A 72,089-nucleotide genomic window follows, 5' to 3' on the forward strand; every position below is an offset into this window, starting at 1 on the left:
TGCATTCAGTGTCCCATGCTTCAAAATGGCACGGGGGTGCTTCAAGTAAAGCTCATTTGACAAGCTGTAAAGTGCCCCCATCACCATTTTGAAGTGCAGGGATGCTGAATGTACATGATGCCAGGGCTGTTGGAGCGTGCTAATTAGCACCTGCACACATGCCTGCTCTGAGGCACACTAATTAGCACACATAAGAGCAGACTCAATTAATTGAATCTGCTCTGATATGTGCTAATTAGCAGACCTCAAAGCAAGCATCAGGCACATGTGTAGGTGCCCTTAATATCCATGAATCAAAGTCATAGACTAGAAGAAGGAAGCCATGATTAGGAAATAGAAGGCCTGGTTGATTTTTCCATTGGCAAAAACAGAATCTGGCTTTGGCGCTTTCCCTGTTATATGCCTAGACTTACCATAATAAACTGAGAGATGGGAATAGACCCTGCATAGCCCAGTGTCTCCTATCACCAACCACCACAATCCTGTGTTGGTCAAAGATACCTCATTGCAGAAAATATCCATGACGCTCACCTCACTGGAACTAAATAACTTCAGTGCACCTCTTGATTCCCACATGTACTTGTCACACTGAACCTATTCTTGTCCTTTAAAACCAAGTACTCCATCTTCCTCTATCCTTCCCTGGTTCTGAACTGGTTTTACTCCTGTGATTACCCAGAAACCAATAGCACATGTGCTGCTTCACTAAAAAACAGAGCATGCCCTTGTCCCTGTCCTAGGAAACCTTTAATGTTATTAAGGAAACCTTTAATGTTATTAGAAAGACAGCATAGTTGAAAAATGGAAAGTGACAAGAAGATGGACTTTACCACAAGGCTATTCAATCGTGTGTAGTGTATAATAATAAATAATGTGATAGTGCTCCTTTGTGTGGCAGGTGAAACCATAAGCGTTACAGACGAATGTGCTGAAGAGAAGACAGGCCACAGAAAGAAAGAGAGTGCCTGGCAAAAGGGACAATATATGGAAACAAAAGTGGGCCAAAAATTAAAAGGGTGAACTTGGGTATGAAACATCTTTATCTGAACTCCTCTCCAGTGGCTAAACACTGTCCTATATCCAATAGGTATTGCTTTAGTTAGGGTGTAGAGCTCTTCTCTCCCATTTCCATCCACTGCTTCTAAAAGAAACTCCTCAGACAGACAAAAGACATTGAAGATCCAGACTTTTTCAAAGCAGTGCAACTACCTCTCTTTCTCAGTATTTAACTGCTGACATCTTGGTTGTTGAATCTCTCTTTTCTGAACTTCTCTCATTCCACTGGAACTAGTTTCAGTTCTACCATTCTTTCCCTCTAAGCAAGAAACTAATGTTGCCTTCAGTCTCTCTTCCTAGGTCAAAACTGACCCCTCTTTTTTCATTTCTGCTGAAGGCTTTGAGGGCTCCGTTTCCTTTTGTTTTGCACTTTCTGTCTCATTTGCCCCTGTGTAAAATGATACTCTTCTAATCTGGAAGCAGACGACACACTCCCTGCATTTGGCTGGCACACATTTAAGTGAAGACACAAAGCCAGTCAGAGAAGAAAAGGACCCTCAATCTTTCATTCACCCCTTTTTTTATGGAGGACTGATGGCTCCGATCTTGGACCTTATTCCTGTCTGTAATTTTATTTGCAGATAAAATGCCCTGTGTTTGTTCATGAACATGATTGTTCCTTCAGCCCAAGAATTGTGAGGTCAGAGGGCAGTGGTTATTCTGTCAATATACCTCCAGTGCTATTGCAATCAACAACACAACCACAACAAACCACCAGAATTCATTGATCCTACATTGGTCTTTCTGACCTCAGTCATCCTACTCCAGGGAAATCTATAAAATACCTTCAAAAGCAGGCTTGGGAATAAAAATCCATAACCTTACAGGATGCTAAAAACAATGCTGTAACCACCGACAGTGGCTTTATGCATCATTGCAGTCTACCTGTGGCTTCTACTAACCTTCATGGGTAATAACGTCCCCTTTGAATGGACTTGTTCTATATAATCAGGTTATATATTCAACTTCAGATGCTACTTCTGATCACCTGTCTCTGCTCCTATTTCACAGCCATTCTTCATTTCTTATATGACAGCTTTCATTAACATGGAGTTAAACACAAACGTCTGTTGGGAAGGGGATGGGCACTTCTTAGTTTAGCCTGTGTCTGCTTCTTTCTCAGACCTGAAGAAGGGTTCTTTGTGCCCAAAAGTTTGTCAAACATCTCTCCCAACTATATAGTCAGTCCAATAAGAAAACTTTGCCCCTTGTTCTTTACTTTAAATAGGATGTGACTGCCTGAATGGGATGCTGAGTGTTGTAGACCAAACAGAAGTGAATCCATGGTTGTCTGGTTCTCAGACACTTTCTTTTCCCTCCTAGATTTCAGAACTGGGCCACAGACAGCTCCAGCTGAGACTTTTTCACCCCTAGCAGGGGTGAAGGAAGAAATGACTTGTTTGGAAATGTGTGTTTTAAAGTACTTTTTTGGATAATCTTAATATAGCTACACAGCCTTGTATTCTTTCATTAGTGCTGCCAGCTCCCATTGTTTTGCTGGCTCATGTATTAGCTGTGTGTTTCTAATAGCTCTAGCTACTGAAGCCTGAGAGTAGTGTGGTGACAACGTTTAAGGTGTTCCATGATGGCTCGCAAGCCATGAATTAAAGTCTCATGCCAGACTCATGCCAAAGTTCACAGCTTAAGCATCCAAGCACTAACTGGGTACACAGTTATTTGGGCTGGAGAATCAAAGGTAGCCAAAAATGATGCTGGCTATGTCATTGCCTTGTACGCTGTTGGCTACTGAAGCTGGTGTGCCTTAACAGCATTGGCTCAATAGAGTCTTGGCTTCAGGTGAACTTTTGACTTGAGTCTTATGATCAAGAGACCTTCAGCTTTCACTTAAAAACACTTACAGTCCTCCAAGGTGCAGAGAAAAGACTGGAAAAATATAAACCCTTGAACCTGGAAAACAAAAGGCAAGTAAAAACACTCCAATTAATTGTTGTTAAAAATCTTTTAATTGGTAGAGGGCCTGATGTAAGATTTTTAAATATTTGATATGGTGAAACTGCAATACATATGTTTGAGACAAGTAAATAGATCCACTATAGCTCTGGTCTAATTAAGAACTAAAATAATGCAAATATTTGATCATCAGTACAATGTCCTTCATAACATTTTTTCAACCAGCCCAACCAGTCCAGCACATTAAAACTACAGAAGATGAACTTCCATACTTTCAACTTCATTTTTTCCAGTGATGTCTCAGAAATCTATCGTCTGCAACCCCACGAATAAAAGATAAACCAATAAACCAAACTTACTGATGGGGTTTCCCTAATTAATCAGGAAACCACAGTGTTCTCGACAGTGACTTATTTACTCATATAAAATAGAGAGGAATTTGGGGGTAAGACTGGCAGTTTACTGGCATTGTTACCTCAAAAGCCGCAAGTGCTTCCTCCTTAGTTTTAATTAACCTGCAGGTAAATTGCGAATACTATACTTTGATGTACTTCCATTATGTACCACTAGCAGTGACTGCTTATAGCTCATAGTTTATTGGTACCTATTTATTTAGGCAGAGGACGGCTGGACATGATGATAAACACATGATGATAAATTCTCTGTGTGTAGTTAAGTTTCAAAGATAAACCCATCTTTTTAATAGGCTTTTTATTAAATGAAGTTCAAATAATTATGCCACAAAGTAGAAAAGTCCTAAGGTCCTAATTCTGGGCCACAGCATCCTTTCCCATGGGAAAATAAATGGGAAATGGGAAGGAAATCCTAAGTATATCTTTATGGATTCCTTCCTTCTTTATTTGTAGAATACGGTTCCCTTCCTGAAACATAATGGGCCACAGATCACACACACTGTTCAAGCCTTTGAAGAGCTGCAGGGGGGCCCACATAAAGGCTCTCTATTTCGGACATCTCTGCTGCTCCAGTCTTACTACAGACTAACTTGCCATATGTGTTCTGGGATTCCCTGTTTGTAAACCAAGGAGTTTTGGTGGTATCTTTTATTGACTGTATAGTTGGGAGAGATGTTAGACAAGCTTTCAGGCATGAGGTCCTTTCTTCAAGTCTAGCAGAGAAGGAAACATAACTTGAGCTAAATAGTACATATCACAATGGCATATGTATAAGTCAATTTATATAAATGTTAAATGGAAACCCCAGAATAAATAATACCAGCTCCTCAGCCTCTCATAAATTACATTCCCCAGCCATCTAACCATTTTGTTGCCCTCTGCTGGACACTCTCCTATTTGTCTATGGGCTTTCTGTAGTGGAGGGCCCAAAACTGGACACAGTATACCAGATGTGGCTGCAGTAGTGCAGAATAGAGGGGAAGAATCATTTCCCTCAATCTGCTGGCAACACTGCTCCTAATGCTGCCCAGTATGCTGTTAGACTTCTTTACTGTTGGCTCATATTAAACTTATTGTCCACTGTAACCCCCAGGTCCTCTTCTGCAGAGCTGCTGCTTAGCCAGTCAGTCCCTAGTCTGTACCGGTGCATGGGATCATTCCATCCTAAGTGCAGGACCTTGCACTTGTCCTTATTGAATTTCATGACATTGCTTTTGGTTCAATCCTCTAATTAGTCTAGGTCTCTCTGAATCATAACACTACTCTCCAGTGTATCTACTACTCCACCCAGCTTGGCGTCAGCCTAAAATTTGCTGATGGTGCACTTCATCCCATCTTCCAGATCATTGATGAACATATTGTACAAAACTAGCCCCAGGACTGACCCTTGGGGCACTCCACTTGATACCAGCTGCCAATTAGACATTGTGCCTTTGATTATCTCCTGAGCCTGACAATCCAGGCTGTTATCTAGCCACCTTACAGGCCATTCATCCAACCCACGCTTTCTTAGCTTATTTGCAAGAATGTTGTAGGAGACAGTATCGTGAAGATACTGTACCAGTACCAGTATCAGAACCTGTACTCTCCCCACATCCACCAAGTCAGTAAACTTATCATAGAAGGCAATCTGGTTAGCCACGTATGACTCACCTTTGGTGAATCCATGCTGATTGTTTCTAATCACTTTCTTTTTCTCCAAGTGCTTAGAAATGATAAATTCCTTCAGGACCTTGTCCATGATTTTTCCAGGCACTGAAATGAGGCTGACTGATCTATAGTTCCCTGGATCCTCTTCCTTCCCTTTCTTAAAAATGGGTTCTATATTTGCCCATTCCCAGTCATGCAAGACCTCTCCCAAATACCATGAGTTTTCAGAGATAGTGGCCAGTGGCTCTGCAATCACACAGCCAACTCCTTCAGCACCCTTGGGTGCATCCCATCCTGCCCCCGTGGACCTGTACACATTGAGCACTTCTAAAAAGTACTTAAGCTGTTCTTTCATCACTGTCAGCTGCTCACCTCCTCCCCAAACTGTGCTGCCAGGTGCAGTAGTCTGGGAACTGACCTGGGCTGTGAAGACTGGGGTAAAAAGGGGGTTGAGTGCTTCAATATTTTCTGCATCATCTGTCACTAGGTTGCCTCCCCCATTCAGTGAGGGACCAACACTTTTCCCTGATCTTCCCCTTGTTGCTGACATACTTGTAGAAATGCTTCTTATTACCCCTCACATCCCTTGCTAGCTGCAACTCCAATTGCACTTTGGCCATCCTGCCTCCATCCCTGCATGCCTGAGCAATACTTTTATACTCACTCCTCCCTTGTTGTTTGTCCAAGATTCCACTTTTTGTAAGCCTCCGTTTTGTGTTTTAGCTCATTAACAAGTTCCCTGCTAAACCAAGCTGGTCTTCTGCCATACTTGCTAGTCTTTCCATGCATCAGGATGATTAATTCCTGCACCCTCAGTAAGGTTTCATTAAAGTACGACCAGCTCTCCTTTCCCCCTCAAACTGGCCTCCCAGGGGATTCTGCTCATCAGTTCCCTGAATGAGTCAAAGCCTGTTTTTCTGAAGTCCAGGATCCTTCTCTGCTGCTCTCCATCCTTCCTTTCCTCAGGAATCTGAACTCAAGTCATCTCAAGGTCACCACTGCTCAGGTTGCTATTCACTACTACATTCCCAACCAATTCTTCCCTGCTTGTGAGCACTGCCCCTAGTTGGCCTGTCCAATACTTGCACCAGGGAATTGTCCCAAACAATATCCAAAAACTTCCTGTCAATGTCAAAAGCAGCTTTAAAAATGAGAGAAATGCAAATGAATGGATAACCTAATGAGTGAAAGAGCAAGACCACTGAAGAGGAAAAAGGGTCGTTATTACTCATGAAGTGTAGAAAGCTTAGCAGAGATAGCAGGTAGATTATAATGACAGCTAATATCTCTGTTTAGTCCCTGCTTTTTAGTGTCCAGTATGAATTTTTGTTCCCAAATCCATTTACAGGTATTTTGTAGATTGCCCTTGAGTAGGAGGATTGTGAGGTCAGACAAGAAGTAGTGGTTCCATGGAAAGTGTTCTCCTGCTGATATTTGTCTCTTTCTGTCCTTTATCTTCTGCCTGTTAGGTTTCACCCACATAGATTCCACGAGGATATTTGGTGCACTAAATAAGACTGTATCAGCTTCTGGGATAGGCAAGTGTAGGATCCATGGATTCTGATGGGTGTTTGGTTGGGGGATATTGACTGAAGTGGCAGTGGACATGTGTTGACAGGTTTTGCATATATTGTTACGTCTAGGTTGTATCCCATTTGATGTCCATTGGTCAGCAAAGTTTGCTTCTGATGCTGAGTTGGTTGAGTGTGTGAGGTTGTTTGAAAGACAGGGGGTAGAGGCTTGGGATTATTTCACTCAAGGTTGCATTGTTTGGAAGCACAGGCTATAATTGTTTGATGATTTGTTTTATCTGTTCCAGGTTAGGGTGGCATGCAACAACCAGGGGTGTGCAGTCAGTGGGAGTTTTCTATTTCATTGTAGAACAGGGGTGGGCAAAATGTGGACCATGGGCCAGATGCGGCGCTCCAGGCCATTCTATCCAGTGCACAGGGCCCCAAAATTTTTGAAAATTAATATGTATCTGCCTCTAGCTGCCTATCATGTGGCCCTCGATGGCTTGCCAAAACTCAGTAAGCAGCCCTCTGCCCAAAATAATTGCCCACCCCTGTTGTAGAAGGTTACCGCGAGCTATTTGACTGAGTTGTTCAAAGACACGATCTATTTCTCTGCTGGAGAATCCTTGCTGAGTTAAGGTATGTTTAAGGCTGGTGCAATGTGTATCATGAGTATTCTCCTCAGAGCAGCTCAGTGGTATCTGAGGGCCTGACTATAGAGCATAGATTTCTTGTTGTGTTTCAGATTATTGATGGTTTTTGGCCACAGGTATGACGGTCCATGGTTTTTTTGTATATTTTGGCTTGTAGATTGCCATCCCAGATGTGGACTGTCATACCTAGAAAGCTGATATTAATGTATGAGTTTTTCAGGGAGAATTTGATAGAAGGGTGGTAATTATTTAACCTGTGTTTAACATTCCATCACTGACTTGAGGATGGCTGTGCTTAGACAGCAAATATTTAAACTAACTTCAGACTAACATAGTTACTGCTGTCTCTCTGTTGGAAGTCAATTTTAAGTCCACGTGTTCAATCTAGGTGATGAACAAATATCACCTATATAATGTAGATATAGTGCAGGTTTGATGGTGCAGTTTTCTACAAAGTCCTTTCCCACATGGCTTATGAAGAGGCTGGCATTTTAGGCTGCCATCCTTGTGCCCGTAGTTTGAAGAAAGTGTTGTTTGTTGAGCATAAAGTTGTGGATGTATATTTGTTGGACCATCATGGCTACAACCCTACTGTTGGTGAAGGTTTTCCAAGGCTTTCAAAGCTCAACAGATTCAAGTATCATAAAAATTATTCAAGCATTAACAATCATAAAAGCTACACTTGATGAGAAAGGGAAGTGCAGTGTATGATAGGACCAGAAACAAGCTCAGACAGAGGAAGAGGAATGTATTTTTGCTATCCAATAAACATAGCCAGTGTGTTAAATGGAAAGATCTTGTTCACTCTACTTCTTAGAATGAATCCACATAAAGACACTGTCAGAAACTGACATGATCTATACCATCTTTGTGGATCATGGAAATAAAAGTTGTTCCTTAACAGTTGCTTTTTATAAAAGTACATTAATAAGCAGGTAAATAATGTCTATGGGTGGACATTTGCAGAAGGGAGGCAGCAGGGACCAATTTTCCAGTGGAATTAATATCAGTATAGCAACTGAGTGATGGGAGCACTAATGTTACCACTTCGGGTTTTATATTGTATTCATTTTTATAAGTTTAACTTCTTGTCAAGCAACCAGAGGGCAACCAGAGGGTAAAAGGAGGAATTATTAAAGTTTGTTGGCCCAGAACACTACCCTTGCCCTTGGAGAAGATCCAGTCCTCCCCAATCCCTGGACTGCTCCTCAATACAAAGCCTCTATACTCAGGCTTTGCATGCAGGATGAGAGTTTCACATATTTCTTTTGACCTCTATTTTCCCTTATGATTCTGAAGTGCACTGGCACACGTCACATACCTTCTAGTTACAAAGACACAGATTAAACGTTATCACCCAAAAGTTTTCTTCTTGAAAGGGGCAAGGATTTTTTAGGGTATCTTTTATGGACCAACTGCATAGTTGGGGTAGAGTTAGACAAGCTTTTGAATGCAGGGTATTCTTCATCAGGTTCTTGAAAGGGTCATCAAAATTATACTATTTTAATAATAAAAAGAGGCTAAATAGAAAAGGAGCTCTTAGATAACTGTGGGCTAAACTTTGAATAATCTCATCTGATCAGGGAAGCTTAAAAAAAATTCTACCAGAAGCATAAAGGTGAATGTAATTTTAAATGAAGGCCTTATAAAGATAGGCTTGTATATCACTATGTGGATGGTACATGCATTATTTCAGCTAACTGTAAAATTCAGCTGTGACCATAACTTCCACTTCAATAGTGTGAAGAGCCAACTCTTCATTTGCAAGCAGACAAAATTGAACTCAGTTATTTCAGTGATAAAATATATACCAGTAATTACTGTTGCACTTCAGCCGTTCATAAAGTTGTAACCAGCTGTTAACCAGACTTGCCACAAAAGAGCAGACGTACAGTTGTAAAAAGGGAAATCAAACTGCGTCGTTCCGCCTGTTTACAGTATCGACATTCTATACCATTATGAACTGCTTCATTGTTCACCTTTGAATTTAGAAATTGAAGGCTGGCATTTTTCATGGTAATTCTGAGACACGACTGGTCTATTTAATGACCTACATATAGCCAACTATATGTTGAGGTAGGTCAAGTGAACTGAAATTTCTGTATTTCCTGTTAATATGGTGTGGTTGTAATGCAGTGACTCAGTGACTTGGCAAAGTGGAATTACTGACACATATGCAAAAATAAACCCACTGTTAATGGGGGGGAAAGACTTTTGCAAATCTGGCTTTCAGTCTGAAGTTCAATGATACAGAATTACACAAATAAAGGAACAAGTTGATCATTGCCCACTTTGAGCTAATCTAAGACAATCAGTCTGATTACATGGTAACCCCAAGACGTTTTCAGTAATTAAAAAAATAACCGTGCAGGTACAGGTGAGATTATAAAACCAGATACATTTAAAGATACTTTAAAAACATGGTTATTGAGACACATTGGTAAGACGGAGTGAAGAGTTATCTTATGAGAAATAAGAAGAAACGCAAAATTAAAGGATATAAACATAGTTTAAAGAGTGCAATTATGAGGCTCTCTTGAATCTAACACAGGCTGTGTAGGCTGAAAAGGTGACGTGAGGCAAAATGAAAAACAAAATGCAGCTCTTGACCATTTCCTCATATAATTAAGTTAGCCTAAAATGGATGTGTTTATAATTCATGCACCTAGGTTAATTGCAGGTAACATTGTTTTTCCATCACAAGAGGCCTTCTTTGTACTAGGAAGGTCCACACTGGCACCAGCTCTACACTGTAGATGTCAGCTCATATCGCTGTGTTAGGGTGTGAAGAGGCATGATCTAGAACCAGCACAGGTTTCAGAAGCCTGCAGAAGACATAGTTATACTACCAAAAGGATGCTTTTATCAGCAAAGTTTTTTTGTTTTGTGGAGGGTTTATTAATACATGGGAACAATATGAAGCTTTTGCTAGTACAGTTACATCCCTATGACCTTTTTGGCTCCCTGGGTGAGCATAGCGCCAAGTTAATGGATTGGCTTTCCTACAGCAGTAATGTAATGGAGACATTGCTTGACATATTCAGAAGGCAACCTAAAGTAGCATAGAATAAATGTAAACTTGGAAAAATGGAGACTTCCTTATGATCAATTGGCATCACATACAACTAAGGAAAAAGCAATTAACATCAAACTAATTAGGGAACTTTTGTACCATGTTTTTTACTATTTAATAATGAAAGTTCAAATGCACCTTTATAACATATTTAACTGGTGTATCATCTCAGAGCCACATAGCTTATATTAAGTTATACAGATATCATACTGTGGGTAGTTATTCTTTCAAAGCAGGAAAAAAAAAACAACAGTTCCAGATTTTTACATTAGTTGTTGTATACTGCACTCCTTACAGCTTTACATTTCTATTTCTATTTAATAAATACATTTAAATCATGTTTTCCTAATCAGTTATGGTGGAGAACAAAGTAACATATGTCTGCATCTACTAAACTTTCCTGTATTATAAAACATTAAAAATACTGCCGCATCGTCCTCATCCCGTGTTACCAAGATACTCATTTCTGGAAAGGGTAAAATAATTGTATGGCAGTAGGATTCTAATTTAGGTCATGTCTGTTGAGACATTTCTTGTAAGCACGAAGATAACAAGCTGGTTAAAACAGTGTTAAAAGAATTTAAATACAAATTAGTGTTTTCCTTTTTTCAGTGTCATATGCATGCAACTGGTGGAAGTCGTCTGTTGCAGCCTAAGTGCTAAAATTTTTCTAAGAATGTATTTACATTTTTATTTATGTCAGTGGATGATGGAATGGGAGCTTGCCTACAAACTGATCACTCTACAAGATGCTGTTAATTTATCTGATGTTAATATATGAAGTGTCAAGTCATGTGTGAAGAACGACCTTAGGGATGTAACTCGCTATTATGCCATGAAGCACAATGCCTGGCTTGGAAGAGGTTCAGTTACCTAAACTGTTTACAACAAGCTTATCTTTCTGTCAGCCAGGTAGCACTAATACAGGGGTGGGCAAAATGCAGCCCAGGGGCTGGATGCAGCCCGCCAGGCCATTCTATCCAGCTCACAGGGCCCCTAAAAAGTTTAGAAAATTAATTAATCTACCCTGGGCTGCCTGTCATGAGGCCCTCAATGCCTTGCCAAAACTCAGTAAGTGGCCCTCTGCCCAAAATAATTGGCTGCCCCTGCACTAATAGCATTTCACAATTACAATGCTAGTGGATGGAATCTGGCTTCTCCTACCCAGTGTGTCTCACTGGTTTTTTCTGCCAGGAAGCAGTCCAAAGCCACTTTCAGAAGGTGAAATACAAGTACATGGACTGCTGCTCTGGGTGGGAGTAAGTCCTGGGTTCTAGCCTGGCACTCATTCCTGAGGGGGCAGAAACTTTCCCACTCCTCTCCATTCAATGAGTATTAAAGGCAAGAGGCAATCACTCATGTGCTCAATATGCTATGGACTGGCCAGACAGGGATGGGGCTATTTACCCAGTGTATGTGCATAAGTGAGAAAATTGTAACCAGACAGAAACCCCATTACCAGCAGAGAAAGCTCCTCCCATGGTTTAGCTGGGACATTCATACAAGAAGCATCAGGTTTGAGTTCTACACCTCTGTGGATGGGGATTGAATCTCTCTTGGGCTTCCCAGCACCGTGCCACACATCAAGCTTCCTTTTGAAGGTGGTTATTTGGGCAGCCAAAAGAGGGAGCTCCATGGAGCAAGGAGGACAAGAACAAGCTAGAATGTGTGTGTGTGGTCCAGTGAGGTGACTGCTGCTCTGGAGGCGGGCTCTAGCCTGGAACTCATTCTTGATGGGGCAGAAACTTTTCTACTGCTCTCCATCCAATGAATATTAAAGGCAAGAGGCAATCACTCAGGTTTAAAAGGAGTGCATTGGAGGGGAGAGACTGAAAAATGCCTAACCTAAGGCAGAGTGATTACAGTACTTTGCTGAGAAGTCAGAGAAATAGGTATAAGCCCCCTTCTAGGTAAAATGTACTTTGAACCCAGGTCTTCTGGTTTCTGACCAAATGCGCTAAGCTACTGGAACTAAACACAGAATAGCTTTCCTTCTCCTCTTCCTGGCCAACACGTAGCCTGCTGAGCACACTCAGTAGCTCTGTGGATGATCTGCACAGGTAACATTACAAACAGGGCAGAAGTGCCAAAAAGCTGTGCGTGTTGGTAGGTGAATGCCATCTCAGAGTATAATGGGGTAAAGGAACATTGCCATTACTTCCTAACCTCCTCAACCACAGAGGTTTGACCCTGCATCTCCAGCTTCTTAGGAAAGTGCTGCCACTGGACCATGGGTTGGCAAATACACTTGCATTTCTTTATCATTGTTAAACAGTATCAAGACTATTTCTGCCCCACTGAGAGGAGGAGTCAAAATTAGAACTCACACCTTCTCTTCTAGGCCAACAACTATCTCATGGAGCCACACATATAGCTGCTTCCTAGATACACATATCTCTATCTCCCTCTCTTGGCTACCCAAGGGTTGTCTTCAACAGTGAGGGGTATGGGCACTACCTAGTCTGTGGCCTAGTTTTGAGCTTGCTGATCAAGTTCTCTGAGACACGTTGGGACAGGGTGGGGGTACTAAAACCAGGATCTCCTACTTCCTGGGCAAGTGTGCTAAAATAGGGTTACTGGACTGAAATACAGGAGGACTATTGACCTCATCTTTGGACTCTTTCCTTATCATACGGTAGTTTTTGCCCATGTTAAACCTCAGGGCTTGCCTGGCCTTAACATATCTGTGGATGGGTCATGCTTGCCTACTGAGCAAGGTACTGATAGGAAACTAATGGGTTTTTTTAAACAGTCTTGCTGTTCCACTGATCAAAGTAACCTTTCTTAGGGCAAGTTTGCTGTCTGGTATCTGCCCCTTGTCTCCATCTTCCCTTTTTACAGCACTGGAGACTCTTTAGCCATTTTCAAAGTCATAGATCCACCTGTGGAGACCATTCGTCAGCAGCAAAGGTTTTGGCTTTAGTTAAGCAGGAAAGGGAAGATGAGTCAGCAAAAGCTTTAGGCTCCATCTCTGCTCTGTGCAGCCATAACTTTGGAAAAATATTTTCTTCTTCATTCAAAAACAATTATGTAAGTATATAGCAAGAATTATATTCTGGGCATGTTGTATGTCAGAAAATATGGTACTTAGAAGCATCAAACATCTTTGTGGCACTAACTCAATATTCTCAGAGTAAAATCTTTAGAGAAGGGAAACATGCCTTCCCTTAGAGACCCTACTAAGCAAAGGCTATTCCCATTTTTGCTTCAGTTGAAAATAATTGTTTAATTTCCAAGTTTGTTTCTATGCAGCCAGCTGCAAAATACATGAGGAACAATATTTCAAAGTTTAGTTTGGGAGTTTGGGTATTTCCTTCCCTTATGTGCATCTGACCACTATTACTCAAATATAGAAAATGCATTCAGTTTTTTGTGGCTGCCTTGAAGATCACAGAAAAGTACTTTTCAAAAACTTTAATCTAGAACAAGTAAAAATAAACACTTTTTGAAGAGAAAATTCTGACAAAAAATATTCATTTTTCTCTACATTTTTCCAAGACTTTTTTTTTCCACTGGAGCTGTTTAGTCAACAGCTGAGAAATATCCCATTGGAAAGCCTACCACAGTACCTCCGTTGGAGAGTTATTTGCACACTTCAACCTCCCATTCTCCCTTATAAACTGTAGGGGAATTTCTGTGTACCTTTCATGAAGCACAATGCTGTCCTCTCTTAAAGAGAGGTAGCACTTTATAAGAGTCTGTGGCTATGGTGCATCACAAACACTGTCCAGGCAGAGCCCAACACATGAAGAACGAGGATACGAGGCAATCAAACTACAGCTCCTATAAAATCCTCATGCTGCATCTGTAAATCAAAATATTTCAGTTTTCAGCCAGACATTTTTAGTGGCAATTAAACTGTAAAGTTTTAATTCTCTGAAAATCCAGCTTTCCTCTGAAAAACAGTTTGATGGCAAACATTTTTACCAGCCCTTTAAATGTCATGTGTCCTGATGATCTTGATATAGTAATGGAACTTTTCCATTTGTCTCTTCCACAGGAACTCAGTCAGCAGGAAAAAAAACTTATGCAGAACCTTCACCCACGGAGACAGCTGTACAAAAGCTACCTAATAAGATCCTGCTATTGATTTGTGAAAACCCAGTTCTGAGAAGGTCTCACTATTTCAATTTGAACTGTACTCCTTTGATGCGAGTCTGGTTAATCTTGATTCCAAGTGTTAACCTATCCAACGCTAGTAACTTAGGTTTTACAGAGCATATTTCTAGGCAGGGGAGAAATTTGTTTTCCAAAAGGCCACTGGGAGTTAATTCTGAATAGCTACCTTCATCTTAAGCAATCAGTAGGACCCAATATAATGCAGTCTGCTCGATGCTTTGTTTGACATAACTTGTACAGAAGCAAGAAAAAAATTATTTTTATTTTCAGAAGTATACAAAATACAAACTCTTCATTGTACAAAATGTTAAGACCGCAAACATTATTAAAACTTGAAAGAGTTTAAAAAACAAACTGGTTATTAAGCAAACATATTTTTACCTGCTTCACATCAGCTTGCTTATATCAACAAAGAACAAAAACACAGTCTGTCAGCAAAAACCTCACTATCAATTTCACCTATGACAATCGTTGCATTATTCCATTCACTCACAGTCACTTAGAAAAAGGAGGTAATTAAAAAGTCAACGCCACGATAACACTCTGCTAAATTTACTTTAAGAACTCAGCTGTTCTTAAATACCTGAGTTTGAAATGAAGATGACCAGCATTTTAGGATTTTTCCCCTAGTCAAAGCCCATTTTTGATACCCCAGGAGAGACATCCATATGAATACTTTAGATAATGTTAACAATGACCACATTCACTGAACTCTCAAAATGATCTTGGTCAACAAATAAGAATGTGATTTTTTTTCATTACAAAGTCCTATAATCTGATACACTGAATATTTACTACATCTCTCCTATCAGATTTCTTATGAAATATAGTGTTTTTGGGTAACAGGCTAAAAACAGCAAGTACTGTTAAGAGGCTTCATTACAATACAGCCCTACAGATATTCTTAATCCAGAAATGATTATGTACACACTCATAGTATGACTGTATCTACTTCAGGCACCTCACCTGAAGCACAGCTAAATTAAAACATAAGGTGATTATGGTGTTACTCTGAATACTGTACTAATTTACATTACATTCTGGTACTAAAAAATCTTTAAAAGTATTATAAGCGTGTACAAATAATTAGTTTCAATTTCAAGAGATGCACAAAGATTAACATGAAGGCCATAAAATAGTGGAGTAGGACCCAGCTCTACAGGATACCAAATACCCATAATTTTCACGTCTCAGAGTACCAAATGCTCAGCATCTCAGTCAGCATTCATTCCATCATGTGAATGGATACAATATGTTATTCACCAACATTTAAAACAAACAAACAAACAAACCAACAAACAAGATACAGAAAAACTAATCATTGTATAAAACGGTTTCCACTGAAAGCCCTCAGTGGAATACTTCATGTCTTTCCCCAGAAATTCTCTTTCCTCTTCTGAGCTCGTTCCAGAACCTGAGATGCTAGTGAGCTAGAAGCTGCAGAGCGAGCAGAAATCTGGGACAATCTGTCATCTGTAATGGAAAAGACAAAGAAAAATAAGTATATGCTAAATCCAGAATTAAGACATAAATATTTAAAAAAATAACAAAACTGTGGGTAACTTCTCAAATACAAAGGTTTAGGATACAATGTTTTACAGTAATGCTAAAATTAAATACACATTTAAACTATTATTTGTTAACTTTATTGTTGCAAGGGAATCTAATGAGAAAACTGTAAGGTTACTGGTGGCAGTTTTCAGGGAGTGTCAAGGCTGCAGTTTTCACTGAAATCCAGGAGTTGGACACCTAATTCCCTTAGGCTTCTTTGAAAATTCTGGCCATTGTGCATGCTTTCCTGTTGAGAAATATTTTCAATATTTCAAAAGGATTACTGCAGAAATCATCACGCCTTTATGAAGTGTTTTTCCTAGAACTCATGAAGTTGTCCCACCAATTTAAATGAGATAACCTAGTGAGGAGGCTATGGCTAAAACTACCAGAATTTTGCCCCAGTACAGAAAATGATGTGCACACACACATGCAGCTATTACTTCCCATTTTCTGAACAAAGTGACACGTTTAAATAAGAGCAAAATAAGCACATTAGAAGGTGCCAGCAGTTTTAATTCTGAATACAGGATCCACTTAAAATAGATTTCAAAATTTAGGGTCACATTAGCAGGCTGCCTCGAGCATGATACACCACCGTTTTTCCCTACTGCCGTTATTGCAAATGTTGACATTGCTCTGTTAAAGGTGACCATGATTAGCAACAGCTTTAGATGCATCAGTTTTCCTCCCTATTATGAAGAACCAAACCATATTGTAGCTTTTCAGAAATCAAAACAGATATTGGGACCATAGCCCTGAACAAACTACATTTTCCATGTATTTAACTTAACTTATTTAATTTTTACTAGGCTCTCTAAAACTAGCTTTAAATTCTTAAAAGACTTTACCTGAAATAGTCTAAAGCATGTTCCCAAGTTGCACATATGCACCAAAAAAGCTATATGAGCAAACTGCTAATTGCCACTGTGCACACTAGTATCTGATTGGACTGAATCCGTTTTGCAGGCCCAACAACAAATTTGCACATTCAAGATTTCTGCCAGTGGGCACAGTTGAGTCTATTTCTCAAAGTAAGTTCATACTTAAGTCCCTGTTTTTAGTAACAAATTTTGAGTTGCATACCAAGCTATCATCTAAAGCATGTGGTGAGTTTGTGGGAAGCTGAAAGCAATTATAGGATCTAGCATGCTTTATGTAGATACACAGATGCATTGCTGAACATTCTGAACAGCACAGCCCACACACTTTCCAGACAACTGCAGTGACTAAAATAGAGAATTGGCTTAGTCCTCAGCTGCTGCTCACAAGTGCAACTCAATGCAGCTGGCATAAAGGAACTTTATGCTAAAACTTATAGAAACCTGGCTGGGGCAATGGCAACATCCCAGCTGAGAACCACTGATGTAAACTAAGGCAGTACAACAGTGGCTCTCAAACAGAGCACTACCATTTATGGACATGCTACTTGGCTGGGGTGATCTAGTTGGGGATGGTCCTGCTTTGAACACAGGGTTGGACTCGATGACCTCCTGAGGTCCCCTGAAGTAGCTTTGTACTAGGTGTCAAGAACCCCAATGGGCCAATGCAGCTGCCAGTGATCACCAGAATCATAGAAAAGTAGGGCTGAAAAAGACCTTACTCAAGGCAGAATCACCCCTAACTAAGCAATCCTAAACAAACAGGCATCTGAAGTATTCTTAAAGAATCTTCACAAACCTTCTGGCACAATTACGAGACATAATGCCCAAAACCTAAAAAAACGCCAGGGCAGGGGGCAAGAATAATGCTGAACAAAAGGAAGGGAACACAACAAAGGAAGTGTTAGTCCAGCTCTGTCTTACTGGACGATTGTTTAATGCTATTCAGGCCTAAGGTGGGATATCATGAGATTTGATCTCAAGAGAGTCTGGTACTTTTTATTACTAGTTGAATCAAAGACACCTGAACACAATAGTAACTAGCTGTGCACCCTAATCTGTTTCAGACTGAAACTAAGAAATAAAAGAACTTGTAAAAATGCGTGGGAAGGAATTACCTTTGAGTTTGAAACCAACTGGGCGCATCTACAGGAGACATTTACTGTGCAGTTGACTAATTAGCTGTGCAGTAAATGTCTCGGCATCTACACATGCGCCACTATTAGGCTAGAGTAAACTAATGCACTCCATAGCAGGATAGAATTTGTATGCCACCCCCCACCACCCTGAGCAAGTAAGTCTGTCATGGGGAAGATGTATGGGGGAGGCAGAACAAGGCTCCCACAGTGAGGAAGGAAGTGTGGCAGAGGCAGGGGCAGGAGATGGGGTAAATAGAGCCCTGGGGCTGGGGCTGGGGCTGGTCCTGAGAGGCTTGGAGCCCAGGCAGATCATTCAATGGCATGGGTGGGGGGGGCAGAGTTCTGCCACTGTGCACACCCCGGGGGCAGGTATAGGGGGCATGTGCCCCCCCGATCCGTGTACAGGGCAGAGGTTGCTGCTGCTGCGGACTGTGTTGCCTGCCCAGTTGTGGGAGGCACGTGGCATCCTGCAGCTGTCGGGGCACCGGCAGTGTGGTGGAGCAAGGCTCACAGCAGCAGCTGCCTCTGCCCCACACACAGCAGACTGGGGGGGCATGTGCCTGCCCCAGGGATGCACATAGTGGCAGGAGCCTCTCCCCATGCTCCTGAATGAGCTGCCCACGACCTGCCCCACTCCCCACCCCCCGCAGGGGCTTCGATCTGCCCCCTTCACCCCTTCCCTCCCCTGTGCCCCTTCCCATCCACGCATTTACCTGCTCAGCTGGGCACTGCTCCACACACAGCCGGACTGGGCTGAGTTCCCGGCCTCTCATCTCTCTCTGCATGCGCCCCTCCCCCTCCCCCTCCCCCTCCCCAGTGCTGCTGCCTGGAGCTCATGCCCAGTCTGCCTATGTTTGAGGGGGCTAAGCCTCCTTAGCCCTGGCCTTCTACTGCCTATGCCTGAATCAAACCAGCCAGTTATCATCAATTTAATTTTTAACCACATTTCCTTTTATTCATGGTACAACACATTAACCAATCACCTTCCAGATAACTAGACTGAGGAAAATACTTAGATTCTTTTATTGCTATTTATGGTGCAGTTATGAACAAAGGTTTGGAAGTTTGACCCAAATTTGGAATGGCTGCATTTTTTCTTGGAAACAAAGACCTTCTCATTAGGTTTCAGATGAACGGGGATATTCATATAAATGATGCACTTTAACTTCCATAAAGAAAAATACCTTCATCTTCATAGTTTCTTTCCTGCAGAGGTAACTGGAAACGCTTCATCTCTGGACTCGCAACATTCCCTAAGAGAAAAAGGTCATAGGTTTATTTTTATACATCTCAAAGAGAGCTCTTCCTGTACAAGTCTGGAATGGATGACATTTTATATCAAAAACTAGATTGTGGGGGGATCTACATGAGGCACTGACTGTGCAGTAGCTGAAAAATACTGTGCAATAGCACGTCAGAGCACAGACACTGCTAATACACTATTGCACAGTATTATTAGACTACTGCACAGTAGCGTTGCCTAAAAGATGTTTGCTAATACAAGTACTAAATGAATGCATGGTAACAACTGCACAGTTCCACTAGCAAATGACTGCATTTTGGATCCTTTGCCTTTGAGGAAAGACTCCTGGCCGGTTATCAAACCTTCTGATGGGAGAGCTACTCCTGCTCCAGCACATAGCACTGCTGCGCTGGCAAAAATCTAATACAAGTACTAAATGAATTCGAGGAAACAACTACACAATAGCTTCTCGTGTAGATTCACCCACTTACTTCCAAAACCTCAGTCCTATGGGTGGCAAACAAGCCAGATCCTAACTGCAATTCTCTACTGAAATCCTCATTATAACAACTTCGGTTGTAATGTGTTATAGTGTGGTACCCTCAGGGCAGTGTTAAAATAAGGATGAAATGAACCATATTCAAGGCAGTTGTTTTTGGAAGCAGTTAGTGTCATCATAAAATGAACAACAAGCTAGTGTTCTCCACTCAACACCTCAAGTTAGGATAAGGTGACATTTACTGCTCCAATAGTGATGATGGTCCCTGGATTTAGATGGGTCAATCAATCAGTTTTCTCTGTGGTAAAATGGAGATGAAACACTCTGCCTACAAGAACTTCACTGTTTTTCCAAGAGCAGACCTTTAAGCATACAAATGAAGTCTTTCTACCATTGAGACATTAGCATTTACACTTACCTTAGACTATTATTATTTAAAACAGCTTTTGGGACAATTTTGTCCACACTGCTCTCGTAATGAAGGAGAACTTACACAGTGGACAGAAAAGTCTAGAAAGCTCTTAATTTTCCAAAACACCTTTTAAAGATAAAGAGAAACATTCAAGGAATGTGGTTCTTGTAGAGCCTCTGTCAAAATCCACATGAAAGCCTGGTGATTTTGCAAAGACCAGGACCAGCCTCACAAGAAGCCTTGGCTTTCTGTAATACCTCCATCTTTCACTTTGAATATGGCAGTAGAACTTCCTCTGCTAGCATCAGTCTCACGACTTCCCCAGTCGCACAAAGTTGGGGAAATTCCACAGTACTTTAAATGTATACACAAAGTTTATCACTGCCTCAGGCTGTATTAGTTGTTCAGCAGATTCATTGTAGCTGTCTATGGGAAATGGAAAAATAATGGGTGTAGTGCACACATCCTGCTAACCTTGCACTCTTCCCACAAGTCAACTGTGCAGTGATATAACATTGTAGAGGCAGCCAATTACCCATCTTTGTGCAACACCCTAGCTAGAAAGGTGCCATTTTCCCCACCACTATCCAAATAACAAATAATTAACATGACTGCTCCCACAGAACAAATTATTTACTGAGAGTAATAATAATTACCTCCTTGCTAAAAATCAACCAAAAAAGATGCCTGGAACTCAAGCATACAAGAAAGGACAACTCTTGCTATAGCAACGATAGCAACATAACTGTAAAGAAGCTCATTTATATTATAGACCAGAGATTCCAAAACTTTTTCTTATTGCATTCCCCCTTCCAGATTTACTAGCTGCCCACATACCCAGAATACATTTTGTACTTTAACCCCTTAAATGCCAATTATTATAATGACAATTTAATTCATCATTACACAATTTCTCCCGTGTACTCCCCAGAGATGTTTTGCGTACCTGGGGTACTCCATGTACCAGTTTGGGAACCCGTTTGATTTTCCCAAGATTAAATACGCTGATTGAAGACATTTGCTCTATAACGAAACACTGTTATTCTCTGTAGAACTCAAACTGGTTGAGCCACGCACATTTGCCAAATAGCTAAAACCACTCACAGCAACATTTTTAAATTCAGGCAATTAAAAAAAAGTTCTGTAAGGAAACCAACCATTATGCTGAAACTCTGGATCCCTGAGAGTCCCCTGAATACGACGGGATGGACCCCAATAAGATGAAGTATGTTCTTTGACTGACTTCAGTACAGGAGATGTAATGGAACATTCTGCATGTGCTGGAGCAGGAGAAGCTCTCTCATCAGAAGCTTTGGTAGCAGGCCAGAAGTCTTTCCTCAAAGGCAAAGGATCCAAAGTTTTTAATCCAGCAGCAGGGGATGTAAGTTGTGAAACAGCTTCCACTTCTCCTTCATGCTGAAATGCCGCAGGAAAAAACAAAGAGTCAACGCTCAGTTTATTCATACCTGCAAGTTTTGTTTTTTTTGCATCATACCAAACTCCAGATACAGAGTCATATATTGGGTGCATCTTGCCAGTGCTTCCATGCTGAACGAAGCAAAAAAAAAAAAAAAAATCAAACCATTTAAAACTCTGAACATTTGTAAGTAAACTTATGTTAGCAGCGACAATCTAAACATTGTAAAAAAGTCTAGTCAAGTTAGACATGTTTATTATTAGGGTAAAGCATGTAAACAAGGATTTAAAAAAGAAAACAAGTTAATGAAACTATACAGATGCTCACAAAAAGTGATCAAATTAAAAAACAGACTCATACAACTACTCACAGTCTTAATGTTGGTGAGGCCCCATGCTAGGAGTTTTAAAGAGAAGAAAATTTATAGGACAATGAAATAGAAAATTCTCAAAAGCAGTGGAAGTGGAAAATGGAAAAAAACTGGCATGTTCCCCTATTCAGCCCAAGGAGTGTGAGGTTCTGCTTGACTTCAGCAGCCATTTGGGATGATAGCAGTGGGGAGATCAGCTACTCCTGGCATCATTTTAACCTTCAATTCCATATACTTTAGAGTAGAAAAATCAATCCATAGGGAAGCTAATGCAGCACTCACTCCCACAGAGTCCCTCTTAGTTTCTGTTGTTTATTTAAAGCATGCAATCACTACCATCTTCCTTCATCTCAGAAAACAGTGAAAATGTTAGACTGTATAGTATCAGTCCTAAAAAAATAACTGAGTTAAAATATTTTTTCAAAGTGACAGAAAAAGTACATCATCTGTGTCTTTCTAAAACTCCAATAGATAAATGCTTGTTTTATCTCACCCTGCTGGATTTTCTTTTTGAAGCTTCTCTTATGACTTGCTTGTAAGCAGAAGCATCTGTTTCTAATACCTCTTTCTTTCTCTGCTGTGGGGATGGAGACGTCACTTTGGGTGGAGATACTAAAACTGCCCCTCCTCATGTAACACAGAAAATAAAATAATACTTTGTTAAACAAAAACATATTAAATGAATTTATGATTTTCCCATGAATTGTTGCTTTTACTCTTAAAATACTTTACCAACAGCTGGTGTGGTAAGGTCATGGTGAGTTCTTTGACCACCACCAAGTTCTTTCAGCTTTGGCGTAGGGAGCCTGCCACCTTTTTTTGAGGATACAGAAGACAATTCTGATGCATCTGCTGAAGAATTCAGTAATGAGGCATTTTCTCTGCAAAAGAGAGGAAAAACAGTATACTGGTTAGGACACCAGCCTGGGACACAAGAGATTTGAGGTCAAGTCTGCTCTATTACAGGTGCCTCTGCATAGATAATTTATGGTCACAAAGCCACCATATCCTAGAGGTTAGGGCATTTACCCAGGAGGAGGTAGCCCCTTGTTCCAGTCCCAACTCCCAGGACTGTTTATTTATATTATGTAATCATAAAATACATACAATGGTAAGCTACAGAATCACAGTCCCTCATACAGTCGTTTTCTGATCCAGTGAACTTTGGATTCTTTTCCACACAATGGTATGGCTTCAAAAGCAGGAGGAATGGAGAGTGGCTTTACTGCAAAGGCTGGTTATAAGTGTAGTACTACTCTCTTGGGAAGCAGGAGAGGTAGGTTTAAGAAATTAAGAGATGGCATACTAGGTCAGACCATAGATCCATTGAGCCCAGTATTCTGCATCTCACAGTGGCACAGAGTGAATGCTAAGGGGAAAAAGTATTTACATTAGGCCTATCCAGGCTACTCCTACCCCTCTTCCCTACCAGCTTCCAGTCTTTTCAGACTTTACATGTAGGGGAAAAGTCTGCATGCATAACTATAATGCTTAATACCCACTGGCAGGCATAATCTGCATGAATTTTGTCTAATCCTCTTTTGAACCTGCTTAAATTTTCATCATCATCCTTGCCAACATCTTGTGGTAATGAGTTCCCTAAGTTAATTAGTTAGATTTAACCTGATTTCTAATAATATCTTCATGTGTCCCCTAGTTCTGCTATTGAGAGATCCCTTCCGGTAGAGAAGACAACTGAGCCCACCTCTTCCAGTTCTGAGGTGAATGCTCTAACCATTAGCTCTTATACAATGCTGGGGCACACCACTGCATTCTTCTCCAGCTGAATTTTAAAAGGTGGAGACTGCCACAGCATTATGCGGGAAAGCTAATCCTGTCAATGAGCTCCGAGAGGACCCTCAAGGGACTTACGCAAATGAATGTCAAGTTTCTAGAGTCCACGGATGCTTTAGCATGAGTTAAGCTCTGAACTGCTCAGCTCTACCACGACAGAGGAAATTCTGGGCGTGTGCAGAGGTGCAGCTCTAAGGCTAGAAATAGATACTGTGCTCCAATTCACTCCTACAGCTGGGAGTACATCAGAGCTGAGGGCTACCATACATCCTCCCAGCTGGGAGCCTCAATCAGTTGGCAAGCACTCCCAGCCACAGATGGACTGGGCACCTGGCTTGCTATTTGCTGGTGTAAGGGAAGCCCAGAATCATGATCCCAGTTGCCCTTGCACTGGCAATATGGCATGATTGGGATCTGAATAGCGATCTCAACAATCATGCCTCCTGCCATGCATGTGTAGCATGATTGTTGGGATTGTGGTTCAGATCCTGTGGTGCCTTTTAACTGATCATTTGCCAGGGGCCTTAAACTTCTATATGCTTGTATGTTCTGCTGGCATGATTCAATTGCAAGCAGCCTACAGTACAACTCTAAAAGTTTTGAATATTAATGTAAAAAAATTATACATTTTAATAAGTTGTGTGATAAAAAATGTTTTTAAAGTTTAGAGTTTCAAGTTTTACTTGATAAAAATAGTTTTCTTTATAACAGAATGCCACCAAGGATGCAAGCCTGTGAAACAGCTATGTGTCTAAAATCTCTTCTTCCATTTTGCCATTTGTACAAAGGAAATGTTGGTTAGATTGTATAAATACTTTTTACTTGTATGGTTAGTTAAGCACTGAAACAGATTTCCAATTGAAGCTGTGGAATTCCATTATTGGAGGCAAATGAAACAAATAATGTCAGGTCTGGCTTGGATATAGCTGATTTTACCTTGGAGCAAAAGAATGACTAGATAAATTCTTTAGGCACCTCAACTTTATTGTCTATTACTTAAACTGTACCTCAGTGGAGGGCTGATCTGAGACTCCAGGTTTGGGGGTTGGGACTAAGTCCTGACATGGAGAAGCCATTAGCTTCTATCTGAAGGTAAACTGTGTTTCAACAGCTATTAATTAATATTAACTAACAACAGTACATTCTAGTCTCACAACACACAAACACACACATAGTAGAGAGAGGGACAACCAAAATGACTAGGGGTATGGCGCTGTTGCCATATCAGGAAAGACTAGAGGCTAGGACTCTTTGGAAAGGAGAAGGCTGAGAGGGGGTCATGAGAGGTCTACAAAAGCATTAAGGATGTGGACCAAGTGAACAGGGAACTGTTGTTCACCAAGTCCCAGAATACCAGAACTAGAGGCATCCATTTTATGCAGCACATTGTTAACTTTTAGAATTTATTGCCACAGAAGATGGTAGAAGCAGACACATCCAGGTTCAAAAAGGGATTAGATAACTTCATGGAAGTTATATCTATGAATAGCTGTTGAATGGAATGGTTGCAGATGTTTCCTTTGGCGTCTCTAAACCACAGAGAGTACTGAGTAGGAGACAGATCACACTAGAAATATCCTGTTTAGTGCTCTCCCTCTACAGGGTCTAGTTATGCCACTGTCAGAGAGAGGTCTGACCAAGTATGGTACTTCTTATATAAGAAATAAGTCCTCTTTCATCCTGCAGTTTAAGAACAGACTTTACTATACCACATTAAAATGCATTAGCATATGAAGGCAGAAACAGCAAATCACCCTGTAAACTGTTGAGAAGGGGGAAAGGGAGTGGAGAGAAAATAACATACTCCTCTATTTTGTTTTCCACATTAACTTCCTGATCATTTTCTTCCAATTTCTGAGCCCCTGCTGTCTCCTGCTTTTTTTCTTTTCCTTCCTCCTCCTTTACTGCTGGTAACTGATTCTCCATTTGTTCCTTTTTTTCTTGTTCACCCCAAACTAGACGTCTCCTAACTGGTACAGTAGAGGCATCCGACATGCCTAACTTCTCCGTGTTTTTCTGTTGGGTGTATTTGGCTGATTCAGGCTGCTGAAGTATAGCAGGATTTGGAGATCTCTGCTTTTCAAGAACTCTGTATAAATAGAGAGTAAGCAAGGTTTTATATCACATAATCAATTTTTTCAGTTTATAATATAGGTATGCATCTCCAAAAACTGTATGCATCCAAGTGGATCTAATTTGCAAGTCACAAAGTCACGCCTCCACAATCGTGCATGACAGGAGGCACAATTGTGAAATCGTGCATTAGATTCCATTGTACTTTACTGCCAGTGCAGCTCCAAGCCACAAAGATGCCCCATGCACCCCCTGCATGGGAAGACTGCAGTAGAAAACTCCTGGAGCTGGAGAATCATCGGACGGGTGATTCCTCCTACCTCATGGCTGCAGGAAACCCGTAGGGCTAGAGCAGGGGTGAGCAAAATGTGGCCCGTGGGCCAGATACGGCCTGCCAGGCCATTCTATCTGACCCGCAGGGCCCCCTAAAGAAGTTAGAAAATTAATATTTATCTGCCCCTGGCTGCCCCTGTCATGTGGCCCTCGATGGTTTGCCAAAACTCAGTAGGCGGCCCTCCGCCCAAAATAATTGCCCACCCCTGGGCTAGAGGATCGCCACAGGAGTGATTTCCCTAACCCTGGGGGCGCAGGAAACCCCCGAGCCACAGGATCACTGCAGAGGCAATCCCTTCCCCCACCCCACAGCTCTGGGAAGCCACCAGGGTAGGGGAGAATTGCCTCTGCAGCAATCCTCCGGCCTGGGGTTTTCCACACCACTGAGCCCTATGGATCATGGTACCGGCAATCCCCAGGGCTGCAGGGTTTTACACTAGGCACGGTACACCCTGTGGTTGGGAGCTGACAGGGCTCCCAGCCACAGAGGAAACCCTGCTACATTTGCAAATTATAGCTCAATAGCAACCAGCTATAAAGGTAGTACACATTTTCAAGGTGTAATTTTATAGCTGGTTGGAGTTTTTTATTGTGTGATAGCTAATTTGCATGTGTAACTGGTCTCCTGGTAGCCAGATAGTTGTATAATACCGATAATGTTTAGAAGCCCTTATTTGATTTCTGTATGTGAACCAGAAAAGATTTCAGTAGAGAAGATTTGGTCCAAAATATTTCATATATCACCTCATAAATATTAGGGGTCTTGAAGTTGGGTTGCAACTCAATTTCATTTAATATGTTTTTCCAGTTTTTACATCTACCACATAACATGTTTCTCACACCTAGAATGATCAGCTTACCCAGCAAGATCTAGAGCTTTGATGTTGTTGCTGATGGTTTCTTCTGAACTGGAATTTGAGGACACGTCCCACAGACTGTTGTTATCTGACAAAATCTGATTTAGATGATACCGGGAGAAATGGGTTCCATGTACTTGTTGCCTGTAAGATTTTGCTTTCTCTCGAAGTTCCTTCACCTGCACATGGAGTTTTCATAGGATGTATGTTTGTTTGATTTAAATTTAACTCTAAAGTAGCGTGAAGTTAATTGTCAATTACTGTGGAAAGGCATGTAACAGACAGCACCAGCCCACAGCACAACTACTGCAAGCTACAATAAATGCAACAAAAAGGAAGCAAAAATGGCAGTGTTTGTATTTAGACACTATGTATTGGGGTTGTCTAGCCAAAGCACAGCTGCTGATTACTTATTCAATAAGCACAAAACAGTTATGAAGCATCTATGAACCAGTTTAGCTCTGGATTATAATTCTCTGGCAGTATTAAAAAACAGCATAATTTTTTCCAGGAATTAAAACAAGAACTTAGATGCAACCAACCTCCATATACCACACGGAGTTTAGGGTGTTTTGAAAACCCTAAAGGAAGAAATACAGAATTATCTTAATAATGCTTCTCTCCAACATTACATGTTAATGTTATATCTGCAAATTCATTGCAATCGAAGCATAAAAGGAACCATTTGAAAACCATCAACGTAACTCTATGCTGCCTCCTAGAGATTAGAAAAAAAACTAGAAGCCAAAATTCCACTATTCTTGTATTTAGCTCTGCTTTGTATTTGTTGCGGAGATGCATTTACATTTTTTAGTCTCTAGCTGTTTAATCTGCATTCATCCGCAGGCTATCACTTTTAAAAGCTCAACTTTGGAGTAGTTAAGATGGCATTTTAAATCAAAGGACCTATCTGTGCAACTAAAATGCAAACATGCATGTGCAGTTGCAGGTTCAGGACCCTATACTACAAACTCTGACACAGCATTATTCTCCTGTTACACATATATAAGATCTGATTTTGCAGGTGGCATCTAAGAGCTACTGACATACAAGTGATAATATATAAAGCATTCTTTGTAAGGCACTAAGCACTGGAATATCGAGACATGAATGTATATCACATGTTTTAAGAATAAGATATCTTTTTTAACAATGGAAGTGGCGCCTTTTATTTTCAGACACTATGGCTATGGACAGAAGTTACATATAAACTACTTTAGTTGATCAGAAACTGGTTTAAACCTGTAACAGAACATAAGTTCAGTGCACATAAACCAGTTTCAAAATGGCCAAAACTGGTTTAAGATAAAACTGGCTGAACAGAGTATCAGACTTAACTGATTTGGTTCAAACGGTTTATGGAACTTCTGCCCAAGACCCCTTTCTGGTTCAAATTAAATCAGAGTCCCCCAGCATCCCAGCATGCTTTTCAGGCCTGGGCTGGGCTGTCTGCTCCAGAGAGCAGGGCTGGCCCTACTCTTCTTCTCCCTAGCTGGAGCTCCAGCTGGCTGAGAAGGGGGTGGGGGATTGCAGCCAGGAGACAGCAGTGTCTGCCCTGCCTTCTCCCTGCCCCACTCTCTCTTCACTTGCTACTCAAGCAGGTATCCCTCCTCTCCCACAGCAGGGACACCAACCTTTATCTCGTCATGCCACCCACATGCTAGCTAATGCTGAAAAGTGTCTGTATATGTATCTCCAAGTTCAATGGGACAAAGGCAGACAGAACAGTGACTAATAATCAGGTCAACCAGTAATGTTCCTCCATTCCTTCCTTGGAAAAAGCTGTTTAAGCAGCACTTGAACTAATGAGAAAGGCTTTATTTTCTTGATGGGCTGATGAGCTTTGTGTTATCAGCTCCCTGCTGGCTTGCTTGCTTCAAATGTCTCAATCTATCAGTGTTCAAAAGGGGACAGAGAGGTGTGAGAAATGACCTGGTTTGTAATGCATGCAGTGCCTGTCAGTTTGCTGGAGACAGTATGAAGAAGCAAGGAGAGGGAGATTTCAGAGCTTAGTATCACACAAGCAGTCCTTTCTTCCCCCCTGCCTCACCCCGCCTTTTGCCTCAGAGTGCTAGCTGGGGACTGGGGTCTGGCATTACTCCCCAACCCTTGAGCAGCAAGTGTTGGGAGGTGGAGAGGGCTACCTCCCTCAAGGCACATCCTGGCTGGGAACTGTGCATGCCAGGGTTGGGGGGGTGTTAAACCCCACCCTAATCATGGCATCCCACTTGGGTCTAGCCACAACCCTCTCCCCTCAGCTCAGCACTCTGGAAGGGAGGGAGGACTCACTCTAGCACCCCCCAGCTTCTAGTTTGAGACATGTGCCTGCATTTCCTGAATCAAAAGTGAACGTCTATCCACTTGCAAATAGATTCAGACTCTGCAGGTTAAACTAACCTGCAAAGATTGAATCAGTTCAGGCTCAGGCTTTTTGAATATTTGTTCCCAGGCTATACCACCATTTTTTAATCCCTATATTTTCACAAATTGATAAAATGTGATTTCAAGCACTTTCAAACACTCACTCATCTCTCATCCTTCGCCCAATTATGGATTCTTATTCCATTTCACATTAAATCTTTCCCAAATGTGTAATCCTTTAACAATTAAGCAAGTGATAACTGCTGTATTACTACATGGATTGTGTTTTTCTGAAAATTCTTAAATAAAGTTAAATCTTTTTATTTGCTAAGAAGAATGAGAAAGCAAGTTTGCCACTTCTTCTGGCATATTTTAAAGCATATTTGTTTTATTCCTCCTTCTTTCCTATACTAGACTTCTATTACTTGTTAGGCTAAATTCTGCTTTCTGTTATACCCATTAACCCCACTGAAGACAACTGCTTAAAACTGCTAGATAGTCACTGGGGATATAATAATGTAACAGAGGAGAATCTGACCTATTTTTGAAGCTTAAAATCCCAGTGTAGAGCTTTTTTGGTCTGTTTTTTATTTTTTAATTTTGTCATTTTAAGATTACATAATGCCTTGGTAATACAGTGCGATTTATGGGAGTATTCATTTTACTCAGAAGGATGAAAAGTTAATAATGTCAGCTGGTAGGGTACCACAGAAGAGTAATATGAATTCAGAGCAACAGGACACTGCAGAGGAAGGAAGAGGATACTGAGAATGCTCTTCTCCTAGTGAATTATGAAGACAAAGGACAGCCAACCTCCTTCAGTGACACAGAAAGGAGCATTCTCCCAGTGGGACACAAGCCCTGCAGAGTCCTATAAGGATTATGAACTGCCTACATTAATTTTTAAATGAATAACTGGAAGTGATTTTATTTTTTTTACTGCTGAAAAATAACCCTTAACAGTACATATTGGAGCAACTGTCTGAAGCAACTGCTGTAGCTCAGGCTAGAACTATGACTTCTATTATAACCCTTGTTTTCATATGTTTGAAACTTCAGAAAAGACTGTCCTTTGGAACTGTAGTTTTCCATGCCTGGTCTCTGATCGTAGAGGAAAGACATTTTGTGTAAATCCTTCAATTATTGAAATATTATAGAATGAAGATGTCAATGCTGAAAAACTGAACTTAGTCCTGAAGCCCCTTAATCATCAGAAAAACCTATATAAATGAGAAACAGTCTGCCAGCTAAGGTCCTAAGTTTTTACTACTGCTGCCCTCTCTCGTTTTCTCAGGGTATAAACAGACATAACAACTGTACTGACATCAAATGATATAGATATAAGCTGTTATAAATGCAACTGTGATATCTGTATGATTTTCTTGTTATACATGTAGCAAAACTGTTTGAACTTTAACTCTATATCATCCAGGCTTACAATTCCAGCAATTTAGCTAACTTGCACCACTACAGGAGTATGCAGACATAACAGTTACATTGTAACCTGATGTCCACTCCCAAGGGGCAGCTCTCCTACCCATTAAAGTGGTTAAAAGTTACATTCGTCCCTACCCTTAGCTACGTTCCTTCCCAGCAAACCAAGCACTGAAGAAAACTTCTCTCCATGAAAATGCTGATAGGAAAGAAGATGTTATGATTTGCCTACGACACACCTTTACAAGGTATGAATTTCAATATCCATTTGCAAATATATACAAAAAAAAGAAAACACCCACACCTAATTTCTTCTCATTTTTTTAAACAAGCCCTCTAAAGTCACAATAACATTAAATAGTTTCATACTAACAATGACTTACATTATTATGTTTTAGATTATATTAAACACATATACTTCAATATAACTTATATTGTTCCAGCCTGCAAGGGGCTGCCAGGAGTGGGACACAGGGGACACCATGTACATGTGCATGCCCACACACATGCATGCGGCCAGGAACACAGCCAGACAGATAGCATAGAGAGCAGTTCCCTGCAGGTAAGTCTAGGGGGAGGGGGGAAGATTGAGGCCCCCATGGTGAGGGAGGGAGTGGGGCTGGGACTGGGGATGCTGCCCAGCAGGGCAATGCATGGGGCTGGGGTGTGGAGCTCATACAGGAGGTGCAGGGCATGGGGGGACACATTCTCCCACAGATCTGTGCATGGGGCTGCCTGCTGCAGGCTCAGAAGTCTCCATCCTGCTCCCAGGGGCCCTGTACTGGCTGCGCTACCATGATAAGGCACCTGCCCAGCAGCAGAGGGGTGGCATGGAGTTGTGCCCCCTGCTGCTGGTCAGGCAGGGGGTGCACAGTCAGCATGGGGCTCCCATGGGAAAGGCAGCAGGGCAGGGAGCCCTAAGCTCACAGTGGACAAACTGCATCTGCTTCTGTTTGGCTCTGGTCTGGCCATGCTGCCAGTTGCAACCACAGCACTGGAGGCGGGGAGAGGGGAGTAGCAGGAAGGTGACCACATGTCCTGCCTTTCCCTTTTGAAAAGATGGTCACCCCAGTAGGGCCTGATCCTGCAGTTTTAACTTATACAATGTTAACAATTAAATCAATTTTGTCTGAGCAACTATCAAGTCCAGAAGAAGTTTAAAATTTGCTTTAATAGTAACCTTTAGAAATTAATTTACCTCTGCTTCTAACTTCTGAAGCTTGGAAAACCTCAGCTTGAACTTACTTTGTAGCCTTTAGCACTGCTAAACATTTTTAATTAAAATGTATTATTAAAATGATTACAAGCCTCTCCAGTGTAATGAGCTCAAAGATAAAGTCTCATTTAATTGCAATGGATTATTACACAGATGCTAGGAATTTAAAAGAAAGAAGAGAAAAAAAAGAATGGCACAACTAGATTTAGAAGGCAATAGAAGAACATACTTCCAAGAGAGAAATATGGCTCTTTGTCTACGTATAAGTAGCCTGATGTGTTTACAGTTAGTGAGACCACGTAATAACACTGTTAAAAAAATTAAACTATTTTTAATTAATGGTGTTATAATGTTTTTGAGCAATCCAATCCAAACCCTTTAGTTAGTATGCCCTGAAACACTTCACAATTTTGTTCTAAATAAATAAATGTATCACTGAACATCCTTAATCCCATGCGACTTCCTATTAGTTTCTGGGTGCGTCTTCACATGCATTAGATCCAGAAGCAGTTTACTTGAGAGTAAACTACTCATGAGTAAACGCTCCTAGGCATGCATCTACATGAGAGCAACCTGCTCTCGCTTCCTGGAGCACTGCAGTGAGACCCTGCCACCACCAGGGGGAGCTGTAGGCTTTCCCTGGGTGCTCCCTCAGGCCAGTAGGGAGCTGACAGGAACCACCAGGCCAAGAGACAGCCATCTCCTGGCCAGGGCTGGGCACTGCTCCCGGCCCCCTGGGCACTGCCTGCTACCAGGGGAGGTATAATATCCCCTTGTCCCAGCAGCAGGAATCTCCTATCCCTGGCTTCCTGATCAGGGACCTGCCCCACCCCTGCACTTCTTTCTAAGCCCCATGCCTCAATCACCTGATAGGGGTGCAAGGCTGTGACCTGCCCCTGACTAGGACAGTTCCCAGCCCCTGCTCGACAACTGCAGGTCAGGGGCTGGATTGTGGAGCTGGGTGGGGAACAGGCTCCCCAGTTCCCACCAGCAGGGGAATAAGTATCTCCCAGCACCGGTCCTGTGACCACGGAGCTGGTGCTGGGAGATACAGGTCTCCCAGCCCCCCTCTCCCAATTGTGATGACAAAGCAGGGGCTGAGAGATAAGGAACTCCCAGCCCACTCCCTGATCATGACATCAGATTGTGGGCCTTGGAGCTCTCTGCTGCCAGGACAGGGGGGACACAGTCCTCACCCAGACTCCAGCAGTAGAGCCTGCCCCAGCAGCAGGCAGCTCCCAGGGGCAGGGAGCCCCCTAGTGGCCAGCTGACTGGGAGCAGATTTGCTTCAGGTTAAGTGTCTACACAAGCACTACTGCGTAATTAGTAATCACAAGTAAATTTGCTACTTACTTTTCCAGTTAGCAAATTTACTAAAGATTAGAAAGGTTTACTGTGCAGTAAACATGTACACGTGTAGACACACATGCTTACTGCCCAGTAAACTAAGCTAATTTGCAATAAAACATTTCATGTAGACACATCCTCTGGAACTTACCACATCGAGGCCTGGGAGGCCTAGTCACAACTGGAAGCACACATATTTGGGCCACCCTTGCACACCCTGCCCTGATTATGCTGCCTCCCCATGTGTTCTCAGAGCTCCTGCCCAGCTCAACCCCTGTGTGTTAAGGGCAGGGGCCAAATTCCCAGACAGACCCAATCATGCAGGGGCCAGCCTAGGCTCACCTGGAGTTTGGTACCAGATCCCTTGCTGAGACCTGGGCACAGAGGGTGGCCAGCCGCACTGGGCTCCCAATTGCCAATAGCCCTGCCCCTCCAAACCCACCGCCCAGCACAATTTACCTGCAAAGGCTGCTTAACCCACTGCCAAAGGAGCAGTGTGTGCGCGCGCATGTGTGCACATCTGGGGTAGGGGGCACCATGTGCATCCATAGATTTCTATACCCCCTTCTCCAGATTTTTTTAAGTCCCCTTGCTATTCATTTGATGATTACCGATTAAAAATATTTCTGTCAGTCTGTGAGGAACAGGTTAAATCAATGTTTATCCATGGTTATCAATAAAAATTGGATTCTGCCAAGCCTGTGTATACTACAGTCACCTCTTCCAAACAGCAGAGTAGCATCCCTGATGGCAGTGGCAGGCCTCCAAGAACTGAAGCAGCAGGACCAGGGAGTGGGACCCAGCAGCTGCACATTCTGACAGATTATTAGTCACCCTCCCAGACTGTCCACCCTGCTCTCCCTCTCCCTCCCTCCTCCACAGAGTTGGGTGAAGAGAAAAGCAAAGCACTATGGGATTCTGGGGGTCTCCTCTCCCTGTACACACATAACAAGAACTGAAATGCTTCAAAGTAGTACAGCATTATGGAGTAACAGTTCCAGCTGTATAGACCACAATTATTCCAAGTATTTGGCAGCATGGAAACATTTGGGAAGGATGCATCTACAAAGGGAGTAAAACCTAAATTCCCCCAATGGGGGAATCCTGGTAATCTGACAAATTGAGGCTTAAAAGATTATTCACATGCTTAACATGTTTATGCAAATACTCACTTGATTGGGAACATTGTGTCTGATACGTGACCAGGCTCCATCTTTGTATACATACTGTGCTGGAGACAAAAATTTTGATCTATATTCTGTGTTCATCTTCCTAGGACATCTGGGAGGGGGGGAACAAAACAATTTCACAATTATGTGAACACAAAAGTGCTTTTACATTATACAAGATGCATGAAAACAATTAAGCTGAATTCCCAGACCAAGACATTGGAGGGTGGGGGGAGTGAAGAAATGTATCTTGAGTTAGGCCCAACCCAATTTCAAAGTGTCCAGCATTTATTAAAGACAATTTTGTCTTCCTCTTTTATTACATGCATAGACCCATAAAAAATAGCTTTGTCTATTGTTAAGAACTGCTGAGCACTTTTACAAGACAAACTGCTTATTTGGGTGCCTAATATAGACTGAGGCTTCTTTGAAACTGGCAGAAGTTGTTTCCTTATGTTTTACTGTGACAATGTGACTAAATCAGCCCAAAATACAAATCTGTGGTGCATCCACATTAGTCATTCTGTTCAGGAAACACAGTGTAAGGCATCTCCCCAAATCAGTAAATGCACGTTACATGTTTGAACATGATCACAATTTTGGTTTGCCTAATGATTACTTTGCGATCTTCTGTCCTGCACAAATAGCTGCACTCCTGAGATCACGTGAGGAATGGCTTCTGTTCCCAGTGTGGCAGATGCCATGGCAGAGGATCCTTTCTTCTCAAACCACTGCTAAATTAATTCTTTGCTTACTGGCTGATACACGAAGTCCAAGAAGTTAAGGAGTTTGTTTCCATTATATTCATTGATTTTTTCCCCATACTACTAATGAAATTAATTTTGTTGCTTTTAAACTAAACAAACTATTGTCTTCCCAGATCCAAAAGATAAGAATGATCTAGGCCTAGACTGACAAAACCAAGGCTTCACTCTCATCAACAACCTAATGCTGCAAAACGTCCAGAAAGATGCACGGATGAAACAGAACCATTAAAAAGCTCAGGGATTTACTAAAGCAGTGTATTTTAATATGTGGTCCGTGCACCCCTGGAGGTCTGCGGACTATGGCCATGTGTAGACGAAACAAGGGGCATGTGCGCGCAACACATTAAAGCAGGCTAAATGCTTTTGCACTGCTTTAATGGTGTCAGTGTTCGCACACCCCAGCGGTGTATTGTGCATTAATTACAGCCACTGTAGTAAATTCAGCGGCATAAGGCACCTTAAATGACTTGAGGCGCAGCAAACAAAACGGCAAGGAGTTTTAGTTTGCTGCGCCTACAGCTGCAGAGCGAAGCACTGGGTTCTGTGAAGCTCCACAGCTCTGCAGAAAGCCCTGCAGGCAGCCTGGCAGAAACCAAGGAAAGCAGGCTCCGCCCAAGAAAAGCGGCGAGCCTGATCTTCCTCCCCCCACCTCCACCAGAGTCTACCTAAACTACGTGGGGGCCTGGTGCTTCCCTCCGTGGCTGCGGTGCCATGGGGGAGGAGGAGGGGGAGGCGGGCTGTTGCTGCAGAGGGAAGTACTAGCCCCGCCCTTGCAGCCCAGGGACCTCTCTGCCCACCAGCAGCTCACCCTCCTCTCCCCACCGGAGAGGCAGGCAAGTCAGCAAGGTGTGTACACGACACGGGGGTTTAAAATCGGTCTTAAATTGAAGCCGTGTTTTATAAAACCTGCCACTTCAATTTAGGAACCCCGTTTCATCTACACACACCCTATGTCTCAGGGGTATGCAGAGGATGACTATGATCAAAAGTACATTAATATCCACACCCACATTCAACATTTCCAAAGGAATCTGCATCTCCATTCAAAATTTTTTAGGGGTATGCAAATGAAAAAAGGTTGAAAAACACTGTACCAGTATATTAAACAGATGTGGATTAGCATTCTGATTTTTGCTTGATGTAATTTTGGGGGGTTTTCTTCTCCTTTAAATCTGACACGTGAGCTAATGCAGTGCCCTGAAGTGCTATGGCAACCCATACAAAGATTACTGGAAGGCATAAATTTGTTTGGATACCTTTAAGCACAGGGGCAGGCAATTATTTCGGGTGGAGGGCCGCTTACTGAGTTTTGGCAAGGCACCAAGGGCTGCATGACAGGCAGCCACGGGCAGATAAATATTAATTTTCTAAATTTTGGGGGGGCCCCACAGGCTAGACAGAATGGTCTGGCGAGCCACATCTGGCCTGAGGGCTGCATTTTGCCCACCCCTGCCTTAGCAGCATCTGACTGAGGTTCCCCACCCATATTTTTAGGTGACTTTCCATAGGATAGAAAAATGTTCATGTTAAGCTGATGTTTCACTTTCATTTTTTTTCATTTCTTCTGAAGTTATTCTGTAAAACAGAATGTCCTAGAGAGTGGGCAAACACCACCTGGATTGATTCGGGACCTGTATGAGGCCAGTAAGTAAGAAATTGGACAGGTAATAGTGGTAAGAGCAATAATTTAAAAGTTGGGCAGTAACACTTGTAGATTGCACCAGGAGAATGAAAAGAAACAACACAGCTGCAAAGCTTCCATTTCCAGCATTGCAGTGGTGCAAAAGTATGCTGATGAAAGATGCTACTACTTCTACGCTTACCCACATAAATACAATCACAAGTCTGGTTTAGACACCTTGGGCTACTGCACTAGTGATTACTCTCTCAAAATGCTGAAGGCAGCCCACCTACCCCTTGATATATTAGATGGCTGAATACCTAAATACTAAATTAGATTTTCCTACATTATACATACCTAAGACTTGTATAGAAAGAGAAGGGTTTTTGAGTAACATGTTGTTTATTTTTTTGTTTAGGTTGTTTCTGTTCTGTTTCTGATTTTCCTTGTTTTGATGAATCTTCTGTTGACTTTAGAAACATTTCTTTCCTTGTATTCTGAGGCAAAGAATTTTAAAAATACCATATTAGCTAACAAATTCTGAACTCTGCAAACTCAAACTCTATTTGGCAGTGGCCATTACTTAACATAGTACAATACTTAACTTTCAAGTCATACACATATTTAATGCAACAATATAATGTTAAACTTGTTCTTTTTAAAAAAAAAAATCTGTTTGAATAATATCACAATCAGAACCTTAATTTTAACTCAGCCATGCAATATCCCATACACTTTATGAAATAAATTTAACATGAAATATAGGAATAAAATTGTATGAGGTCTGTATAAGTAGCTAAATTTTACAAATCTTAGCACATGAATGTCCCAATCTTTTAAAAGTATTATAAAGAGTTAACATTGCACGAAAGTAAGGGAAAAGGTTGGACTTGTTTTATTATTTTTGATGTGGTCCAAAAAGAGACACAGGAGGACAATTTAGAAGAGTGGCTTTGTACCCTTGCTAATTTGCAATATACAAAAGGTTGATTCCCCCCCCCCTTTAAAGATTTTTTTCCTGCTTATTTTTCTTTTACCTCTCCAAAATCTCAGATACATCAGTTCTAGTCACATTTGGATTTGCTGGATGCTTTCTGATAAGTATTGTGAGATAAGGCATAACAGATGAGTAACTGCTGTCTGTGCTTAACAGAATATTTAACGTTTGAACTGGACACTGGAATCTGTGTAGACTACAGTGTGTACCATCTTAGAACTGCATGTATCTATCAACTTAAAAGCAAGTAAAAAGTACTGAATTATCACCCTGCAGCCATTTTTACTTGAAGTATATGAAAACTAATGGTTTCTTTACACATTAGATTTGTTCTTCTACAGATTTAAATATACATAGCTACTGACTTCTGTTTTTCACTTCTGTTACTCCTAGAGACCAATAAAGCCAACAGAAATACAATGAACTCTACTTCTTGTGTATAACAGGACTGCACTGGTGCTAATAATCCCACAAACTAGTACGCAGAAGCCTTATCACTCGTTATAATAAAAAGGAAAGAAGAGTTTGAAACTCAGGTCATTTATACATGTGCTCTGGGAAGGGCAGGGGAGGAGGGGTGCTCTAATTAGAGTGGCTCTGAGGAAACGCCCAGAGTGTCGCGTATATCAGCATCCCCACATTGAAAAGTGATGGCACAGGCGCTTTAACCATTTTTTAGTGCAGGAACGCTGATACACATGACATTGGAGGCTGCTGCAGCACAATAATTACCACACTCCAGGAGACTCAATTAATCAAATCTGCTCTGATGCATTGTAACTAAAGAGCATTGGAGCAGCTTCAGTGTATAGGTATAGGCATCCTCAGAGTCAAAACTAAGGATTCAGGCTGCCAGCTAGATGGTTGGCAGGAAATGGTCCAGCCTTTTTACTTGCAGACTGAATGCCTGTGACACAGAAAAACCACTGAAACATACATGGAACCTCACAATACTATTTTTAGAGCTGCTTTTTAGAATAGGCCTTTTCCCAGTGGCTTGGGCTGCAGGATACAAGATATAAAAACCTAACAGACAAAAAAAGATAGAAACAACAATCCAAAAATATAACTAGCATATTAATACCTTTCCATCAGGTGAGAGATTTATTTGTTCACATATAGGCAATTTTTCTTCTTCTTCCAAATCATTTCTCACTTTTTGTTCCTTAGGTGGAACAGAAACTTTGAAACTTCTCTCATACTCAGTTTCAGGAGTAACCGCAGGAGACTTAAATGTGGGGATGGATTTGCTTGCGTTATGAATAACCTTTAGGTGGATGGAGTGGGGAACGTACACAAGGAAATACATTAATCAGCTGATCTTAAGGCTACATTTTCAAAAGCAATCACTTACGAGATTCATGCATGCATGCAGATGAACAAAGAGAACATGAACATTCATTTTCTAAAATTAACCAATAGACTTATAAGCAACACAAGAAAGATGCATTTGATTCTGGACCTAAATACTGTTCCTTTTTGAGGATTTCATAAGCAGAGCATATTTTCTTTGGTTAAGACAGTGGCTGGTTGATAAATCTGTATAATTTACTATACTGTTTTTTTCTCAACATCACAGATTTTTTAAAACATTTACCATGACCCCTCCAGTACAGCCATTAGAGTTGTTTCTGTCAACAAGTACCAAATGATTGTTTCATGGCTTAAAAGGTGACATGTTATATAGTAATTTGATCCATTCCCTGTTCTGCAGTTAATGTCTCTAATCTGAGATACAGGATTTGCTTAATTACAAAAGGTCTGACCCTCATCTCCTCACAGACTATTGAGATTTCATGATCATGCCATATGCTGCAGAGATAAGTTTCCACAGCTTTGCCATGTGGGCTTCAGTTAGACTTTTCTCAAATATACCTGCTCAAGGAACAGGTATTTCCATTAGTTTAACATTTAGATGTATTTTTCATAAGATTAAGATCTTAAGGATGTAGCTGAGAGCAATCAAGTAAAAACAGTTTGTTAATAACTAGAATTGTATGATAAAATGTTGTCTTAAACTCCTGCAAATACTTGCATTTGTTTTAATTTACTATACAAAATAGTTCAATTGATTTAAGCATTTTGCATGATCTTTATTCAATATGAATAAACCATGCAGCGAAGTGAAAAAAAATAAAGGACAACTCTTATTGATAGACTTCCTGATCCTCCTGGAATACCAGTTTTCATAATCAAGAGTTAATAGAGTATTATACATCTTATTAATATAATTTTTATAAGGATGAAAGAGAGAACAAAATATCAAACTTGTTTATATGTATGATGCCACTGGAGAAATAAAAGATTAACAAGAACCAGAACAGCACAAGTCTAAGGGGAGTCAATTGTGACTGAGACTACTCTTGTAAGAACAGCGATAAGAGAAGGTGTCTCTACAACTCACTCATGGTGGAAGCCAATGCCATACTGAAACACTCACTCTATGTATGCCAACTCCTGAACTGGAAGCAGTGCGGCTATCTTAGGGTAGTTGCAGGTCTCTAAGAACAGAAGAACTACTAAAAGAAGAGTGTTTCACAAGGGTACTGTATAAAGAAACAACTATTCATAGAGTCATAGATTGTTAGGGGCTGGAAGAAATCTTGCAGATCGTCAGGTCCAGCCCCTCTCACCCCGCTCTAGGCAGGAGGACAACTGGGGTTAAGTGACCCCAGTGAGGTGACTGTCTAGTCTACTTTTGAAAACCTCCAGGGTAGGTGAATGCACCACAGTCTGGACACCCTGACTGTGAAGGAGTTTTTCCTGGCATTAAGTTTGAAGTGGTATTCCAGGAGTTTGTATCCATGGGTCCTGGTCTTCCCCAGGGGTGCCCACTAATCGTAGGAGATGATTAGTAAAACAAGACCTACCCGCAACAAAGCCATGCTGGCTGTCATTCAGAATCTTATCTTCTACGAGCGTATCACACATAGATTCTTTAATGAACTTTTCCAGGATCTTCCCTGGGATGGAGTTTAGGTTGACTGGCCTGCAGTTGCCCAGGTCCTCCCTCTTCCCATTCTTGAAGATGGGAACAATGTTGGCCCTCTTCCAATCCTCAGGAATTTCCCATGTGCCACAAATTCTGAAAAAGCTTTGCCAGGGATTCCATGATGACCTCAGCAAACTCCTTTAGCACTCTCGGATGGAGTCCATCTGGACCTGCTGATTTGTAATGTCTAGCTTTTCTAATTGGTATTGCACCCACTCAGCATCCACAGTGGAGAGGCTGTCAGTCCCGGCACGTCCCCTATAAACCTTATCTCACTTGATTTTCTCCTTGGTCTGGTGAAATACCAAAGCAAAGTAGGCATTCAGGAGTTCAGTTTTTTCCTGAATGTCAGTTATGAGCTGTCCCAAGGTGTTAAGCAGGGATCCCACACTTCCATTTGTTTTCCTCCTACTGCTTATATACCTAAACAAGAACTTCTTATTGACCTTGACTCCCATAGCTAACCTGAACTCCATCACTGCCTTGGCTTATTTATTAAGCCTAATAATTTTGATAAAGGAAAATGGGATATTTTTTAGCTATAAAGAATTATATTAAAGAAAGACTAAGGGAGTAATTTGCTGAACTTCTGAAGATAACATGGATAAAGATGAACAACATACATTCCAGACACGTGAGTTATTTATGGAATATCAAAACACTAGGTGTTGTTTTTAACACCACTGAAATATTAAAACCAGAAAGGGTTAAGCTAAGTCAAAGACTTTACAAACCAATTCTTTTGGTTTAGAGGCATGAAAAAAATTCCAAGGAATGGAAGGAAGCAATCATATATCTAATTTTGAAAGGGAGTAGGGGGAAAGTGGAATGTTTAAACTGCTGTGGTGTTTCTTTCAGCTTTACAATGCAAAAAATTCTATGACTAATAATTTTAGGTAGAATTACCCATTATACCCGGGGAGGGGGCAGGGGAGGATATAATAGAATAACAGTGTGGGTTCCAAAAAAAAAAAAAAAAATAGGTTCACTGTGAGTTAAATTTTGAATTTGCCCACTAATCAAGAAAAGATAGCAATATGATCAGAATACATACATAGTTGCTATAGATTTTAAGACAACATGAGATTGTACAACGTAAGATGACCTTAAATAAAAGAATTTGAGTCCCTAATAGTTTTGTTAGTATTGTGTAATCATGTATTTGCAGCTCATAAAGCAGAATACAAGCAGGGAGTAAAATCTCTTCCTTTTTTTACATTAACATGCAATTATGACAGGAAGAGGTACCATCCCCAATGCATGTTCTTGAAAGTGGATTAAGCAATAAAGTTATTTCAGAATTATCAAGATGGAGTGAATCCTTTTTTTTGGAATGATGACAATTTGGTTAATCAGAGGGAGACACAAATAATGGCTGAAGACTTGACACAGAAAGAAAACTTGGTCTTAAGATCAGTGAAAAAAAACCACAAATAGATGATTACAAGCTCATGAGATCTTGGGCAAGCCCTTCCAGCAGATGACACTCACAGATAGCAGCAACTTGGATATTAGTAATTAATGCTCCTAGGTAATTTGATGTGGGAGGAAATTAAGTCAAGAGTATTTTTAGCTCCAAACAACAGAGCTTGAAACAGAAAACCATTACAGGACCTATTGTTTTATATGGATGTGAAACCTGGGCAGTTACTAAGAAGGAAAACAACAAAGTATCATCAGAAGATGAAAGTATTTATATGAATTGTTAGATCAATAAGGAAAATGATGCATAGAGAAGTTCCAATAAGAAACTCCAGGAGGTCAATAATGAATCAAGCAGAGTGAAATTCAATGAAATTTCAGTGACTTCCAAAGGCACAATGTGAGTTAGGATGAAGACACCTAAGCACTGAAAAATGACGTTCCTATACAGTTCACTCTTCTAGTCAATCAAGTAGAAGATGGAAGGATAATGTTGAATGAGATCTAAGTTTTTAATATCAACTACCATTGATTGCAAAAAGAAATATGCCCTTGTCAGAAGGATGTGACAACAACCAAGAACTTCTAGGATGCATAGAGCCAGTGAGGAGGAGAGGAGATATGAGACTGTAGAATTGGACCTTATCATTATAAGGCAGAAGTCAACAAAATTTTAGAACAACGGGTCACTGTTTATGACCCAGCTGTCACCATGGGCCACTGATTACACCCACAACTTCAGGCCAGTGCTCCCCTCCCCAGTGTCTAAAGCCACCTGCTGCCACATCCACTGCTTTCATCTACAATGGCAGTAAGGTACGGCTGCATGAAATTTTGAAGGGCGTTTCATGTGGAACTGTTTTGACACATTTTGAGCTCGAAACAGTGAAATCAAAATGAAACAAAAGGCTTTGAAACAGCTTCAAAAAGAAACAAGGTCACTCAAAACGTTTCAAAAGTTTTGAAACGTTTCGAGTTTCAAAGCAACACAGTGGTGGGAAGAAGGGCTGCGTTCTGAGTGGCTCCGCCAACCCCACGAAGCTCAGCCCAGCAGTGGGAGAGCCAGTGGTGAAGCCACTCCAAGTACAGCCCTGGCTCTGAGCACAACCCTGGCCAGTGGCTCTCCCCTGCCTCGCACCACCAAACTCAACTCCGTGGAGCTGTGGAGCCTCCTGCCGCCAGACTGCGCACACCAGGGTTGCACTAGGAGTGGCTCTGCCACTGGCTCTCCTGCCACCAGGCTGAGGTCCGTAGGGCTGACGGAGCTGCTCCGACTGCAACCCTGGCTCTCCCCCACCTCCCACCGCCAGGCTGCGCTCTGAGTGGATCCACCAGCCCCACAGAGCTGAGCCTGGCAGCAGGAGGCAAGGGAGAGCCACTGACCAGGGCTGTACTACAAGCAGCTCTGCCACTGGCTCTCTGCTGCCTCCTGCCACCGGGCTGAGCACCATGGGGCTAGCAGAGATGCTTGGAGCAGCCCTGCCTCCTGCCACTAGGCTCAGCTCTGTGGGGCTGCAGAGCCTCTGGCCACCAAGCCATGCTCACCAGGGCTGTGCTCCAAGCAGCTCTGCCAGCCTCATGAGCTCAGCCCAGTGGCAGGAGGCAGCAGAGAGCCAATGGCAGAGCCGCTTGTGTAGCCCTGGTGAGCACAGCCTGGGAGGCTCCGCAGCCCCATGGAGGTGGTGGAGAAGCAGTGGTGGAGCCGCTGAGAGCGCATACCTGGCTCTGAGTGCAGCCCTGGCCAGTGGCTCCCCCCTGCATCCTGCCACTGGGCTGTGCTCTGAACGGCTCCACCATTGGCTCTCCCACTACCAGGCTGAGCTCCGTGGGGCTGGAAGAGCCATTTGGAGTGCACCCTGGCAGCAGGAGATTGGAAAAGCCAGGGCTGTGCCCCAAGCGGCTCCACCAGCCCCACGGAGCTCAACCTGCCCTCCCAGTACTGCCAGACTGCTCCCAGGGGTATGGGCCCACAGATCTGTATGTGGGATGACAGGAGGCTGCCACCGCTGCCTGGAGCCAGCAGCAGCACCAGGCTGTGCCCAGCGCTGGTCCCAGGCAACAGCAGCAGCCTCCTGTCATCCCGAGCTCAGATCTGGGGCCTCACATCCCTGGGAGGAGTCTGGCACATCCCCACAGCCCTCCCAGGGGTGTCGGACCCCAGACTGGCATGCAGGATGACAGCAGACTGCCGCTGCCGCCAGGTGAACAAGTTTTGTTCTCAGCACCTTGAAGTGCAGTTTCCCAGAAACCCCTGGACCTCTCCTTGAGACTTGGCAGGCTTCATGACCTCAGAAGGGGCTACCATCCCTGCAATTTTCATCCGAATCAGGCAAGAAATGACAAAGTTACAGACATTTTCATGATTCCCCATTATAGCCTATGGACAAAATGTCGAACGCATTGAAACGGTGAAACAGTTTTGATGAAACAGAATGAAACAAAACAAAATGAAACACTGTCCTTTCGAAATAGCAAAACACAAGTCAAAATGAAACAGTGCTGTTTTGCACAGCCCTACAGTGAGGAAAGCCAAATTTGGCAGCAACAGTAAGCATTGACTGACACAGTAAGAGGAAAGAGAGGATAGATCAGGGAGGGCTGCAGAAGGAGCTGTTGCAGAGAGGAACAGCATTATGGTGCAGGACAAGAAGTGGGACATGCTGGGCGAAGTTGTGTACTGCCTCTCTACCTATTTTGCTGTAGGTCAGATCCAATTACTTGTCAAGCCATGGGTTGTTTACTTCCCTATATAAGGTAACACACATATGAATGTAAATATGAATACAGTGGTAATATGCTTTAATAGGTTAGAGAAACAAAGGAGCAATATAAATGCATGTCATTCTATTGCAACAGAATTACTACCCAGAAAAATCATAGTAATTAAACTACTTCCTTATTTGATAAAAACAGTACCCGTTCAGCTGCAAGTATTGGAGAGAGTTCTTGGGGAGTCTTCCATATAAACTGGCTTTGATATTCAGAACTTCTTGGGAAACTAGTTAAAGGGAAAATATTCATGCCTGCTTTCTTTTGCAGAACTCTGTGAAACTGTCAACAACAAAAACAAAACAAAAACAATGAAATCAGAAAAAAAAAACATATTTTCATGTCTATCCCTGTAATTTCTTCTAGCTCCATCTGTTACAATCCACATCAGTGTTTATTTTTGTTTAGCCCGGGGGCATCAAACTCATTCAGCCCCACAGACCAGTCCCACATTTTGTATCTGGAGCCACCGCCACCACAGAGCCACTCCAGGGCGTGCCCCATGCAATATCATCTAGCATGCCCTGCATGCTGCCTGTCAGTTACTCCATGACCCCATGGACAGCACTGGTACCCAGATGAAATGGCTCCACAAGTCATGTATTTGACATTCCTGCCTTAAACACTGTTATTTGGGTTCAGTAAAACCAGCATCTTTGAAGCCTACTATTTTTTTATAAATACTAATTAAGTTGAAGCCAAGTGCCAGACTTCCACTGACTTCAGTGCAATAGAATTCAGTACAATAGTCTAAACATAACGGAGATTAAATATAAATGAATATTAAAATACAGAGCCAAATGAACAAGAAATAGGAAAAAGAGAAACAGCCATAAGCATGAAATCTAATTGAACTGTATTTAATTTCCTGTAACTGCCAGATTACTAATTTTTTTACCTTGGGCCACAAGAAAGGAAAAAAAGTCTTTAAATTCATACCCCATCTTCCACTTTATCCAAGTGCTTTTTTGGAGAGACAGATGCTGAATTATGTTTTACAGGAGTTGGAGGTGGCGACTTCTTCTTAGTATTTCCTGCAAGGGCAATGGCAGATTCAACTCTAGAATCTGCAGAGTGAGACCGAACGGTTTTAGGAAGCCTGGGTGCATCAGGTGTCTCAACTTTGTCTTGATTTATATCATTGTTATTGTGATCTGCATGCAATTCTGTAGGCCCGGGAACTTCAGCTTCTGGTAGGGCATTCAAATTATTGTCTCCTCTCCATTCAAAGGACTTTGAAATCTGTGGGTTATAGTAAGGCACCTTTCTCTTGGAAATGAAATTTGGTTCTCTTATGATTCCTACAAAAGAAACATCAGGATTGAGAACAGTAAAATATTTGTATTATGATGTTAAGACACAATGCCAAAATATCAAACAGGAAGAATAAAAATGAATATATATTGTATTACCGATTATTAAAAATGATTATTTGAGCAATGACAATTTAAGAACTATGGTTTTATCCCATTAATTCCAGGTACATGCTGCATAACTTCAATTCCCACTGGACTAAGTGGAAGATGTGGAACTTCCCCTGCTCACTGGATCATGACCTATTAAACAAATTTAGCCACAGAACACTGTTTTGCAATGGGAATCAGGAGTACACAGAGAGGGACAGAAATGTAAACCAAGATCAATGGAAAAAATGAATATGATAAAAGTAAAACCACTATTACCATCCAACTCCACTGACAAAAGTATCATGATCTCCCTCAACTACTTATTCATGTTGAAAACGTGCATTGCTGAACAGGTTCTCATCTTACAATGACTAGCAAGCAGTGCAAGACAGTAATACCTCCAATATGATTCTGGACTATGATAATATAGATACCTGCACTAATTATTTCTTCTAAATAATCATCTAGAGTAACTTTTAAAACAATTTCATGACTTGTTATGCTTTTTAATTATAAAAATTGAGGAAACATCTTTTCACATATAACCCATTATACAACACTGATTATCTGGGACAGCTTTAAGGGATACAAGAACTAACCTCTTATATAAGAGAATAAGGACAAAACACACATACCAATTTAAGGAAGAAGATAGGCGATTAAAAAAAAAAAGTAATCAGAAATTTGTTTGAATACCGAACAACTGACAAAAGATTATGCCCGGCTAGGAAGAATGGCTGCCAAGACTTATAAAGTACTCTTTTGGAAATTTAGGTGCGTCTGGTGAGACAACAAGGGTTTTATCAAACAGAGGCTACCATGTACACTGATAGATGCAGAGAATGTTTGGGTGCCAGAACATATAAACATCATAAGCAGCTTTTGAAGAAGCAACTGGGAAATGGTAGGAGGGAACTATGAGTGTTCCAACTGGTCTGTTTAGTTAAGTGATTAATTCTTAAACTGGCACAAACTATTAACTATACATTTCAGTACAAGGAACCATAAGGGAGCCAAACATAAGGGAGATATCAGAATGATACTGGCTTACGAAATGGTTTTGCATATGTGCGTGATTAAATATGGCCAGAAAAGAAGTGGTAGCAAAATAAAAGCAAAAGATTCAGATATGCAAACTAAACACAACAAAAAACCAACAGCTATAAAGCAGAAGACTGCAGTGTTGCTGACTCAAGATATCACAAATCAATGATATTATGGTGAGTCTTGTGATATTTGATGTTGAGTTTAAAGCACCACATCTGGGAGATATATGATTGATTACATGAGAGTTTAGCTTCCATTTAATAAAAGATTTCTAACCCAACAGCTGCAGAGAACAGCTTGAAAAGGTAACCTGAATGTTATGAAGCGCAGATCACGAAGCAAATATAAAGAAACTTTTCTTATAAATCTGAAAGGTTTTGGCAAATCTCATGACTTTCTCGATGAGATGCATGATTTTTGAAAGGTTGGAGTTTACAGTACTGCAGTGGGAAAAAAGTGGGTGGTGAAAAGAATTACTTCAATATTCTTACCAAATGCAACCATACAATAACAGCTGAAAGACAGGTTTAGGTGAAGCAGTCAGGGAGAACCAACAAGAGATATTCTGATCTTTTGTTTAATGAACCTGACATGCACATACTAAACTCTACTTGCTAACTGATAACTCAGTGCCATTTGAATAACTCCACTTAAATACAGTTTGAAGAAAAAGAACTGTCTAACGTGTTCCTTCACTCATTCCAGGCTATCTTAAACCCTATCTTCTGCTGCAGTCTCTTGCAAAAATAATGGAAAAATTACTAAGTGTAACTGTCATGCTAAAACTCTTTCCTAAAATAATTGTATTAAATAAAAACCCCAATGATATGGAAAGAACACTGAAGTAAATTGTAAATTGCAGGGACTAGTTTAAGAAATATATGGTGATTAATATATTCCAATCAAAAAAGAAAAAGAATCAGTAAACATTTTTACTTGGGTGAACAGAATAAAGAAAGGCAGATATAAATGTTTGTGTTTCATTGTTCAAAAACATTGTGTTTTAGTTTAGTGAACTTATTTACAGTCCTTATTAGCATGAAGTTAAATTTTTCTGTAAGTGAAAAATCATGTCATTTTCCTAAACCATTTGATCTTTCACAAAAACTAAAATGAGAGTACAAAGTTTACTCTAAAAAAACCCCATGATGAGATCTCCGATTGCTCAATATAATAAAATAAATAAATAATAAAGAGGTGACCGGCACAGTTAACTTCCCATATTAAAAGCTTGATTCCACATGGAGCGCAGCTGAAAGTTTAACTGTACACCTTCCGTGAAACCACGGCCTCATATGAAGAAATTAGTTCCTGGCCTAGGCAGTTCACCACTCAAAACATCCCAGTAGTGTTCAAATCCTGGGTGCTTAATAACATAAGTCTCTCTTAATATCATAAGCCTCTCTTTACAAGTCTCCTTGGGAGCTAGGGTGACACATGCACCAAGGTGCATGGCTGACAGCCCAGAGGTTGTGAGGCCACAGCAGAAACACTCACGGAATGGCCTGTGAGATTCCAGTGAATCTGCAAATTCTGCTAAATCCCTTATCACAAGGACACAAAAAAGAAAGGACAAGTTTCCTTGAAACTCACTGCTTTCCTAGATACTATATTTACATGAACTCATAATGACTTTGAATTTGAGATGACCCTCAATTAGATTTGATGTATAGAAAATGTATATATATGCTTCCCCTCAACCTCGTACTTGGGGTCCCTTCCATGTTGAATGGGAAAGAACACCTTGTCTTGGTTTTGAGTAAACAAAGTAGGTTCCTCCTACTCTATACAAGTTCTTACTACATCAATTAGCATGTTATATCTCAACACCTTCCAATAGCATATTATGCAACATGACTAACATCATAGTATAGATGTATTTTTATCCTCTCCCTAAGAGGGTGTTTGTATAGTTAGGCATCCTTGCTCTTAAGAGTTTATTATTTCAAAAACAAAAGCTCCACACATGCACAGAGCTGTATCTTATGGAAAGCAGTGTCACACAAATGACCCATGCGTACTTATATCAGAAGGTGATGAGACAGGAGGGATCTTTGGTAAAATACTAGTTGTCCGATCAAATGGCCTGGTGCTTGGATTAACTGCAATTGGTATGTGGCTCTTATAATACTTAAGTTTCAAGCTCAGACAAGGCAAGCCATCATACTCTAATTCAGAGGTTCTCAAACTGTGGTCCACAGACCAGCACTGGTCTGCAAGCTCCATTCAGGCGGTTCACAGAAAGGTGACCGAAGGCTAAAGCAGACAAACATTACACATGACTTCCCAAAACTTTGCTCAAAAAAATAGGCACATCCATCACATTAGAAAAGTAAGACTACTGATATTAAAATATGAGTTGTGCGCTCTGATTTGTAGAACAAAAAAAAGTTTAAGGGGTCCTCTGAGATCCCCAACAATTTTCAAGCGGTCCGCAAAAAAAGTTTGAGAACCACTGCTTTAATACGTACCCTGCAGACTAATTTGTATCTATACCCCTGCTTTCATCATTCTCCTTGCTATGCAGAAGTTCAAGCTTTTCCTGCTAGTCTTCCAAGTACTTCAATTGCCTCTGCCAACATTTTAGCGCTTGTCTTCTACATCCCTGCCTCTCTTTGACTGTCACCTAAGGTTTTGCTTTCTAAGTAATGTCCTCTCATTCCCACCTGTCTGTCACACTAACTCCTAATTCCCCAATTCAGTTTTCAGAAGTGAAAGGCAGTGATACGCTGATCACTAGATCATATTCACCAGACCAGTTGGGCCCAAACTTTTTGGCAGGAAGACAACAAATTAGCCCTGTACACTCCCTGAGCGCCACTCCAATCCCTTCCCTGAGTGATCTGTTGTCCTACCCCATCTGCCACAGTACTGCCTGTCCCTTCCTATATGCCACACAGAGGTTGCCTGTGTAATTTTTCGTATGCACGCCATAGGCTAGCCATTCCTGCACTAGACCGTAACACATGGACTTGCCCTTTCAGATGTCTGCTGAAAGTCTCTCAGTAACAGACTTCATCACAATCTTGTTATTTCATACCAGCACGGACCTTCCATCACGAATAAGTGCAACTCATTACCTCCAAGTTACACTAACTCACACGTGTGCCACCCCGCAACACAGCATCTCATACTAACTCTGTGTCCACGTATTGTTTGTGGCTCAGTTTACCATACGTATTTCTGGTTTTATGTAATATACAAGTAGAGGCTCCTCCTCTGCCAAACTGGTATGTTGCACAGAGCCTGAAACTGATGGCTTTGCACCAGCGACTTCCAGTTCTTTACCTAGTTGATCAGAGCGAAGTCCTGCCCAAGCGGACATCTGTTCCTGCGAAGGTCTACAAGACTCTTGCAGACCCGACTTCTTCCATTTGAAGTTCCTCTTGTATTCACTCAATCCCTGCACCAGAGACAAAGCACAAGTTACAGGCAATGCCACCCTTCCTCAGCACTCCCAGTTTCACTCCCCACACCTGAAAAAGGATCAAAGGAGGCACAGAGAAGGGCAACAAGGATAATCCGTGTTACAGCAGTGCTTCCATATGAGGACAGATTAAAGACACTAGACCTAATAGGCAGTAGTAGGCATATCTCACAATACAACAGAACTGCACCAAGTGAGATACTCTACTGTTTCCCATCTCACCTGCAGCTTCCTAGGCCTTAAATGCAGGAGGCTGCAAGTAAAACAAGAACAGTGGGGAGAAAAACGTAGTCATAACCAGTTCACTGTGGTTTTCAACAATCACTCTATGCTACTGTGTGACTCGGGCCTACTGGATATGCATCAGGAGCATAGGCCATTGCCCACCAAGTAAAGCTAAAAGCCCCCCTTAATCGAAGGGGAACACTAAGTGCACATCAAGTGATTACAGGGGACAACTAAAGAAGAAAACAGGGATGGGAATGAAAGTTGAAAGTCCAAAACAAGTGTACGAAGGAGGACACAGAACAGAGGACACCAGAAGAGCCCTTGAATGAGTCCAAGATGCCAGCAGACTGTGTGACAGGACTTTTCTTTTTGTTTATGTACATCTGTTACTCCCTCTGCTTCTCCAGCTTCTTTTGGGAAATCTATTTCTTTTGCACATCTTCCTCTTCCAGTTTATGAACAACCTGCTACTTCACGGAGAGAGAGGAAAGATCCTGTCAGTGACAGGGGAGCTCAAGCAGAGGTTGATCTGACCACAGGTCCTGGAGGTACGGCTGTGTGTTTTAAGGGCCTTGCCGACCTGGATGTGCTAGATTAGGGAGAGTCCACACCAAGACCCTCGCACTCAGTGCGAGTGTGGGCATCCTCGGGCGCGTGCTGTAAGAATTTTTTTTTTCTTTTTTTTTTTTTTTTTTGAGGCCAGTGGTCCTGTGTCCAGTCCCAGATGTGCCCGGCCTGGGCACGTTTACCAACTCCACGTTAGGCTTCGTTAGGGCCACGTCCCGCCGGAGCCCAGCGGCTATCCAGCTCTGCGAGCGCCTGACAGCTCGGGCAGCTCCCGGGAGGCGGCTAAGCCCAGCGCCGAGCGGGATAAAACAGGTCCGGGCTGTGCCCCGAGCTGTGGCAGGTCGCCCGGGCCGCGGAGCCCGAGCCGAGGGCCAACTCCCACCACCCCACCTACGCCCGCCCACGATACCTCGCGCCCGGCCCCACAAACCTTGAAGCGCACGGGCATGGCGGGCGGGGCGGGGCTCGGCAGCTAATGGCCGCCCCCAAACACTCGCGTTTCCCTGGTAAAGCCCCGGCCCGGCCTCCTCGCTCGGCGCCTGCGCGGCTGCGGCCGAATGCTCCGCCTCGGGGCGGCCTGGTCTGTGGCCGCGCCCCCTCCCCCGCCGCGTGGCCGACAGCCGCCGTCGCCTCGTTACTGCTGGAGCCGCGGGCCTGAGGGGCGCAAGGCAGATCGCCCCGGGCCCCAGCCACAGATCGCACAGCGCCCCCGGACACGGGCCACGCACCCCCGGACTGCCACTAGGACCTCACGCGCAGTGACGTGCCACACCAGGTTGCATACACACACACGTATGTTCTCTGTACCTCACTATGTCACACACACGCACCACGATCCCAACCCTGATCTCTTTCACATACACGCTGAACCAGGTACCTTCTCAGACCCCCCCACCCCACCCTCCTCCAAACCAGGTACAATTTTCTCACATGCACACAAACCAGGTGCTATTATCTCTCACCCCCTGCCCCCCAACCAGGTATCATTCTCTCTCTCACGCACCACACCCCAACCAAGTATCATTCTCTTGCAATGCATCTACACCCAAGCCAGATCCCACATGCACGCATGCATACAGGTTGTGGGGCTTCAGCTGCACTAGCTGCAGTACGGGCCAGCAGAGCCACATGGGAACACCCATGCCCTGTTCTGGCATCATTTATTCCCCTGTGGGAACGGCAGCGAAGCCCCTTCGCTGGTGTAGCTGTACTAACTCCACCAAGGGATCCTACTGGATTAATTGGATGGACTGAAAACAAATCACATCCCTCATCAGTTAATTCATTATCTCAGTGCAAAAGCTATGTCTAGACAAGCTCTTAGAGAGGGAAAGCAAAATGATGTTTCTTGCCTTGCTAGCTGTTTCAGTCCATCAGCTGTTGTTCCTTCTCTGTAAAGGTGATCTTTCATTGCACCATGTGGAGCCAGCAGACCTTAATCTGTCTCTTTTTAAATCTCCTCAAGGCTTGCTTCTTCTGACTAGGTTTTCACAGTTAATCTCCATTCTGGCCTGATCTGTACCTGATTATATTGAATTAAAATGAATAGATGTGCTAAACAAAGCAGGACATCACAAGTATCAAGCAAAAGGACATGGGCAATCTGTTGTAGATCCTCCTGATCTTCACTGTTGAATCTGGCCACTTTCTTACTTAGCATGGTCAGCTCCTGTTCACGGGTTTATCTAATTTAAATTAAATTTTTGAAGCATGGGCGTTGTCATGAATATACTTATAAAGTGTCCTACTTGCCAATGGAAATAGGGCCCAATATAACTCCCATTGATTTAACTGGAAGTTCAGGCAGAGCCTATGTAAAAAATAAATAATCATTCCTGTTAATGGAAGGAGGGGAGTACACGAGTTTATCCTAATTTATGTGTAATAATATACCATCTGGATATTTTAGTCTCTTGAAATCAAAGTCCATTAAATCACTAATAATTCTAAAAAGGCTTGTGATCATTTAAGATTTACTTTGAGCTGCATTTCACGTAAAACATTCAATTTTTGATAACTGAATATTTATTTCCTCTACCTAGGAGCAGAGGAGCCTCTTTATAACTCATAACCCATGTTGCTTATTAAATCAAGTAACCTTTCTAAAAGGGATGTTCACAATCAGTAAAATCTAATACTGTTTTCTTATATGGCAGCCCTCTTGCCATCTTTCAAAAGCACCATTTCTCAGCAATCCTCCCTCCAGCCAAAGAGAGCTAGACACAACTTGTTCCGGAGCCTGTCAACTCCAGTCTGGGTGTCTGCCAGAGGGAATCAATTCAAAGTAATGAAACCCGTTCCCATCTTCTGGAGGCTATAACCTCCAGCCCAGTTTATTTTATGCTCATTTAGTAACTGCAGTTTTAAAACTAGTTCCATTTTTACTGTCTCTCTCACAATTCCTTTTAAAGTTGTGGGGCCTCTCCAGAGTCAGCAGAAGAGAACATTTTACTGCCAAGGCAGGAGCCTGGATTCTCAGAAGTGTTTGTTCCTGGCATGATAATCTAAGATTTCCTTGATCTTCAGGAGAAAATGCAAACGATTTTATTTCTCAAATACTCTGGTCCAGCTGATTCAGCTGACTCTGAATTTTAGAAAAGCCTTCAAATCCTGCTTTTTTGGCTGCTGGACAGGTAGAAGGCAAGGTAGATTTGCACCTTATAGACTAATCAAAGTAGAGATAGATAGACAGACAAACAGATATGCTTTGATTTATATATAGTACAAGATTTTGTGAACTGAAGCTCACTTCACTGGATGCTGTGAATGGAGGTGCAGAACGCAGAGTATATAAAAAGGAGAGAAAAATTAGAATACAAAAGACAAGGGACACAGAAAGTGGGGGGCAGGGGGCATCAGCGCTAGGAGAGAGAAGCAAAAAAGCAGGAAACCCATGGGGACAAAGGAGTCACAAAAGCTAATCTGGGTAATGGTATAAGCATCCATAGTCCCTGTTTAAACCATACTTAACACAATCCAGTCTGTGAATGATTTCTTGTTCTGCAGTTTCCTGTTAAATCCATTTTTAAGTTTGCTGTCTGAGAATATCCACCCTTAGGTCAGCAGTAAAATGTCCAGGAAGGTTAAAGTGTTTGCCACAGTTTTCAAAAGTGGCTTCTGATTTTGGGTGCCTTCAGTTTTAGGGGCCCAAGTTGAGATGGCTTGGGCATCATTTCCAGAGTTGCTGAGCACTCACTGTTCTCAGTAACCCCCACTGGAGTTGTTTGTGCTCAACAATCTTGAAAATCAGATGTAAAGTGTTATGAGTTGGGCCCCGAGAAATGGAACTCCCCAACTCAGTAGCTGCTTTGTGTTATCTTACAAGTAAAATGGGGGTAATATGGCATGCTTAATCGTGTTAAATAAACACAGTATCTATGAATCATTTGGTTATTTTCATTACTTCTGTGTAAGAGAGAACAGTTAGAGCAGGATTACATGCAATCCCAAAATAAGGGAGGTGTGGCTCAAACTTCTATGGTATGGTAGGGCCTGATTTCATTCCTGAAGGCTAAAAGAGTACAGACAGTAAAAGAGAGCTAGTAAATGATGTGTCAATTCTTGTGCTAATGTTTGCCATGAGAGAACAGCAAAACAGCAGCTAAGCATCCTTCGTCAAATAAGCCTATACAGAACTTATAGCTATAAAAATGTGATTGCTGCTTCTGTGGGAAGCACAGGGTATTCACATTCACATAGGGCATTGTAATATTTACAAAACATACTGCATGCTTTCTTATAACCCATCTACGAGACTTCCATGTAATGTAGTAATGGATCACCTGTCTTGGCATTGACTTAATTCTAAGTATTGCAATGCCTAATTGGAAGCACAATAAATCCTCATTGTAATACACCCTGTTTATAACAGCCCCCTGCTTTTCACAGCTTCTACAGTTATGAACCAGTTTTTTCATTATGATGATGCAGCACACTGACTAACCCTGTTATGTAGAGTACACCTTCTTTGAATGAGTTTTTTTTCCTGTCTCATAAGTGTTGGTTATAATGAAGTTGTACTGTATGTACAAGAGTTTATTTAGGCCTCACCGACTGTTTAATTTACTATGATTTTAGAAGTGACCTGCAGCAAAAAATATGCAAAAGGCACCATGCCAGATTAACTGGAGGATGTTCAAGAAGCACACTCTTTGAGAGAGAAAGTGGGCTGAGTTCCCCTGAGATGGGTGTAGGTTAGTGAAACCATGCTTTTTAATTGTCTCAGCTGCTTTTTGTCTATACATATATGTGTGTACAAAGAAATTAAATATTTACCAGCAGAACCGTTTCCTAGCACCTTCTCATTGCAGCCTCCTGGGACACTCCTCTACTATTGTACTGTATAAACAGCATTTGAGCCAAATCCTGATCTCCTCACTTAAGGCAAAGCTGACCTCACTGTAGCACATGAATCTCAAATTTCCAGATAAAACAAACCACATGGAGAAATTCAGCCGATTTGTGACACCCGCCAGGTCTCAGCCAACTTCATTAAAATTAATACAGATGTTTTGGTCAGCTTCACTGAGGCTGGATACTAGCCTGAGGGGTGAGTGATAAGCCTTCCCATGCCCCTGATGTTGAGGCTAGACATAGCCACTGTGTTTCTAGCCTGCAGGCGTCAGAGCCGAACACAGGCACGGGCGAACTGGGCAGCTGCCCGGGGCCCAAAAATGGTAATTTTTTTCCATTGTCCAATTATTATTATCATTATCTCTAGTGAAGGGGCGCCTGATAACTAAAAGTTCACCCGGAGCCACCAGGAATTTAGGTATAGTGCTGGAAGCCACCCCCACACAGGAACCAGGAAATAGTCCCTATAGTCCATAAATGGAGCAAAACTGTATTTCCATAGTCCCACCTATTTCTACACTAGTTAGTAGGGCTGGCCAGTACAAGACAGGGATAATTTATACTTTTACAGGATATTAAAGTAGCTCTGATAGTTTATGTTTGTCTAGCATTTGCAAAGGTATCTGTCTGTGTTTGGCCACACTTCCCTCATGGAGCAGTTCTTCCTTCTCCTGAATGTGAATGGTAGTTTCAACCAATGCAATAGACTACTGACAGCAGTGGGCAGCTGCTTAAGAAAAGCACAACACAGTTGGTTCCTTTTGTAGTGTTGCTCATGCAACGGACCCTTGGGACATCAAAGAATGAGTGGTCCATGGTGTAGGCTAGAAATAGACTACGTTTAACCCATGCTTCAGGCAGCAAAGGGAAATAAATACTGTCTGCTGATAGTGGATAACTTTACAAAATGGATCGAAGCTACACCAACTTGTAACAACACAGCTGCCACCATGTGGCAGTGGAACAGATGTTCTTGGGATGGGAGGGGCGCTCCCCAAAGAAATTGATTTGGATCAAGGGTCTCATTTTGTTGGAGAAATCACACAGGTTGTCTATCAATCTTTTGGGATAAAACAGAGATTGCACATTGTTAAACCAGAGTTTAAGTCAAATGGAAAGGACAAACAGAACCATAAAACTGTCTTGCAAAAAGTGGTCAATCAACAAGGGAAAGACCGAGATAAAAAATTATCCTTAATTTTAATAGCACTAAGAGCAACTGTAGCTGCACATAGAATCACCCCATACAAAGCCATGACAGGGTGAGAGGTGCGGATACCAGAACAATGGTAGCTAGGAGGGGAGCCTCCAGCCTCATATCCTAACAGATCAATGTATACAAAACCTGTTCCAATCAGTGGCCACCACACAGAGGCAAGTGACTATAGCCTTGAAAGCCAATATCCAGAAAATGTATAAGCAGATAGGCCCCATAATAGTATCCTCAGGAATGGGAAATTGGGGAGAGATGAAAGAAAAAAGTCACACACTCAAGACCCTATGGATGGGACCAGTCAGAATTGTTAACAAAGTGAGTCCAGCTGTATATCAAGTGAAAATACACCACAATTCCAAACGTAACCAAAAATAGTTCATTCTTTGCAATTAAAGGCCTGGAAAGATCAGTACTTGGGGCGATGAGCTCCTTTTCTTTGTTTTACAGGAATAAGAGTCAAGACAAGATGCTAATCCTCCTGATGTTAATAGGAGCAGTGGGACTTTTTAGCATATCCAGACACAACCTATAGTAGGAATCACCACTAGCAATCACCACCACCATAGCCGAGGCTGATGTCAACAAGAACATGAAGTAAAGATAAAACAGCAATGAACGTATAGCCATTGAAAGTCATGAGCAATGTGTCTTTCTCTTGCAATGTAACGATGACATGAAATTACACTGGAGACTGAGGGTGAAATCCACAGCCATTAGCCCCATGGTTTGAAACTTTGTTATAGTTAGAAACTTTACATGGGAAGGAGATCCATGTATTATGGCAAACTCTTTGGGAGACTATCAAAGTGTTCTACAATCAGTGACAGACAACACTTGATGGAAAAATATGCTAAGCTCCAAAGCCAGTTCCTTTTTCAGAGGAATTAGTTTTGGCAATCCCAGCAGTTCAAAACAGACTAACAAATTGTATGTTTACCATGTTAAATGATATAGGAATTTAAGTAGTTTTAATGTTAGTAATATTAATAGCTCTTAGCTCAAATGTTATTGGCTATAACTGTGTTTGTTATGTTATGTTATATGTGTTGCTTGTATAATCAACTGAAAATGTTAATGGCCAGGAAAGTCCTCCTGTGTAAAGAATAGTGGCTGGGTTGAGGTAACAAGACTGCCACAAAGAAGATCAATCTCTGCTAATAGTTGCCACCCACGAGGCATATGGAGAGTGGAGTTTGTGCTCAACACTAGATCCTTGCCATAAGATGATAACAGTCTAACTAAAACCTCAATCAATCTCCGCGGACGTTTCCTGGAAGTTTTGCAGAGGTGGCACCCGGTGGCACCTCAATCAATACCATAACAGAGGCTGGGGCAATCCCAAGTCAAGTTTCAATTAATATCATCTTTCATGCCCCTCTAATTTCAAGACAACATTTATGATACTCAGCAGTAAAAAAAAGTTGCAGTTGAATATGATAAGTTGGATTCATCTCACAAAACCTAAGTGGCAGTAGAGCATTTCCTTTGCTAATTTCATTAGGAAGTCTCAGGATGTTTGTCTGTAATGATAATAGGGCTAGATCCTTTATTCCCATAAATAGTCCCATTGAATCAGTGGAACTGATGTCATGGATAATGTCTGTAAGATCTGGCACTGTTTTTGTAAGCAAAAAATTAAACTGATACTGCCTGCCAGATCAGGCCTCTTGTACTGTTGTCTCTGGTGGTGAATATTTATAACTTGCGATCACTTGGGTATATTTGTAGTCGTCTTCAGTAAAATGTCTAAACCATGGCTGTCGCACTGGCAGTCCATGAGCCAAATACAGCCCCTGAAATTTTAGCATGCAGCCTGTGGGTTTCTGCCCAGCCACCACTCCCCAATCCTAGTCACTCTTTTGGTAGTGATTGAATGGGGACTAGAGTGCCCAAGCTGCATATGTGGCAAAGAAGGGAGCTGGGCTGCCTTCACTGCAGCTGGATGGTGCTTGTGGCTGGCAAAAGGAGGGTGGGTGCTGAGCATTTGGTAGGGGGGTGGAGCAGAGCCTCCTGTATTATGGGACTGCCCCCACTTCTCCCAGTCACTCACATTGCACACCGCTGCCTGTAGTTCAAGGGTTGGAGGAGAGCTGCCCGCATGATATACACAGCTGAGAAATGCAAGCAGTGGGGAAGGCAGGGGCTTCGGGGGGGGCACATGTCCACCTACCCACACAGCATGTGGCCCTAGGTCTGCGGTTCACATGCCACATGGCCCCCAGCTGCCCAGAAGTTGGACAGCCCTGGTCTAATCTAAAAAAGGTCACCAATACAGCAATAGTATGAGATTAGCAGAGGCCTATAGAATTAATAATGAATATAGAACCTTCACCTCTTGGTCACTGACTTGATCCTGGCCCAACCTGTTGGTGTTTTACTTCCATTTCCAGGCACAACCAAGTCTGCAAGAATTCTGTGCAGTAACTCTGCCTCTTAACATTTATGGAAGGACTTATACCTGAATTCTTAGTCTCAAGGTAGGGGTTTTGGGCATTTAAACATGTGTTTTGGAAGTATGTGTGCGGGGTGGGGAGCTGCTCTAGTTAAAGTGCCTGGAGCATCATGTGTGTCAGTGTCCCTGTGTTGAAAAAATGGGAACAGGGCACTTTAACTAAAGTTCTTTGAATGAAAAGTGCCCCCACCACCATTTTTCAACACAGGGACACTGATACATGTGAGGCTGGAGTTTGCTGGAGCGCAGTAACTACCACGCTGCAGCAGACTCAATTAATCAAGTCTGCTCTGACAAGCTTTAACTGTAGTGCGTCAAAGCAACTTCACTGCACATGAATAGATGCCCTTTGTGTCCACACATGCAAATGGGGAGGTTTTTTTACCAGAAAATAGGCAGGATTTCAGTCACATTTTCAGAGATCTCAGTAATCAGCAAAATAATGTATTTTAAGTTCATTAGCGAAACCAAAAAAAGGGAAAAACAGGGAAGCAAAATGAAAAAACAGAAATATTTTGTTTTGGTTCAGTCCAAAATGTTTTGTTTGACCCCAGCCTAAAAAATTTGTTTAATTTTTAGATTATTTGATCCTTTCTTCCCCCCTTTTCTTTTCCTTCTTTTTAAACTTAGGAAATTACTCATTGAAAAAAACTGTGAAAACATCAAAATGAAATACTTCAATTTTAATTTACAAATATTTTCAGTCCCCTGGAATATAGATGTTTTCTAAGAATCCAATTAGAAAATGTTGCCCAGCTCTTGCCAGTTTTCTTCATGCAGTTCTTCTAATTCCAATATCTAGGAAAGAAATATGAAGTTTTTAGTTAGTGTGTTTCCATAAATTACTCCTTCTGAAATACAGGACAAAATTCTTGACTTCAAGAAGAAAGAGATCACAGTTATAATACCACAATACACTAAAAATAAGGAACAGAGAATCAATGCAAGGGGGAATAATGTAACAGAAATTGAATTCAACAGTGGTGATACTAATGATTCACAGATATTTCATTAGTCTTGGCGTCCACTGGAGGACAGCAAGAATAGATTATTATAGATAATAGTTGTTCCTCTGTTGTTTCTTCCAGGAGCTGGTTAAAGGCAATCTTTATCTCCAAATAAGTGCCCCCAGTTTAAGGAGGAGGAAAGGAGCATGGAATATATAATCTCTACATGTAAATCAAGGGAGGCCCATCTTCACATGCTATTGATGCTATAAAGTCTTACTGCATGGAAAAATACTGTGCAGTAAGCTTTCCCTGGGAGCATGCTCCCTTTTGGGAGTAAATCAGTTCCCAACAGGAGAAGCCCAGTACAAGGCTGCTTCTACCCCACTCTGTACTCCTGCAGCAGCCAAGGGGGAACTCCAGGCTCCCCTCCGGTGTTAGCTCAGGGGAACATGGAAAGCTTTACCAGCTGCAACAGCAGCTGTCTCCTTGCCCTGTACACACTGGGAGGGGTCCTGATGTACAGAGTGCCAGGAGACAACTGCCACTGCAGAGCTGTCTTGGCACCCTACACATGGGGACAAGCCCTGTGCCCAGCAGCGCTTCCCCTCGCAGGCAGGGGCTAGCTGGGAGCTGTCCGACTTCTGGGGCACCTCTCAGCCCCTGGCTGGGCAGGGATTTCCCCAAGAGGTATGCAAGGATGGACTTTATTTTCAATAAATTCCACCACTTTTACAGTATTATCAATATCTCCTTCGGTTTCCCTGCTATCCTTTTTTCTGCCAGTTTCTTAATGAACTAAACAGCATATTCAAATGGCTTTAGGGGCAATAGACTGGATTTCAATCACAAATCTGATGTGTTTTCCTGTCACAGCTTGGATCTCATTATCACTGTTGCCAATGCAGTGATGCCAGTCAGTAGAATTACTATGGGGGAGGTAGGGATGATGAAGTAAGGGACCAGGGAAGGTTGGGTGGATGGGGTGAGGGTGGGCGGGGACAGAAACTGGGGCCCCAGTCATGGATGCCAGCTTAGAATGGAGAATGTAAAAATAACAGCCACCATCCTGCTGCTCTGGCCTAGCAGCCATTGCCTGTATTTGCATGAAACCATTTACCCAAAGATTCCCCAAATCCCTACTTCAAACCTTCGAAGCCATTGGAGCTCAATCTACTCAAGCAGGCCAGGTGCTTGTGACCCAGCTGTTTTGGGGGCCATCACTCCCCTCCTATAGGGGAAATGAGGAAGGAGAGAAGAAGAAAGAAGGCCAATGTTAGAAGGAGAGAAGGGAGGGGGGAGACAGGGATAGGGGAAGGAAGCATAGCATAGAGAGCTGCAGGTGGGATCAGCATAGCACAGGACAAGGGAAGCTGTCTGCTTGCTGCTGATCCCTTATGCCACAGGCCAGATCCAGGCACTTTGGCTAGGGACAGATATTCAAAAAGCCTGAGCCTGAATGGATTCAATCTTTGCAGGTTATTCTAACTTGGCTAGGCTGAGCCAGTTTGTAACTGGACAGACATTCTCCCTGGACTGAGTAAATTCAGGCACATGCCTGCAGTGGCTCAGGCTAGAAGCTAGGGGGTGCTAGAGCAGGGCTTTACAGGATTTTACAGGGCTGAGCTGAGGGGGCATGGCCGGGCCCTGGCAGGACCTCTGATTAGGGAGGCCTGCCTGCACCATCCCAGGCTTTTCCCAGCTGGCTGCTCAGGAGGCAGGAATGTTGCACTCTGAGGCAATGTGGGGTGTACAATGTATATATCTGTTGGTAATACAGAGCTTTTCAATCTCCCTCTCCCTGCCTCTTTGTACTGTCTGCAGCAATCTGACAGGCAAGCAAGCCAGCAGGGATCTGATAACAGTGTTAATCACCTCATCAGCAAAATAATAACCTCTCTCTATTAATTCAAACTCTTAAACAGCTTAACAGCTGACCTGTTGACTAGCTCCAAATTCCCTATCTCCCATGAAGCTCTGTGGTCAAGGGACTGCCAGGACTCACTGTGCTGATTCAACCAGAAGGGAAACTGGTACACTGTGGGGAAGAGCATTCCTTTCATAATATAGTATGCAGAGGGACCCAAACTACTACTTCTGTGAAGCAGGGAAGCAGATCAGCTGGACACAATTCAATGCCAAACTGACCAGCTGCTAAGTATTTCCTATAGATTTTATTGACAAATAACTTTTAAAAAATGGATAATCAATATTTTGGGGAGAGAGGGGAGCTGGCCAATGGCTTGGCAGCTTTGGGCTGGCTGCGGTGCACTTTGCCTTCTGCTCCTTCCCACCGTGCGAGACAGAACAGCCCTTGCAGCACCCCTTGGGACTGCCAGTATGGTTGCGGCAGCCACAGGGCTTGGCCATGGTGAAGGAGGATGAGGACAAAGTGGGTTCAGCTGCTGCCACCTTCTCCTTGTTGCTGCACTCACGGCAGTGCTTGTGGTGCTGCTCGTGGGAGCAGCCGCTGCCCCATGCTGTGCCTGGCTGCCGTGCTCTGCCTCCCCATAGAGCTGCCACAGCCAGCCCTGCACCTGCTACTGCAGCCACTGTCACAGCTGTTTCTGGCCACCATGGGCACCTCAGTCTGCTCCAGGGACGGCACCAAGTGCAAGCGCCCACGGGGCAAGCAGTGCTCAGGCTCACAGCAGGGGTGCGACCACAGTGGGGGCAGCCTGGCTTCATCACCCAGTGGCAGTCGCCCGCCATTGCAGCAGCAAGGTGGAGCAGCCCTTGCAGCGCACCCTCAGGTGGCCGGTGTGGTTGTGGCAGCCATTGAAGAGAAGGAGGATGAGGCGGGCTCGGCCACCACCACCTTCTCCTTGTCACCACACTCATGGTGCCACTCACAGGAGTGACCAGTGCACCGTGGTGCTCCCGCCATGCCCGGCAGCTGCACTCCACCTCCCCATGCAGCTGCTCCTGTGACAGTGGCTGGCTACTGCCAAGCTGCCACCACTGCACCCCTGCCACAAGCCCAAGCACCACTTGCCCTGTAGCCGCTTGTGCTCAGCGGCATCCCTGCAGCAAGCTGAGGTGACAAGCTGAGGTGTGGGGCCAATGGTGGCAGCCGCATGGGGAGGCAGAGCACAGCAGCCGGGTGCATTAGGAGCACCACGGCACCATGAGCACCACTGCGAGTGCAGCGACAAGGAAAAGGCAGTGGCAGCCAAGCCTGCTTCATCGTCTTCCTCCTCCTCCACTGTAGCCAAACCCCACCAAGCAGCATGGGGCCCAGAGCAACAGGAGCATGAAGCCCAGACTTGCAGGAGTGCTGGAGGAGGCTCTGCCTGCCACTGGTGTGGCGAGGGGGCAGGCTGTGGGCAAACCCTGATGCTCCACAAGCCACAACCCTCCCCAGCCACCCTCCCCCACACTCCCAGGCCACCACAAAACCCATACCCACCCACAGCCCACACACCCACACCTATCCACACCCCCACAAATCACACACACACACACTATACCCACCCTCCTATCCGCACCCCTCCCACAATATACAAGAGTAAGATTTCATTTGAAGCTATTATACTATCACCTCTATGTACACTATACAAACACATGTAAATAAGGACAAAAATAGTTTTTGAAATTAAATTAATGAATGTTGTAGTACATGTTTGAGGTTTTTTTTAAATATAAATTGTTATTTTTCTGGTTCAGAGATGGCAAAACTCCTTGCTGAAAGGAGTAATTCCAGGGGTCAGGGGTTAGAGGCTAGGACTTCCAGTCCCAAGATAGCAGAGCAGGCCCAGGCTGGAAGCAAGCATAAGGGGTCACCCCTGGGCTCCAGGTGGCAGCGTTGGGCAGCAGAGAGGCTGGCTGGAGCACAAGAGTGCCAAAAGTGCAGAGGCGGGTGGCTAGGGCAGCAGGCAAGAGTCTGCTCCCCTGATGCCTGGAGTGACTGGGCACAGTTCACACCTGCAGTCATTGTCAATTCCTCAACAGTACTATCTTATGGCAGAGCTAATTAATTTACTGCACCCTAATACCAGTGTGCATGCAGGCAGTGATGGTTTAGTGTGTAGCTAATTAGTCTGCTCCACAGTAAAGCACATATGTAGATGCACCCAGAAGCTGCATACAGATGAACAAGGGTGTGCACTTTCAGCAGCACAAATAGTAGTGGCACAAATTTGTGCTGCTACTTTGTGCTGCAGTCTCTGCCCCTGCACATGTGCTTTGTTGCAGGACACATTGTCCCACTGTGGGCAAACTGCCTGTGCCCAGCTCCTCCTAGTTCCTGGAGTGTTGCTCTGACTGGGCTCCATGTGCTGTTCAGGGGGCTGGCTGGGGCACAGGGTGCCTCAGTGCAGGGCTAGCCAGCAGATGACCCCTGTGCGTTGAGGTACCCTGCACTCCGGCTAGTCAAGGTGCGGTACATGGAGATGAGGGAGCAGGCAGCCCAGAGCAGCCTGCTGCCCTGTCTCCATGTGCCTCAGTGTGGGGGCTCTGCCATAGAGATGGCAGAGCAGACAGCGGACAGGGGAGCAGGCAGCAGAGCCCCGCGCTGAGGAACACAGAGATGGGACCAGCCAGCCCAGGGATACCTGCTCCCTTATCTTGAGGCATACTACATCCCAGCCAGCTGTGGAGCAAAGCTTATGGAGCAGCTGGCTGGAGCAAAGTGTGCCTCAGTAGGGGGCTCCACAAAATGCAGAGATACGGCCTTCGGCTGCCTGCTCTCCATCTCCACATTTTTCGTGCTTTGCGCCCCTTTTTTTTCCAGGTCTTTTTTTTTTTTTTAACTACAGGGAAATCCTGGTAGCAAATTTTGACCCCGTGCTGCAAACAGTTTAACATGCAATACATGCAGCTTATGGTGCCACAAACCACATATGCTTGCATGTGTGGATATGGCCAGGGAGGCTAGGAAGGGAAGCTTCTCTTTCCGTAACTCCCCACAATTCCTGAAACCTGTTTATGACTCCCCAAAAGAAGTCCCCAGAAGAACCATGTCACTAGTCAATAAAAATAATCATCATTCTATGTAAGATTAAGGGCAGAATCACAATCAAGCAGATTTCTTTGTTCAAGTAAAATTATTACTAAGTTCATATGATGACAAATGTCTCAATTATCTGAGGATAATGGATAACGGAAAGCTTTTTCTGCATAGTCACAACTTGCAGCCTTCTTTTTAATGGATCCTTTTCAAGTTTACTTTCTGTATTTTTTATGCAGTGTCCTTTTCAAATTAGTGGGGCACCAGGATGTGACAGCCATACCATGCATTAGCTGGTTATTACTGGTGCTAGGATGAGCTGTGAAACTGTAGAAGCTGAGATATTGTTATAAGGAACCCTTTTGTCCTCTCAGCCTGGCACTAGCCATAGCTCCTCCCTGCAGCATCCTGCTTTTGCTTAAAGGTAAATGACCCTAAATGTTTTTGGATACGGACAATTGAAAACTTATGCTTAGTTAACTGTAAGGGGGTAGCGGACTTACCATGCTTGAGCTCCCCACACTAAGTGTGTCACATGTCCACTTCTATTCCATGATAAGTGACAGCTATATCAGGCAGTTAACCTCTGAATGAAAAAAAGTTAAATTTCCAGAATCTGGCATCCTCTTATTGTAGGATAGTAGTAGACACACAAAACAGTTACCACAGCATATACAGTGCACAGTAAGCTCTTCTTCCCCGCTTGCTTTAACTCGGTATAATCTGTTCCTCTTGTTCATACCCTTAGTATGGCCAAGCTTGAGGATGCTACATTGTACTGGAACAGATATTACAAAAATGATTAAATATTGGCAGTTTAGTGGTCATGTTTGATGCCAAAAGTAGCATATCTTTAAAGTAACAGGGGGACTAACACATCACTTCGTCTTGTATCCTCTTTATGATTGTATCAAGGATGCAAATTCAAAGATACTTCTAATAACAGGAAGAGTAACAACTTAATTTTTAAAAACTGTTCAGATTCTAAAATAAAAGCTTTACATTACAGTAAAAATAAATCCATGGTCAGAGTACACGGGGCCTTTTAGAAATAAGCCTCAATAGAGACAGAGTATACAGAAAATATAAAAATCATTGTCTCTTAGTTGATCAATAATCTCAGAAGAAACACCGTTAGTATTCTGGACTAGGTTTAGGAAGCTATCTAACCAGGATTCCTGGTCCTTTAAAATATTTAGGATCTCTGTAGCTGCCAGCTTTTGAGATCTGGCAATGCAGTTTAAGAGTGAACGCATCCAATTTTCTCTGAATTCACAGCAACATCTCTGCTCCAAGCACAACTGTGTGATAGGCTGTACAGATTGCTGAACACAAAAAGATTTGTTGGTAATACAGTTAAAACAAGTGGCGCCTTTTCCTCCTGGTGACAAGTTGCTTCTTTCTTAAATATAATATAAAACTATGCTGCCAAGGACCAAGCAAAAGAATGTTCATGAAACAGCACTTCCACAGCGATTTTTGCAGTTACTCCCTTTCTAGCTGTACACGCTCCTCCGCCCACTGGCATTTACAAACTATGTGCTACAAGCCTGATGTACATCCCTGATTAGAGAACATTGGCGACGCGTAGGGGTGCATGTGGGTGCATATGCACCTCCTGAGCTTGGCACCCCCAAGCAAAAAGTGCTGCTGACACTACCACCAGCACCTGCTGACAGTCACCGCTTGCCACACCCCCCACTCCACTGATACCACCATCGGCATCTGTGGGCAGTCCCTGATCGCCACTGAGCACTGCTGATGCTGCCAGTGGCATCTGCAGGTGGTCGCCAACTGCCAGTCGGCACTCACCCCACCTGCCACTGACACCACCGCAGTGACCTGCAGGAGCTCCCCAGTCAGCCTGCCTCCACCGCTGACACTGCTGCGGCTGCCTGCGGGAGCTCCCCACTCGCCACCGCCATGCCCCTGCTGCCAACACCACCTGCAGGCGGTCACCATGCCCCGCCCCCAGCCTCTGGGGGCATGCGGCGTTCATGTTAGAGAACACAGACATTTCTTTTATTTTTATATATTTAATTTAGAATAACTGGCACTTATAAGCTATGTTTTATGCACTAACCTTAGACAACTCACAGATTTTAGTTTGGGCTGAGTTATTTGTGAAGCAAGTGTAAAATGCTTATGATTCTGAATCCACTCAGCTTAATTTCTGCTGAAGCCAGGTGCCTGAAAAGCTTCCTTGGGGGAAGGCCTGCAAATAGTTCATGCATCTCAAAGTGGGCTGAACTGTCTGACAGGAAACTAGTATATAGGGATATTTCCTAATCAGCCCTTGTACTTGCCAGCCTGTATCATCAGAAATCATATATGAACTTGGCCTTATTTTAAAGTCCTTCTCCCAGCAGAATTCCCAGGGAAGAGTGGTGTCTGCAACATACTCTTTATTCACCTGGGGCGTGTCTACCTATATCACTATGGTGACCTTGTTACTGCACCATGATTTAGTACTTCCTTTTGGAAGTACTAAATCACGGCACATAACAGCCCATGCTACGTTGCATATGCAGTGCATGGTTATTTTCAGCAACTACTTCACTGTAACAGCATGCTATACTGGGGAAGTGCATCACTATGGCGAAGTAGCTGCTGCATCACAGTTCTTGTCCATGGATGCTATGTCACCGTAGTGCATTGCAATGGTGATGTAGCATCATGTATAGATGTGTCCCTGAGGGCACAACCTCTGCAAGACCTAATAATTTCAGACTGCATCCTTTCTCCTTACCAGAGTGAATCAAGTCTTTAGACTGATAATAAAAGCAATGCTGAGATTCACAGCATAAAACATTCCCTGAATATTTGGCTGCTGATTTGCTTCTTAATATCAGAATGAGTCTATTAAACCACCAGTTCCTAAATGTACCGTACCACAAAGGCCTTAGTGCAGTCTAGTGACTGACATTGCAGTCTGTTCAGCGACTGGGAGGGCTGTTAGTTGGATGCAAGAAGGTTAACTTTGTCTATTTTGCTTTTGTCAATAAACAAATTAGTCCCGATTCATCCCTGGTATAACTACAGTAAAGCCCATTGTGTAACACTAGTGATAAAGGTGGCCATTTTAAATTTGTTCCAGAATTAAGTACAGATGACATTACACGATCAATGGGATGGCAAAGCTTGCTGAAACAATTAATTTAAGCAGGCCAGAAATGTTGCATCAAAATAACAGCAAGAAACATTTGCATTTAAATCATCTTGTACCTTTGCTAGTAATTAGCCCCAAGGTAGACCTATCTGGTGTCAATTTTAATACATATAAATTACCATACATTAAAAATAAAACTAGATACAAATTTTAGCATTAACAGGCATGAAGTTATTCAAACAGCCTTCAGTGGCTCAAAAGAAAATTTACACTCCTGAGTCTTACTTCAGCAGATGACAATGAATGATGGGGAACTATGTGAATGGAGCACTGCAATTTCTTCTTCTCCTGCCCTTGGTTATTCATGGCTTCAGCAAGGGAAGTAGAGAATGCCCTAGTGAGCATGCCAGTTTACAGATGTTAATACTTGCCTTTAGAATTTTTTATTAAGAGCCATGGACTTGTCTGCACTGTTATAAGAATTATATGAGGAAGAAAGACAACATAGGTTAGTGATGGATTAATAGCATAATAGGCATTGTTCTGCTGTTCAAAGGTACATTCTAATTTACCTGCATGAAGAGAAGTTCAGTTCTACCATCTAACTTAATCATTAGAATAAACTAAATATGCCTTACCACCACTAGGTGGCATTCACTTGATACAGTACAGGATGCTTCTAGTGGAAATGTTGAAACAGCTAATGAGCCCCTGAACAGCTGATATCCAGTAAGTCTAAAGAGTATCACAGACAAGAGTCATCAGGACTCACTTAGAGATCCTACTTTATTTTGCTTTGCAAAACAAATGGGCTAAAGGAAAAAGAGGAACTTGTTTGGAAGAGATCTGCTGTACTGCCACCCTCCAAACAGAATTAAACAGAAAGATCATGTGCTATTATCAAGCTTGTACAGTATTCTTCTGTAGCTAAATCTTTTAAACATGTAATGTGCTCAGTTACGATGATGTGAGCAGCTAGGCCTACACCATAAAAGTAGGAGAGTTGGCTGCCATAACTCTCTTCTATTCCCTCTAGCCATGGCAGTATGCCTCATTGGGTACAACCTTGCCTTTAGTCACAAGGTCATAAATTTAAGTCTCACACCAAAACTTGGAATCCAACCCAGTGCTAACAGTGCATTGCAGTTCCAAGGAGCGCTACTGTCACATAAGAGGTGTCCTTTGAACATGATGCAAAACTGGAACCCCTGGACAAATTAAAGATCCTAAGCTTCTTTTAAAAAAAAAACAAGGAATAGTATAATAAATCCTGGCTAACATCCTCTTTCTTTTGGAAAACGAGTTCCAAGACTTTCCGCTGGATGCAGAGTATTGCCAAGTACCATTGTCAGCTTTACAAGCATCTAACTCATTACTTCATAAAGTACTTTTAGATAATTAAAATAGATAATCTCTCTCCTATAAAATACAGGAAAAGTGATCCACCTAGCTATGGCAGATCATTTTGACATTTCTGTAACTATATGTTAGTTTATAAAACAATCTCTAATTAAGGATGAGTGACAAATTATACTTCATTCAGAGAAACTCAGATGGGAAAGTAGTGTTAAATTATAGAAAATGACAGGTCTCTATTACAGAAAAAACCTAAGGTTTAAATGAGATTAAACACAGGGTAGGAGGACAATAAACAAAAGGCTAGATGAAAGGATTGCAAGAGTGAACAGTCATATTTAACGATATAGCCATATCTTGTTTCCTCTTTGAATTTTTCTAATATGGTAAATTTAGTGTAACAGGGTTTCTGGACAGCATCCACAAATGCAGGCCAGGGGTGGAGGTTAGCAATAGAAGGCTGACTAAAAGTGAGTCATGTGGAGGGATTTTAGGGAGGAGTCTGAGGTTGCAGGGTGCAAAGACCAGAGAGAAACTCCTTCAAAAATACAGCTAACAAAACTCCCAGTTTGTCTCCAGATTGCATGTTTTAATAAATTACTCTTACATAAGTTCCTGAGTCATTTGTGTCAAATGTGAATTTGGTTTAGTTTCCTGGAAGTGGTGGTGCACTATGACGATGACACTGTATGGCTTAGAGCTAGTCAGAAATTGTGTAATGGGGGAGGGAGTTTCCTCGCAACAGGAAACTTAGGAATTTTCTTGAAGCGCTGAAAACTTCCCTGTGACCACTGCTCAGTAGCATCTTGTGTAGACATGGCTAGGAAGTAGCTTCTCCAAAATAACTAAGAGAAGCCTGCCCTGTGCAAATTGATAGGAGCAGGGGTTGTGTGACACAATCCCTATGAGGTACTGAGTCCCTTCACTTCCTATTGAAATTGCAAATGTTAACAGTTGCAGAACAATTATAGAGAGTAAAAATGGAACTGGTTACCTGCAAATGCAGATGCTGGAAAGGAGTAGGAATTCATCATCCAGCCAGTTAGAAAAGAAAAACATACTATGTAACATGATCCACGTGTCCAATCAAAATGAGTTAAATGTAAAATTATCTAGTACACAGACTGTACCTTTTTAAATAGGGATTGGGGTATCCGTTCCTGCATGCACCTGATTTGGAGCCTCTGGAGAATTCTGGGTGAATTACTCCTGGAGTTGCAGCTTGGGCCTTAAAGCACAGTTCTAGCCTTCCTCAAAGAATCAGCATGTACCCATCCAAGCACCTTTCACATACCCCACCTCCATCATCACCATCTGAATACAATGCAGTCGTGCAGTATGTCTTTCTTTCCACAACTTTTCTGTTGTATTGGATAAAATTGCTTATTGAATATTAATGGAGCATTCATTCTGAAGTGATTAATTTTAACAAAGTTTTTATGTAAGAATAACTCTGTGGATGGGATACTATTATTTCTCAGTTTTTGTTCTTCCTAAAAATGCATGCTGAAAGAAACAGTAAAGTTGTTGCCTTAGTAGCAGGAATTGCTTTTATTAGTATTACGTTCTCTTGCAAGAAAACATTTTCTAATGCCTAAACATGTCACGATAACAACATCTGAGGTGCTACATGAAACATCTGTAATTGTTATTTCCATTAACTGCTCATGTACTAGATCAATATTCAAGCAAACTTGTTTGTTCTGTACTGTATTGAAAAACATTTCCAAACTCTCTAAAACTGGGTGGTTAATGTGAACCAGGCATTTTTAAATAGACCAGTCAGCCCACCCGTGATTATGTCTGAACATAAGGGAACATGCTTTACAAGGTCAGCTCCAATTAAAGCTTTTCTCCCTACCCAAATATCTTTAATCTCCCAAGACTACTTGTGTACATCGTATCACTTATGTAAGTCTGTTTTATGATTACCTCCAGTTATTTCCCTTCCCACATATCTTTCTCACCCTCACCCACTAT

General features: G+C 42.4%; 1 protein-coding gene across 3 annotated transcripts; it reads right to left on the reverse strand.

Moving 5' to 3' along the window:
• Nucleotides 1–14,640: 14,640 nt before the first annotated feature.
• Nucleotides 14,641–52,276, reverse strand: SAXO6 (stabilizer of axonemal microtubules 6). 3 transcript variants are annotated; one of them, XM_090042493.1, is made up of 14 exons: nucleotides 52,159–52,276; nucleotides 50,795–50,909; nucleotides 45,993–46,354; nucleotides 45,201–45,335; nucleotides 38,955–39,137; nucleotides 37,231–37,370; nucleotides 34,489–34,597; nucleotides 26,962–27,137; nucleotides 25,500–25,784; nucleotides 22,634–22,782; nucleotides 22,395–22,528; nucleotides 21,272–21,530; nucleotides 19,145–19,213; nucleotides 14,641–15,862 (listed from the first exon to the last, which is right to left on the reverse strand). In XM_090042493.1, exons 1-14 carry the CDS (start codon nucleotides 52,174–52,176, stop codon nucleotides 15,753–15,755), a joined length of 2,244 nt encoding a protein of 747 aa, XP_089898619.1. In that variant the 5' UTR covers nucleotides 52,177–52,276; the 3' UTR covers nucleotides 14,641–15,752. The 3 variants fall into 3 exon arrangements, with proteins under 3 accessions (XP_089898619.1, XP_089898621.1, XP_089898620.1); XM_090042495.1 differs by lacking the exon at nucleotides 52,159–52,276 and adding an exon at nucleotides 51,742–52,113; XM_090042494.1 differs by lacking the exon at nucleotides 52,159–52,276 and adding an exon at nucleotides 51,156–51,728.
• Between the last annotated feature and the right edge of the window lie 19,813 nt (nucleotides 52,277–72,089).

Source organism: Crocodylus siamensis, chromosome 4, assembly GCF_052110815.1.
Source record: "Crocodylus siamensis isolate JL-2025a chromosome 4, ASM5211081v1, whole genome shotgun sequence".
Lineage (NCBI taxonomy): Eukaryota > Metazoa > Chordata > Crocodylia > Crocodylidae > Crocodylus > Crocodylus siamensis.

Excerpts from the sequence above, each read along its gene's own strand:
- SAXO6 (XM_090042493.1), bottom strand. Across the intron at positions 37,371-38,954 it reads ATCTCTCACCTGATGGAAAG|AATACAAGGAAAGAAATGTT; the intron begins GTATTAATATGC and ends TCTTTGCCTCAG. Across the intron at positions 27,138-34,488 it reads GACACAATGTTCCCAATCAA|GTGAAGGAACTTCGAGAGAA; the intron begins GTGAGTATTTGC and ends CTCCATGTGCAG.